The 71,676-nt window shown below is 34.5% G+C and overlaps 5 protein-coding genes across 6 annotated transcripts; all 5 read left to right on the top strand.

Annotated features, from left to right (window-relative positions):
* Window positions 1-6,523: 6,523 nt before the first annotated feature.
* LOC136812387 (probable serine/threonine-protein kinase cdc7) lies at window positions 6,524-10,653 on the top strand. The gene is made up of 4 exons (XM_067068878.1): window positions 6,524-6,704; window positions 6,930-7,405; window positions 8,576-8,695; window positions 10,139-10,653. Exons 1-4 carry the CDS (start codon window positions 6,632-6,634, stop codon window positions 10,352-10,354), a joined length of 885 nt encoding a protein of 294 aa, XP_066924979.1. The 5' UTR covers window positions 6,524-6,631; the 3' UTR covers window positions 10,355-10,653.
* Window positions 10,654-30,419: 19,766 nt separating this feature from the next.
* Window positions 30,420-33,893, top strand: LOC136812407 (uncharacterized). Of its 2 annotated transcripts, none has more exons than XM_067068900.1 (5): window positions 30,420-30,551; window positions 31,797-31,896; window positions 32,207-32,260; window positions 32,681-33,217; window positions 33,795-33,893. In XM_067068900.1, exons 2-4 carry the CDS (start codon window positions 31,822-31,824, stop codon window positions 33,176-33,178), a joined length of 627 nt encoding a protein of 208 aa, XP_066925001.1. In that variant the 5' UTR covers window positions 30,420-30,551; window positions 31,797-31,821; the 3' UTR covers window positions 33,179-33,217; window positions 33,795-33,893. The 2 variants fall into 2 exon arrangements, with proteins under 2 accessions (XP_066925001.1, XP_066925003.1); XM_067068902.1 differs by lacking the exon at window positions 30,420-30,551 and adding an exon at window positions 31,535-31,678.
* A 3,085-nt stretch (window positions 33,894-36,978) lies between these two features.
* On the top strand, window positions 36,979-39,660 carry LOC136812408 (uncharacterized). Its single transcript, XM_067068903.1, has 4 exons — window positions 36,979-37,720; window positions 38,649-38,815; window positions 38,953-39,037; window positions 39,422-39,660. The coding sequence occupies exons 1-4, from the start codon at window positions 36,979-36,981 to the stop codon at window positions 39,616-39,618; spliced, it is 1,191 nt and encodes a 396-aa protein (XP_066925004.1). The 3' UTR covers window positions 39,619-39,660.
* Window positions 39,661-47,459: 7,799 nt separating this feature from the next.
* LOC136812406 (uncharacterized) lies at window positions 47,460-52,087 on the top strand. The gene is made up of 6 exons (XM_067068899.1): window positions 47,460-48,376; window positions 48,865-48,996; window positions 49,345-49,506; window positions 49,906-50,013; window positions 51,176-51,304; window positions 51,526-52,087. The coding sequence occupies exons 1-6, from the start codon at window positions 47,632-47,634 to the stop codon at window positions 51,810-51,812; spliced, it is 1,563 nt and encodes a 520-aa protein (XP_066925000.1). The 5' UTR covers window positions 47,460-47,631; the 3' UTR covers window positions 51,813-52,087.
* An 837-nt stretch (window positions 52,088-52,924) lies between these two features.
* Window positions 52,925-71,457, top strand: LOC136812405 (beta-TrCP-like). The gene is made up of 8 exons (XM_067068898.1): window positions 52,925-52,982; window positions 53,286-53,551; window positions 54,167-54,304; window positions 54,829-54,947; window positions 66,282-66,531; window positions 68,357-68,541; window positions 69,270-69,393; window positions 71,139-71,457. Exons 1-8 carry the CDS (start codon window positions 52,970-52,972, stop codon window positions 71,253-71,255), a joined length of 1,212 nt encoding a protein of 403 aa, XP_066924999.1. The 5' UTR covers window positions 52,925-52,969; the 3' UTR covers window positions 71,256-71,457.
* The last annotated feature ends 219 nt before the right edge of the window (window positions 71,458-71,676 follow it).

The following is a 71,676-nucleotide window of genomic DNA, read 5'->3' as shown; positions in this document are numbered from 1 at the left end:
ACAACTTTGACCCCTTATCAACCACACTTCTTCATATATACTCCATGAAATGAAGAAAAAAATTGTCAACCATTTAGTGAAGAAAAATTCGAAAAAATTTTTCTTGTCATAACTCAGCATGACCGAATCCGTATCACCACACGAGCAATCAGCACCAAAACCTTAAACTAACCACAAAAATGTCATTCTTCTCAAACATATTGGTAAACTTTTTTGTCCTAAATAATAAATTGTGACGAATTTAAAAATTAGATTATTATATTTTATATAAAATAACACGAAGGAAGAAACGATCCTTAAAGGGAACGCCTTGTTTCCGATTTTTCGCCCCCTTTGACGGCGTCAAGAGACTCTTCCCCATGCTTTTTTTATAAGAAAATATGATCAGCTGATGAAGAAAATGAGTATTAATGAGAAAAATTAGCCAGAAAGTTCTTGTCGTGGTTCCTTTAAAATACAAGACAAAACTAGAAACAAGCAGCGTTTGAAAGAACGCTAGAGGAACGAAATTTGGAACGTCATTTACAAAATTTTTTCCCAGCTGGCACACAAGGTTGTTTCAACGTTTATTTAACGTTATATGGACGTTGCGAACGTTAGACAAATGTTGAAACAATGTTGTGTGCCCGTTGGGTTGTTTGTCTCGAGGAATTTGCCAAAATAACCAGTTCATTAGAAGTCATTCTAAAAAAAACAAACAGGGTAAACATTTTATTGGATTCACTTTAAAAACTCTGGACAAGCCTGTTTGCAGCTTGGCTTTCCTTTCTTCCAACGTTTTCTTTCCGACTTATAAATAAGTTTGCGGATTGTTTATAAAGCCTAATTTTCAATTAACTTCGACTTTAAACGAAACGGGTACCATAAACTTTGTTTTGGAGCCTTCTTCAGGGTCGGATACAGGAGGTAGGCTATCTTATTCATGGAGAGTAATTAGTTTCCATATAAAGTAATACGATAATAAAGTGCACTCTCCTCCATTGGTTATAGCCTCCCTCTGTATCCGAGCCTGTTCTTCTGATCATGAGGAGATTTAGAGGGGAGTAAAAATAAACAAAAAATTCTGCTTTACCTGGTACAGTATACGGTATGTTATAAGAAAAGTAATACCATTGGTATATTGGATAAATTTTCTAATAAACAGTAAAAAGATGTCCTATAAATCTAAAATGGGGAATATCTTATCAATAATTTACCGATCCCTTCTAGACTTTTTTTGATGACGTTTTTCCCTTAGCAAAACAAAATGTTTTTTGATTGATAATATTACTGACTGCTCAACATGAAAACTAACCGATGAAAAAACTATCAATACATGAAGGGTTTTTTTTTTGAAAAATTCAATTTCATTCGCGAGACTAACAGCCAGATGTATCCTTACAATCTAATTCGACATTCAAGGGACCAAAAATTCTCTTCGAATTAGAGAAATATTCGCATTATTAGTTTAAACTACTTTTCGGATGAGGGGACCAATATTTTTAGTTCAAATTAGAGAGAGAGTTTATTGTATTGATAAACTAACTTATTCACTCGACAATGGCCTAAAAACAAATATTCTAAGATCCAAAACTTGAATTGTAGGATCTTTTTAAAGACTCTATTTATAGGGAGATGCTAGGCAATTCGATCTGCCTAGCCAGGGTGCATTATGCAGTGCTGACAATTTCTAATAAGGACGAAATGCATATGCTGCTCTGCCACCCAAATCTCTGAACTCGAGCCTGAACTTGTGATAGTTGGATAGAAATTATATGAATTGCTTCACATACATAATACCTTCTGAGAACGAAAGAGTATATTATTATTAGCCAACTCCAACTAAACCTTAACCAGAAGTTTCTTACCATACAAACCAGCCAACTGACGTTTACCAATATTTTGATTTCCAGCATTGGTAGAAAGATTGATCCACTTTAGAAGCCCCGCCCCTTTTATGATACCGGTTTACAAGATATAAAGGTGCCCCTCCTACCCTGGATAAAAAGATGTAATTTATACTAATCTTAAGTAAACATGCTTAACTTAGAGCTTGTGTTCATAATCTGAATTTATGTTTGAGATAAAAGGCTTTTCTTTTAGCTCTCGAGAAAAAAATTGAAGTCTTAAGATACGGATTGAACCTAGTGCTTTCTGTGTTTCTATGCTTTTCGAAACTCGGCCATAGATTTAATCAAATTTTTGGTGAAAACTATGCAGGTCACGCGTTTTAGATGGAAAATAAGTGGCTTCATTTCCCTTTCAAGAGTTTCCACCCCAGCCCCTTCGGGAGCTTACATTGCTCTGTGGTTACTATGTATTTTTGATACGATTTTGTGAAGATAATTTACCAATTTAGGGGGTGGATGTGGTAGCTATCAGGACTGATATGGAGTTTTAAAGACAAAGTGAGCATAAATCATCATTTTTTCTTGTAAGATTTCCTCTACTAAAGGTGTCATTAATGTGCTATGGTTCAACACGAAGGTGTGATCAATTTTCTTACCGTCTAATCAGATTTCAATATCGAGAAATCGGGTTTTCATCTCATCATGATGGATTTAGCTCCAAGATTATCTGAATGAAATAACTTACGATGACATCACCTTTTTACTTCAAATGCTTGAGAAAAACGCGGAGCTTGTTTATTCTTGAAGCTTAATTAAACCAGTAGGGGTTTGAGAGTTTGTTTTTAAAATCCTTCTTTTAATGAACCTTTTGGTTCCGGAATGTTATATAAACAAACTTCAGTTATCTTATAATAGCACTCCAACGATTTATGAATAGGGTCATTAAATTACCCTTAAATTTTTGTATTTTTAGATCTCCAAACCTTTTGGTTTAGCTCCTGCAGCCAACTATGTCAAAGAGAATTTCTATTTCCATTTTGATATAAGGTCGGACAGCTATATAAAACAATCTTGCTTGCGTCAAGCATTTGGCAATGTATGCAATATCCTTGGAGGTTTAACGAACTCGTGAGAAAATATAGTGCAAAGGGTGTGTCTTCAAATTTCGAAGTTATAAGGCTGGTCTCCACTTGCGCGCGCTGCGATCGCATCTTTTGGCTTCAATCCTTTTTGCTTGGAAAAAAGATTACGTCATAAAAATGTAGCGAGCGCTTGAAAAGAAAGTTGAACACATTACAACTTTTCCAACCGTTACGTCAGATCGCGCCAATGAAGTTGCTTCATTTTTCTTTTGACCAATAGCGTGGAAGCTTTGCTCGAAAAAGTGCGATTGAAGCGCGCGCAAGTGGAGACCGGCCTATATAATACACCTTGAAAATAAGGTGCTGATTTGAGCAAAAAAACAAGCTTGATTTTTTATCATATCTTAAAAATTACAGTCGAGAGAGTGCGAGGTCGCCACAATAAAATACCGACGCATTCTTTTTGGATCGCCGTCAACACGGACAGCTAAAATTCTAAAATCCTTATTGTGCCACCCCATTGGTATGTTTGATATTGAAAATCATCAATTCACCGACACCATCGGTGAATGAAAAAGTTGTCCTCAAATTAGTCAAATTTTATGGAGATTTGACTAGAGATTTGGTGTAAATAGCAGCTAGTATCAACTGTATAACTGTATATATCAACTGTAAGATGTCAATATAAATGTAAGAAGTATAAAAAACAAACGCGTAGGATTATATTTTCCTTTATCACCTTTATTACAAAGTGCGCCAGGTGTTATTACAAAAAACGTCAGCATTTCGTATTACAAAGTGTGGCGTTATTCGCGTTAGTAAGGCGTTAATTCACATAATCCTTTACAGTACCGTGGGAGTTTAATTTTTATGCCTCAGGACTACTCACTCCTCTTGAGAGGAAAAACAAATGTAAAGTATGGTATGTAAACAGGAAACCAACATAATCCACACGGATCAAAGTCATTACCTCGGATTAATACAATGTCATAGAATTCAAAACAAACTTTCTTTAAAGAGGAAGTAAAAGGGCTGTCCCTTTAACCCTTTAACAATAAGGGTATACGACGGGTTTCAAGGATTTCTGTCAGAGGCGGAGCAGGAAGGAAATTCAAATCTCTTGACGGAGAGTGTTAACTTCAAAATGCAGGTTAAGGTTAGGAAGAAGTTCTCCACCGTCTATGGTTTTATAACCCCTTGAATCTTTCTTTTAAGACATCTTTTTTGAAACCCTACGATTGGCATTTCGCTTTATAGCTCACATGATTGTTGAAAGGGCGAGCGTTACACAGATATGATGATCGGAGAGCTCAAAACTCAATAGACGAAGACTAGCAACAACATCAACCACCTGTCAACTACACCGTAAGTTTAAACAATACACACTCTATTCTATTTAAAAATTACAATCACTTGCCTTTCGAAGACGTATTCAATTTTGACAATTTTCAAAAGCCTACATTTTACTTATATACAACTTTATAAATGATTGGTCGGTTTTTCACCGAATTTTTTTCTAGACATCGGAAATTGTTTCTATTGCGAGAAACGTAGACATGCACGCGTATCTCCTTATTTGGTCATTCTCGATGGGACAGATGACCAAAAAACGTCAAACAGTAGTCCGTAAACAATAAATTCTTTTCCCGTGTTTTTCTCTCTGTGGGGAAAGGAAACTTTCGGTCACTCAGTAACTCCACCCATTTTTATTTTCAATCAAAATCGTTCTGTTTGTCAATATTTTATACAAAAAGGGACAGTCAAATTTCCTATTTTTAACCAAAGGCCTACCAGCAGGAGAAATGCTTGTATTCTCTATCTTTTAGTTTCCCTGTGTTAATTAAATGCCGTTTTTAACCCATTTATAGTACAATATCACAAAAATATCTTTTTCCTTAGGAATCAAATAGAATATTTTACCAAAAATAAATTTCCATAGGTTTGTTTGTCGTTCATTTTGAGTTAATTTTAGAAAAAATAACTCGTTCATAATAATTTTACTTTCCTCAAATAATCTTGAAAAGAAACTAAAAGAAATTGAGACTGTACGAGGTCTTTTTTCGCCGTTCGAAACAGGAGGCAAGTGATAAAAATTTGGTCATCTGAAAGAAATATGTAATTTTGGAGAATTTTCGCGAAACTCCTTTTCGCCTAAAACGCTCATCGCCAAAATTAAGTTCCCAACAAAATTACAAAACTTACTATCGCGCTAAATTCCAAATCTAAAGTCCAAATCTAAATTGTTTAAAGTATTTTTGCTTCCCGCCAAAATTAGTTTAGAAAAAAAATATGACTGCATAAGAACAAAAGAAAAGGCAAGAAATCAAAAGAAGACGACTAAGAACAAAAGGAGAAGACAAGGAACAAAAAATAATGGGACAAAAGAGAGAAGAAGACAGATAGAAAATGATGATGACAAAATGAAGATGATCAGAATAATATATAAAACACCCGGGGGGGGGGGGGGCACTCAAGGTAAATGACCTACCAGACGTTCGGCCCTTAAGGGTAGGTTTTTCATAGCTCAGCTAGTGCACTGTAAGGGTAGGAAATTGCAAAACTGCACTGAACTGAACTGTAAGGGTAGGAAATTGTGATAAAAGGCCAATTTTTTGGTAAAATTGGCACAAAATTGGTGAATTTTGGAGGAAAAATTCCACATTTTCTTGGAAAATGGCAAATATTTTCACCCTTACGGGCGAGAAATTTTGGAAAGTGCACTGTAAGGGTATGATTTATCATGGAAATTCACTGCACTGTAAGGGTCCGATTTTAGAAGCCAAATTTTGGGCCGAACGTATGGTCGTTTTCAGATCGAGTGCCCCCCCCGGGATAAAACAGCAATAGACAAAGATAAAAGGAATCACAAAAGAAAGATACGACGCGAAAAGGGAACGAAAAGGGTCAAAATATATTGAGAATTTTGGTTACCGTGAAAAAAAATGAGGAATTACCGTGAAATCGAGTAACTTGCATCAGTGGAGGCTAACATGCATAACCCTCAAATGACTGACCAATCTAAGCAGCAAAATTTCGAAACAAATGAACTATACGCAGCTCCGCTTGCAGCTCTACTCTACCATTTTTGTTTTGATTTAATTTTGTATTTTAATGACCAGCCAGGTCATTCTTTTGAGGGCTATGCATGTTAGCCTCCACTGATGCAAGTTACCCGATCTCACAGTAATTCCTCGTTTTTAGAGTTCGGGCGAGAAAGTCACTTTTGGGTTAATTGATAAATTTATTCGAGTATTTCAATTCGGGAGGAGTTTATAGACTTCCAGGCTATATTGTGAGCCACCATTCTTGAACTTTTGGATCCTGAGATTCTAAGTTCCTCCTAAGTCTTAAGTCTAGCATTAAACGCAGAGTAAAAATTCTACCCTTCCGACCTAATTTAGAGCGCTTCCAAATCGTTTGTGGTTGGTAAGATTTCGTAGGAATTTCCCTTTTTTCTCAAATATTAAGGCCAATTGTAACACAACAAAAGAATCAAAAACAAAAGAGAAAAAATCAAAAACGGAAGAAGAATAAATCTTCACATTTTCTGTATAAAATGTTTACCACGCTTGGTTGATTCATAAAAATTAAACTAATTATTGAAAGACGCTCTAACTAAATTAACGTTTTGAAAACTTGGTAATTAGTATTATGGGTTTTGGTTGTTATCCAAATAAAACTTATTTGGTGTTTTAAAAGAATCACAAATTTATCAAAAAAATGCATTTGAAGATTGTATTGGTTGTGTTCCTGGCGACTTCCCTTAGATTGGTTGCTTCAGCTCCCAGAAAAAGTAAGTATTTCTGTTGAAGGTTTTGTTTTTTGCCAGCTTTGCCAAGAAAACCGTTCGACAATTCCTGTAGTTTGCAAGCTTCTCAAGCTTTTTGATATTGACTAGAATCTTTTCTGAAAGAAAACACTGACAGAATTTTTTCCCGAACATTTTTTGTTGAGTTTAGATTATTTGGAGATTGACAAATTTTTAGATTCTTGTTGATTTTGGACTTCACCATTTTAGATCACCACAAGACGAAAACTACCAAACAACACGAACAGCTGACAGAAACAGAAGACAACCAAGCGATTGCCAATGATGAAGGGGAAGAAGTGTCCTCAACAGCTGATGATGATGAGAATTCAGCTGACGGTGGATCCACATCATTGGAGAGAATCGGTTTTCAACAAGAAGTTGTACCTGTGCAACAAACACAACAACAAGTAGTACAAACGCAACAAACTCCTACAGTCGCTCAACAACAAAATCAACAGAACCTACAAGAATACAACAATAATGGCACCACTTCAAGCAACATGTTGAATCAGTTACAGCAACAACAACAACAACCCTTGAGCAGCAATCCCTCTGTTGCTGCAACACCTATTCTGAACCAACAGAATTCTTTAGCAACCAACTTTGGGAAAACTTTCAAGAACGTTTCGTCAGATTCGACAAAGAAACTCCACATGCTAACTGAGAAAGATGAAGAGTTAAAGGTAAAAGAAAGTATTTTAGCACCAGATACTTAACACCCCTGTATCACAGACCCGGTGGGATCCAAGCCCCACTGGAAAATTTTGCCAAGATTTCGTCTCCGTTGGGACCCTTGCCCAACTGAGAAATTGACTTTGATTTCATCCCGGTAAAAAATTCAATGGGGAAAACTATCCCACTGAATTTTTTGAGCTGGGAGCACATAGAATCTCTATCCCACCTTGGGAAAAGTTCTACCGGGGCTTTGAGACAGGGGTGTATAGTTCAAGTTCAATCCTTGGATGAAGGTTTTAAAGAAAGCTTGATGACCCTAAAGGGTATGTGATTCAAAGCAAGATCAGGGGAGTGCTTAGAGGTGTCTTTCAAGGGCGACAGTTTTTGTTTTGAAAAAGGTCCCGAAAAATAGTTATTACATGACAAAATTTGAAAATGAGTACCCCGATGATATAGTATACAGTCAACTCTCTCTAATTCGAACCTCTATTATTCGAATATTTCTACAATTCGAACTAAAATATCGGTCCCCTCAGCTGGAAAGTCGTTTCAATTACTCTTTGTAATTCGAATCTTTCTTTAATTCGAAAGAAATCCCTGGTCCCTTGAAGATCGAATTAGAGAGGGTCAACTGTAGGTGAACAATTTTAACACAACTTACTATTACAAACTAGGAGTTTAAACGGTTACAGTTGACTCACTTGTTCGAACTTCTATTATTCGAATCTTTTTATTATTCGAACTTTTTTCAGTCCCCGTCAAGAAGAAAGACTCCTAAAATTCCTTCTATAGTTCAAATCTTTCTATAGTTCAAATCTCTATGTAGTTCGAACAAATTATATTTCCCGCTAGACTTCGAATAAGCGAGAGTTAGCTGCATTTAATTTTAGTCTTTTAAAGGTTTTGTTCTTAAATAAGAGTGATATCGATTGCTTACTCATCAATTTCAATATACAAGGTTTTTCACATTGGATTAACATGGATGTGGAGCAAGATTGGTCAGAAAAGGGAAAAGAAAAACATTTTTTGCTTATATCAGCATAATATAACAATAGGAAGACACTGTCCTGATATAAAATATGTGCCTGATATGAAACAGGAACACTTATGTAAAAATAAAATCTTTAATAAAAGCTTGAAAAAGTTTATTCAGATACCAGAGTTTTCTATTTTTTTAGTGTTTCAACGATTTCGGAAGCAAGATGAACACAACCAACGGGAAAACAGCCGATAAACTTGTTGAGATTTACGAAGGTCTTCATAAATGTCTGACGAACAGGAAATGTAACTACAAAAAGGTAAGAAAACACTCAAAGCCTCGAAAAATTTGGTGGAAAAATTTGATAAGCTTAGAATAAGAATGTCCTGAGTGGAATATTTTTGAAAAGGAGGCTAATACAGCAGAATTAGAGCAAAAGAGGGAACTTTCAAAAATATTTTCCCAAAAATTAAAAAGCGGGGGGAGGATACCGTGAAAAGCACAGCTCAAAATCATATATTTACGCTGTGCCGACGAATCGAGATTCTATTCATCGCGCAATCAGCGAAGACAAAAGTAACCATGACGACCATCCAAGATCTTGGATGAGCGTCATAGTCGATATTTTTATTCCCGTCGTTGAAAACACAACTTACAAAAAGTCATCAATGCTTTGTAAAAAGAGTCAGTGGTAGAGAATCATAACATAAAGTCTGTCTATTATTTCGATTTAATTAAAGTTACATTTCCATAATTAAAAGTTTAGTAATTACTGTTATACATTTGGGGATCATGTAAAAGATTTCTTTCGAAATAAACTCATTTCAACTACACTTGGAGGTTTCTGGGGAATTCGTAAATAGTAAACTGCATACTGATACAGTCTGCTAGACATTAATATGGTAATATTTGCTCTTCATCTTTGATTTTTTCTACAGTGATTAGATTGACACATGCGCGATAAAATTTCTATTATTTGTCTTCAGAGGTCACTATTTTCTTTGAAAACTTAACCTCTGATACTCAGGGTAGGGGGAGGGTTGAAATACATGTCCTGGGTGGAAAATTTTCGAAAAATTAATTGTTGGGGGAACGTTTATTAGGTACCCGAGAGTACCCGCCAAGGAACGCTGGTATTGCTGACCAATGTTTCGTATTTTTTCATTGACACGGTGATTTTTCGCTAGCTGGGATAAAATACATAGAAACTAAATGTCGAGGGTGACGGTTGGTGGATGGCGGAGTATCGGTAAATGGAAGAAGCCAGTTTTTAGATTTGCTTCCCAACAAGAACGAAATTCCATGTATTTTTTACATAGGATAATCACTACGACGTTTTGTCCAATGAGTAATAGAGTGGTTTAACAACAGGGCCCACGACTCAGGGGCCGAAGAGAGGTGTACAAACATACTGAACTCATAATGTCAGGAGTGAAAAGAAGCAATCTGAATAGAGGCTCCCCAAACACTTCTTTTGCTTTCGGACAATTCCTACACGTTTTTTTTATAAGAAAAAACTATATAAGAACTAAGGCTTCGAAGGTTCGATGGCCAAACTACCAAGAACAAGTTAATAACATTTTAAGGTTTTCCGGATTCTAAAACATCTAATTTCTTATGAAAATGGAATAAAATATTCACAAAAATGGTGAATTTTTTTGGTTTAAAACTCAAAAAATTAAGAGCATCCGAAGAATTTTTTAATGTTCTTATAAAAAGCGTGTATTTCATAACTCCTCTAATGCCTCTATTTTCCTTCCAGGCTGAAGTACTTTTGAAGAACTGCATTACACCACAAAACCCTTACCAGAATTACACCTGCTACTACACGTGGTATGAACAAATCAAGAAGGACTGTGACCCTAACCGTGGCGACGAGAGGCCGAAAGCCGAGAACGCTATCCCTTCAAGAGGTACTTCTCAATCAAAGTTAGAATTAAAAGATAACATCGTAACTCCTAATGACAAAGCTTCTTAGATACTGTAACATTTGGTTAGTCTTGGATATCCCTGAACCTTGAATTTCGCTCCTTTGTAGTCTTATGCCTCTCCACAGCTGACACACAACGTTGTTTTAACGTTCATTTAAAGCTCACAACGTCCATATAACGTTAGATGAACGTTGAAACAACGTTGTGAGCAGTTGTGAGCCAGCTGGGGAACGTCCAACTGAAATCTTTGTATGAAGATACTTACTATGTATATATTTGATGGTTAACCCGTTGTAAATAATTTGATAAATTTTTGATAAACAATAGAATAATTACCTAAAGACTAGTTATTTAGTACCCATTCCATCTCCTTCTGGAAAAATTGAGTAAGTCATGCGGGCGTGAAAAGCACATTTCACACCCTGGAGCGTGAATAATTTTAAAGTTCTAAAGCGTGAAATGGACTTTTCACACCAAGGTAATCTGCTCATTCTTTCTCGTGTCCGTACCACAAAATTCCAACTTTTGACTAAAATTTAAAAAGTTAAAAATTTCAAAGATAAAAAGACGAGATTGAAAGAAAGAACTCTAACTCCCTTGTTTAACGAGGTCTCGTGTGGCTACCATTGATCATCAATCACTCGTAAAACAAACTTGTCACTCTTCGAAAACTTGTCTCCTCGACGGCTTTTATACGCGTCTCAGAATGGTATAAAAAGAGCTTAGATTTAAGAACTTACAAGCTTTTTTATAAGAACATTCGAAAATTTCAAGCCTTGGGATGTTCTTAACTTTTTGGGTTTCAACCTAAAAATGTTCTCAACATGTTCTTATTTACACCATTCTCAGTGACCATTTTACCCATTTTCCTAAGAAAACGTGTGTTTTTGAGTCCACAAAGCCTTAAAATGTTCCTAACTTGTTTTTAACATTTTGGTCATCGAAGCCTTACGTTCTTATATAGTGCGTCTTATAAGAAAACGTGTATTAAGTTTGACGTCGGAAGCCTCGCTCACGCAAAGGAGGTAGCAAGATAATAAGTGCGCTTAACATTTTTAGGCGTGGTGTCAGTTTGTTTTGACTAATTAAATCGCGTGTGATATGCGAGCTCACGTCAAATATTCTTTGATTTGCGCAAGCAATAACAAACATTGAAGTTTGATAAATGCATTTGATTGATGCTAATGCATATATGCTTCATGCTTCTTACTTCCATGTATATAAGAACCTAAGACCTTAAACAACCTTTGGTCGTTATATTCTATAGCGTGTTTATGTCTCAAGTGTTGTTTTATTTGTCTCACCCCAACAGAACGGGGATGACAGGTAACAGTAAACCAACACTTTTGCCGTCCCAAATTTCGCAGGTCAAACTGACAGGTCAAAATCAATTTCGCCAAGACTCCACCCGCAAAACCACGAATTCATCAACTTCCATAAATCTGAGGAAAAGTACTACAGTATTCTTATTTTATGGAAGTCGGTTTTAATGATGAAAAAATATTGACAGGTCTTGAAGGTTATTTTAGGGTACGTCATATCTTCCTTCATTTTGAGCGTAAAACTCCTACTCTTGGAGAGTAAGGCCTAAAAGCCTGGAGCTGTCTATTGTGTAGGCTAAGGTATTTTTGACAGCACATTAATGGACCAGAATGAAGCTTATTATATCAAAACAATTCAAAAATAACCATAGAAGATTTAACACAGACTAATGGTTAAAATTCTAAATAAGGTTTTACTTTATAAAAACATGAGACTTAATCCCAACCTACTCAATATATATGACACGCTTTAAATTAACCCTAAACCAAACCCTAGGTTATTACGTGGGTTGAAAAGAGATTTTCTGAAATTCTTGACCATAAATATTATAAACTAGCCTAAATAACCAATGTTGCTAATTCGCTTCTTTTCTATGGTTGTATTTGCTCAAAAGATCTTGAAGACTTTAATTTTTCGTCAGGTAAATGTGCTTTTCTCTTATCATATTTCAGAAGAACGATAATTTGATCTAGTAAGATTTTCGATATAGTTGACGCTCTCTAATTTGATTTTCAAGGGGATTTTTGATATCATCAAATGACGGATCGTTTCGAATATAAGAACGTCTAATTAGCCAGCGTCAACTGTATTTTATAAGGAAAACCGGTAATATTTAAACATTCCTGAGTTTGCTCTAGATTGATGGTTGCGAAATTCTGAACATAGTTGCGCGGGTGGTTGTTACCTGTTTTCCTCGCTACCGGAATTAATTCTCCGAAAATTCCAATTATATTTGCGTAAATTCGTTTCCTAAAATCAATGCTTAAATTCGAATGCTTCATATAATATAATCAAACTTCCGAATTCCAATGTTTATTATAATCATTACATTTCGCAATGGTGAAATATTTCAAATAACTCATAGACTAGTTTTCCTTGGAATTAAATGCTTAAGGGCTGATATTGTACAACAACTGAAGATTTTACAGGAAAGAATTCCATGCGAAAGGATTCGTAAAAATCACTGACCTTCATATATCCCTGGACCAAGTCACTCAATCCCGGCTAAGTAAAAATCTTTGATTGGAGTCTTTTTTTGAAACAGGTACCCTAATGGTAGCATAGCGGTGTAAATGCTTCGAGAGCATTACATCTACTTCTCCTAGAAAACTATTGATGATGTAGTGTTGTTTAACGTTAATTTTTAACACCGTAATTGCTCTGTAAAAACTTCTGATCAAAGATGGCAGATATAACCCTAGCTATAAATGGTTCTTCAGTGAAAAAAAATACAGAATATCTCAAATTTTATGGGGTTGTCGCGAGCGGGCGAAGGGCAAAGGACGGGAGTGAGGGTTGAACATGAATCCACATGCATTATTACTTTGATACATTGCTACCAACGATAATACTTCCTTGATAATTGGGTACATAATTGTAATGCGATTATTTGTCCCACCTACTAGCATATCTGACCAATGGACCGACCAAACGGAGTCGAAACGTCACGCCCTTTTTGGTGACACGTGCAATAGAAATTCCACGACAATTTTAATTGACCATAGCGTCTAGTAAAAATTATAGTCTTATTAGTAGATTGATTTTAAATTGCGCTTACTACTAATTTTCCTTTCATTTTGTTGGAATTCGTTCAAACCAAACTCAAATTAAATTAAAACGGTTCGAACGAAAAACCACATTTGCACAATCATACATGCGTTATTTCCTTGTAATAAAATTGAACCGAAGAAAATTCATTCACCATTGATTTTTGTTTGCCTTAGCACCCTTTTCCATTACCCAGCATTTTCATTGCTACATATAAAGGCATAGGAAAAGTCTTTGTTTTGGTTGCAACTGATTTTCCAAAAGATAAAAGATTTGCTGGGTTACAATACAGTTGACACTCTCTAATTCGATCTTTAAGCGACCAAAAAATTTCTTCGAATTACCGAGAGTAATTTAAACCACTTTCCAGCTGAGGAGACCGATATTTTAGCTCGAATTACAGAAAGATTCGAGTAATAGAGGTTCGAATTAGAGAGAGAGTTGACTGTATTTTAAAGTTTCACTTTATCGGATACAGTACATCTGAAACTGGAACCCAGCCCCTTCAGTTTTTTATGATTTTCACCCATAACGCTCACGATTGTAAAAACGTCCATCGGTAAAATCAAAATGGCGTTATAGGTCTGGGTACAAGATATATCTCGGAAAAGTAGTTTTAATTGCTTTAGTTTTAATCATGTTACGAATTTTCTGAAATTTCAGTTTTGTGCGTTTTTCAGACCTAAACATGGAATCCGTGAGCATACACGATTTTTTTTAAGAACAATTTTATAAGAATACGAGGCTGACAATTGACCAAGACCTAAGAACAAATTAAGAACATTCTGAGCGTCAGATTTCAGAAGATACTAAGATAGATTTTAAACTTGTTTTTAAATTTGTAAGTGAATAAACTAAGCGTATTAAGAATATCGTAAGAACATTTAAGCCTGAAAATTTCGAAAAATTAAGAACAACCCAGTTCCAGTCAAAATTTACTGGTTCTTATGAAAAGAGGCGCGTATTTTATAAGAATTTGAATCAGAATCAGAATCTAAACCTAGCATAGAAGGACACACCTTTTTTCAAACCTTAAAACAGTAAAATATAGATTGGTTAGTTGAAAAAGAGAGTTTAAAACATGGCTATTATACTTGTTACCCCCTCCTATCAATAACTGTTTTTGAAATAAAAAACTTTAAGGCTAAGCAGAAAAACTATTCCTTTATTTTCTTCATCAAAGATCAAGGGAAAAACTTAAATCCTGAATTGACCAAATAAGGCGTTGGCCCCCTGCCCGATGGAATCCGGTTGCTATTTTTAGACCAAACCTTTTTGTAGGTCATATAGAAGTTTCTATAATACAAAATGGCTGACTTTTTGTTTTAATCATTTCATCTTCACATATTCAGGGTGGACCTGTTCAAGCCGTTTTTTAGTGGGAAACGACCACTCAATACTTCAACGATTCAAGAAAGGCATTCCATTAAAAAAGGTATGATTATGTTCTTTGATTTCACATTCAACATTTTTTTTTAAATGTTTTTTTTTGAAATCCATAACTGGTACGAAAGCTCGTAACTTGAGAGTCAGACAATGGTTTTGGTACCATTAGAAAGGTGTTTTTAGACTCTCTGCTAAAAGCATTCTATTTATGCCTTTCTCAATCAAGTATTCAGGAGTTATAGTCTTAAGTCTGGGACTCGGTATAATTTATTGGCAAATCTAAAACGTGTAGACACGTCACTCGGAATTGAAGGGTTAATACCATTGAGTTTCAAGACCGAAGGGCTAGAGGTCAATCTCTAACCTTTCTCAGGCAAGAAAAATTGAAGCCTTAAAATATGCGCCGTATTTTTGATGACGGATTGAATCTAGCAATTCCTTTGTTTTCGAGTGATATATTTTTCGAAATTAAGCGGTAAATTTTAGTTTCAATCTGTCATTTGTGTAAAAACCAGGCGGGTCGCTCAAGGCCACGCAACTTTGGTAGGATTTGTTGGCTTCAAATCCTACCAAAGAGATTGACCTCTAGCCCTTCGGGCTTGAAACTCAATGGTTAATACACCACTGCAATATCTTGACATTATGTCGTTTTTAGAATATATAATTGGTTGTAAGTGACGTACTGTATTTATTGGGTAGAAAAAAACTAGAAAATTTACACGATTCTGTCAAGTCGGTAATGTTATGAATAGAGTACACCCCCTTCTCACAGCCAAAAATTGGCCAAAATGTCGTCCTCGGTGGAAAATTCTACTCTAATTTTTGTCCCCGTTGAAAATAAGCAGATAAGCCAATCCTCACTGGAAATTATTGTGCTATTTTTTCCATCCCCACTAAATTTTCTGGCTCGAAAAGAATGGAATTCAAATCCCCATTGAGTTTTGGTCCGATATTTTTACCCCTACTGGCTTACAAAATCTCACCGGGTCTTTGAGAAGGGGGTGTTGGAAGGATTAGTTTTGCCTAAGTAAATCAAAAATTACGTCATGCTAAAGAGCTTAACTTCATTGTAAAATTTGTGTTTTTGTTTGTCAAGAGTAATTTTATTTGGAATTTTTCATAAATTATTCAGAAAGGAAATATCCAAAAAAAAAAGTTGTTTGGAATAAAATTACTATTAGACCACAGTTTGTACAGGAGATAAAAGTTGTAGTATGTTTTCATTCAGGAAACTTTGTGAATGAAAATCTAAAAACTAAAAACTGTGGCCAAATTTTTCCGTTTCGCCTGTTGTGAATGGCTGTGTAGAGTTTCTTTACTCTTTCTTTTGAAAACGCCTCAGGCATGTTTCTTAGATTTGATATGAAGAATAATGAAATTTTCACATGAAGAAATCACCAGGGTGAACGGAAAAGAAACAATGATTTTCAAAGCAGTGGCCAAAAGTATTTTTCTGATTCATTAATTTCAAAACTATGACGTCATTTCTTTGTCATGATGATGCAATTTTTCAATGACTCATCCTTTTGAAATTTATTAAATCTTCTTTTTTCAAGTCCCAATATTTAAGAAAGAAAAGAATGATGTAAACTTTTCAATGACTCATGTTCATGAAATTTATAAATCTTCGTTTTTCATAGTCTCAATATTTTTAAGTCAAATCTTTGTTCTTCTTATCCCAATAAGTGCTCAAAAAAAGAGCAGGGTGATTAGCTTCCCAGCTTTGAATCAACTCTAACATAATGACCAAATAAAGTTTCCTAGACTTAAAAATTGGATGATGTAATTATTACAGTGAGTAATTCTCTTCTTCAATTCATGATATTCATGATGTAATGTTTTCTACGGAAAGACCCGGTTTTTGCCAGTAGTGGCAAATTTTATACAACTTTTATATCTAGTTTAAAACCGGGTTATTTCCATAGAAAACATTACGTAATGAATATCATGAATTTTCGTTCTTCTTTTTCCTAATTTCTTAGAAGAGAGTAAAGATGAATCATTTTTTCCATCCCAGTGAAGAAATATTGTCAAATAGAACCCCTACAGTTAACAAGGAATTACTTTGGTTTTTTCAAAAAGCAAACAAACTCTAACTTCCTAATTTAGAAAACTCAGTAATGAATCTATTTTAAGATAATGAGTTGTCCCATATAATATCAAGCTATTCAAAATTAAACTGTGTTAATTTGATTGAGTATTAATCTTTTCTTTGATTGATCATTTGACTTTTATGAGCAAGCAACTTTTACCAAATCTTGGTCGTAATGACTCTGGGAAGTTACCTGATTTATCAAGGCTCGCGTTTTGTCATTTGAAAATAAATATGAAAATGCTCGTTTTTTATAAGAACATCAACAAATTTTGAAGCTCTCTTATGTTCTTAACTTTTTTATTCTTAAGCTTAAAAATGTTCTTAGAATGTTTAAAATCTTCATCATTTTGTGACTGTTTTTGAGCAATTTTCTAAGAGATTGGATGATTTAGAGTTCGCGAAGCCTTGAATATTTTTTAAATCGTTCTTGATATTTTTGGCCATCAAAGCCTTATGTGGTTTCTTATTAAAAAATAACGTGTAAAATGGCAATGAAAAAAACGAAGACTTTGAGAATCAGAAGAAAACAGAACAAGAATACAAGAATGCAATAAGAAGAAAACAATAAGCACAAACAAACAACCAGAAATAAAAGAAACAAAGAAAAATCCGTAAAAAACAAAGCGAAAAAAACAACAAAGAAAAGTCCAGGCAGTAATACAACATGTATGAGACAAAGGGGATTTCCCTGTGATATTTTAAACACCACAAATGATATTTTTTAAGTGCGTTAAACTAGAGTTGGAAAGTAGAGTTTTAACTTTGACTTTTAACATGAGACTAAAGACTTAGGACCTTAGGATCTCAGAATTTCAAAGCTCAAAATTGTTTCGATCAGGCTTGGAATATAGCCTGGAAGCCACCGAACCCCTCAAAAATCAAAATATTTAATGGTAGAAAGTGGAAGTGCTAAATAGCAATTCTCGCCCGAACTTTAAATTCTGAAAAACGTTAAAATAAACTAAATTCTCAATTACGAGCAAGATTGTAGGTAATACAACCTTACATACAAGAAGAAGGAAATGATATAACTTTAGAAAATTGCTCCTCCTTAAAAAGAAAATACTCACGTATGATTGTGCTATACACGTTTTTTTATAAGAACGTCAAAAATTTTCGAAGCCTTCGGATGTTCTTAGTTTTTTGGATTTGAAGCCTAAAAATATTCTTAAAATGTTCTTATTTTCAGCATTTTTTGAGCATTTTGATGTAATTTCTTAAGAAATTGCATGTTTTTAAGTCTCCAAAGTCTTAGTATGTTCTTAGAATGTTCTTAAATTTTTGGGCCTCGAAGCCTTATGTTCTTATATAGTTTGTTCTTATAAAAAAAAACGTGTAATGGGCTAATCGAAAACTTTAAAAGACACCCTGGAAAATCTTCTAATGTAACATAAAAAAACTATGAGGTACACGTTTTTTTATAAGAACAAACTATAAAAGAACATAAAGCTTCAATGGCCAATGTCTGAAGAACAAGTTAAGAACATTTTAAGGCTTTGCGGACTCTTAAACACCCGATTTCTTATGAAAATAGGCAAAAAAATACTCACAAAATGGTGAAAATAAGAACATGTTAAGAATATTTTTAGGCTAAAAAATCCAAAAAGTTAAGAACATCCGAAGGCTTCAAATATTTTGGAGGTTTCTATAAAAAAAGACTATGAGATAAGTAGATAACAGGGGGTTATGTTGAAAGCTAATTTTAGCCAATGTGGTCCAGGAAGGTGGAGTTGAGTATGGTTAAGGAATGCAAAAAAAAAGGTTATATCTAGCTCACAAATAAAACAGTTGTACAAATTTGTGGCTTTCTGCTTTGCTAAAGGATGAAGTGGACGCAGCACGCCTACTACGAATTCAAATTAAAAAAGGTATATTTCTTTTTTACATATCTGTAATGCTTAGTGACCCAGTGTCGCTTCTGTCTTTTTTATTGCGTGCCCAGTGGACTTTCAATCCATGCAAGGTTTTCCAATTCATGCATTCACACAGCTTTTTTAAAACTTTCACGCATTCACGAAAACCACTTGTGGTGCCCCATAAATACAACATTGTTTAACGTTCATCTAACGTTATATGGATGTTAGAGACGTTAGATTGACGTTTTTATGACGTTTCATACGTCAGCTTTTAACCATTATCTATACTGTTAAGGCCGGTCTCCACTTGCGCGCGCTGCGATCGCTCTTCTTCGAGCAAAGCTTCCACGCTATTGGTCAAAAGAAAAATGAAGCAACTCCATTGGTGCGATATGACGTAACGATCGCGCGCTTGAAAAAATAGTTGAAATACTGCGATCGCAGCGCGCGCAAGTGGAGACCGGCCTTTACATGTATGGCGCGTTAATAATGTTAGATTACCGACTGGTAGTCTAAAGGTGTTGAATATTTTTGTAGTCTTTAAATATGGCTCAAATCTCAGCATGAAAATGAACGCAAACATTGAAAGTTTTAAGTTTTAGAAAGATCACCCATTTGAGAGAGGGGAACTTTGCATTGGTGAGGCCTGGTTAACCAAGCCAGTTTTTACAAGACCAAGATACGGCTGACGGCAATATAGCGTTATCGGCGCTTTAATGATTCTTATGATGTACGGAATTTTAAGTTTGCCTTGAAAAGATTGAAAAGAAACCGAGTTTACTTGTACTAACCAAGCCAGATATTCAGTCACAACTTACCATCAGATTTTACTGAATCAATCTGGCTTAGATTTCTAGGCAAGGATTAATGTAGAGACATAATACTATAGCAAAACTTCTTTGTCCATTATCCTATGCGATAAAAACGTGCAATATAAAAACCTTCCATTTAGACAAGGTAACGGTATTGTAATGAATAGAAGCTCATTAACTAATAATTATTAGGTCATTAGGTCGAACGGGTCATTAATCATCTATCCGTTATCTCAATTTAATTGAGACGTCTCTTATTCGGATGATCCAAACAGTATACAATATATTTTGTTTCGAAAAATACCCTGGCACCGGACAGTTACAATATTACTGATGGGGTAATTGTTCCAAATATATTCATAATTTCAGACAATACACTAAAGATGCTTACATACTCGTCTATAGCAAAAATCAGCATTTTAATTCGTATTTAGAGGTTTTATAGTATGTAATGAAAGAAAGGTTGTTTTGAATGAAGAATATATTGTGCTTGGGAAATTATAGGAAGAAAAGTGTGGCGAAATTGTGAAAGGGCTGGACACTACTTAGAGAGGGCGTTTTCAGCCATCAAGTCTATTGTGATAGCTCATTTTTAACAACCGTTGTTTATTGCATTCTTTTTATCGAGGGTTAATTGTTCTTAACGCTGTGCTCTTCGAGTCTCGAATTATTCTTATCAAATTCCTATTTTTAGGACAAAAGTGGGGTTTCTAATACCAAATAACTTAACAAATACACGTTTTTTATAAGAACAGCTAAAATTTTTTAAACCTTTCACATATTCTTCACTATTTGAATTTTAGTTCTAACTGTCTCCATTTTGTGACCATTTTCCTGAAAAAACAGGTGTTTCCGAGTCCGCAAAGCTTTAAAATGTTCTTAGCTTGCTCTTAACATTTCGGCCATCAAAGTCTTATAAAAACGTTTACACAATCAGACAATACCTCACACATTGAATACAGTACCCATACAACAGTTACAGCCAAGATATTGTGTCCAACCCAAACCATGTTTTTTCTCGTGGCGATTCTCTTTATTTGAAATCAACATCAATTAATACTTAAGATGAGTGGGCTTCTCAATAAAAACATTGTTAATTTCTGATTATAATTATCTAAAGCTACTTAATTTTCACTGTGATAAATAAAAATATTGGTAGGATCCTAAAAATATTTTTTAACTTTAATTTTTTCTATTTACAACCGCTCATGAGATTAATTTCGAAGGTTGTAATAAATTTCGAATCTAATCCCACGCGCCTGCATGTTATCGTTAAAATATACGTATTTTCATAAGAACAAACATTATAAGAACATACAAACGTGTATACCGAAAAAATATTCGGTTTGGATGTTATATAATGTGTTTCAAGGGTCGTAGATATTTCGAAAATCGAAGAAAATATTATCCAAAAATGTCTTTTTCTGGTTAATTTTATCACTTAAAGTTGGTTTTGGAGGTACTGTCGGCACAAACCTCGCATCTGCCAACCCTTGTAACCCCCGGATCAGATCTCATTACGAAATTTATGACAAATTTCAGTCAAAGTTAAAGTCACGGTAAAATGAAAATTTGTGGCACTCGTGTAAATTCACGAAAATATTACTAGATGCTTAAAAATATAGAATAAATTCTAAAATCTTAACCCTACCAATCCTGCTCAAAATTCATTTAGCATGACTCATAAGTCGAGTGTAATGAAGGGAAAAATATGCTCCACCCATTATTGTGTATTGTATAACCAAAAAATATGATCAACCTTAAACAACTCAAAAACCACACCATCAAAGAAGTTTTAATTGAAGACAAATTTGATATAATCTAAATTGAAAAGACTAATACCCTTAGCAACCATGGGTGTTATGGAATCAATTCCTTGTTGCTAAGTAGCATTCATGATTGGGGAAGTTAAATTGAGTTTTCAATTTTGTAAATTTGTGAATCAAGTATTGATAGTAAGATGAGCAAGAAAATAAACACTGCATTCATAATGTAAACGCGAAATTATAACTTGCGGTCTTTGGGATTACATGTTATATTTTAAGATGCCAGAACTCCGCCTATAATTCGATATGACCATCATTTTGACAAAGTCTGTTTTTGACTCAGACGCAAATTTATATGGGAAGAATTTTAATAAGTTTTTTTTGACAAACCTTGAAATTCTCAGGTTTCTTTGAGACATCTTGCATAAATTCAACAATAGCGTTTTTGTGAAAACGTTTGCTTTTTTTTGGTGACAAACCTTTGCTGACAACTTCTTTGCTTGACTTGGCTTTAGTTAAAAGCTTTATTTGACAACAAATTTTACTGGTTAAAATTGCACTTGAACATACATTTGAAGGACCAAATTTTTAACGGTACGTGTGTTTAAAAATCGACTATTGAAATAGCTTAATGTTTTTTTTAAATATAGTGTTTCGATCAACTTTAAACTAAAACATGATATCTGCAATTTCAGCTTTTCTAACTTAGTAAAGCTCAAATTGCAGATGTAAAACGATAAGCTCGGTATACATTCACTCACCATCTGGATAAGACTCTCACTGTGTCTCACTAACATTCTGCCGATTGGTAGTGTGAAGGTTTCGATCACAGACTTGCACTGCAACGGACTGTGTTCGAATCCCAAGCACTTCCAGGCAGGGTGTTAGAGAAGTATGGTGATAGACTCTCTACCTTCAGTCATAAAAAATGCCAGTAGAGGAGAACCTGCGAGACCAACTTTTATGCAAAACCTCTGTAATCCTGTCTAAGAATACTGGAACACATCTACCAACCATAAACGCTGCTGAGGCACTGGCGAATTTAAGACAATAGAGCAAGTACGTCGGAAACTTACGAAGGAGTGCAACGCTCGTTAAAAGACAATGAAATTACAATTACAAATATATCTTCCTCCGATAAGTTCGACAGGGTCTAAAACCGCCTATGAGAGGAATGGGTCTCAATTCACTAAAGTCAATCGATATTGATTGTTTAACCAATACTTTAACTTTTGACTCCATAGTCTCCAAGAAGTCATTAGGGCAAGGGTTGATTTGTAATATTTTCTATGCCACGTCATGACCTCATAAAAATCCTATTGTAAAAATTACGTAATGTAACGAATTAATTTTCCAAGCCAACATAAAAGGACACAGAGATAAGGTTTTCGTAGACATCTCAATTAACGGTTTTCTAAAACCTCTATTATATTGCGAACATAATATAATGTCATTAAATTTTGAGATAAGGAATGAAATTAAGCATATAACTGTTTGATATTGTGCAACACTTATTCTACACTGTGAAACCGCATAATCATTCTGCAAGATGGAGGCATAGAGGATACACGTTTTTTATAAGAACACCTAAAGTTTTTGAAACATTCGGATGTTCTTAGCTTTTTCAGTTTTAAGCCTGAAAGCGTTCTTAAAATGTTCTTAATTTTTTAATTTCACCATTTTATGAGTATTTTTTCTAAGAAATTGGGTGTTTTAGAGTTCACGAAGCCTTAGGATGTTCTTAACTTGTTCGTAATATTTTCATACTGTATTGGCCATAGAAGCTTCATTTTCTTATAAAGCTTTTTCTTATAAAAATGTACTCCAACCACAATGCTGATCGACTGAACTGAACGAACTTTAAATGAAATTCCAATCTTCCCCTTTAAGCACGTTTAAAGTAATATATACAGCAGTAAACTTTAAAACAATGAGTCATCGTTGATGCTTTGACGAAAGTGGTTTCAATAAAATTGCTTTCAAAAAATGTTTCTTTTCTTATACCGGGTGTGTCAAAAAAAAACGGGCCTAAAATTGAAATTTTGACGTAGCTTTTTCTACTTATGCTAGGCTCATAAAATAATAAACACTGAGCCTATTATAAAACCTTTCTGAAAGTCTCATTCGTATAGCTTATTTAGTTTTAAAGATATATAGAATTTGCTAAAGAGTATGCAAATCGGATTGTTTATAGATTTGACGTCAATTTTTTCCACCACCTTTGTATGTAATGAGTTCTTATAAAAAGCAATAAAAACGTTATACACATACCGAGGAATGCAAAAACGCCTACAGACTTTTTAAGACATTCATCAAAATCATTAATTGCTTGATTGATGTATAATTGTGAAATTTGAAAATGCCTATTCATAAAAATTCCAGATAAAAATCAACAATTTTTGCGGAAATTTTGCGATTGCAGTACACGCGCAGATATATTATGTCATCCATATATATGGATAGCCTTGGATATTAAACAAACACAAGAGAAAGCTAACATATTCCAATGTTATCACCATCATCATTAGCACAAGAAGTCATTTACTATATATTAATTTTCCTGTAATAATTACCTGCGGTCACTCTTTCCAACGGTATTCAAACTTCCGGCTTAAAATAAAATTCATTGGCAATAAACTTTCCTTTTTTGAAGCATCATCAGTTTTTTTCTCAACTTGAGAAAGTGCGACAAATCTTCTTTATAACTTATGTACAACCCTTTCTCATATCATTCCCAGGCTTGAGTTTGACATTCAGTAGAGTCGTGGGGTTTGCTTAGCAAGGCTTTTAGCTGGTGTTAAAACAAAATAGTTTTTCATTCAGGTAGAAGTTTTTATATTATATATTGGGTCATCTTCAGAAATACACCCCTTTCTAACAGATCCTGTAGAATTTTTTCATAGTCACAGGGGAATCATTACTCTGGGGAATAGAAATAACCAGCTAAAACTCTGTCTTTTTGTGGTTTGGGATTTGAATTCCATTTTTTTCAAGTCGGAAAATTCAGCGTGCATGTAAAAAATAGCACAATATTTTTGATGGATGTGGATTTGTTTATTTGATTGGAGTACAATTTTCCACTGGGAACGTGTTTTGCCCAATTTTTCCAGTAGGAGCGGTTTCCACCGGATCTGTGAGAAGGGAGTGCAGAAATTAACTTTCACGGGGTCCTCAAAGTGTTCATATTTTCGGCCGTTGTATGCGATTTGTTCATTTGGTTGTGACACTTTCCAGAATAGTAATTTTTATGATAGACGACTTTTACCACCCTCGAGTCCAGATTTTCATATTCTGGTCGTATTACCAAGATAAGAGTCTTATCAGCTCATGCTAATCTATAAAATTCACAACGATTTGGTACCAAGATATTTGGGTTTGAAATTGAAGTAAAAATGTATAGTACGAATGGTTTGTTATTTGCAATAAAAAATATCTCTCTTGCTCATTTGCTGAAGATAACTACTATAGATTCTATACAAACATGCTATATCAGTTTTTCGGTCTTAAGCAATATTTCCTTACAATCAGAACTAGTTAAGAGATATGCCATCACTATGATGAAGATCGCAATCTTCAAAGAAAATGCAATAAAATCTATTACAACCAAATGAGTATAATTGATTTTGAGATTAGCAATCTTTTGCCATGAAATACCAGAGCCGATGGTCGTTTGGTTCATTCAGGTTTGAGCATGCTTTATGGAAAGACTTCAGCTTTCTAGTTAGCATTGCTAAACCTTAGTCAACCTTTTGGAAGCAATAGTTTGGTTGATTCTTCAAGCTCAACTTAGATTCAAACAGCCAAGAGGTAAATGTTTTTTCAATCTTGTAATCGGAGCAACTTTTTTGATTTAACTGATGACTTTTCTATCAGAATTAGAACCAGACAAGGGGAAGGGTTTGAGTTTTTTGTCTCCTTGGTGGACAACCCTTTACAAACTATCAATTTAGATAGGGATATCGTATCTGAGGTTTTAAACAGCATGGTCGTTTTTTTCCAAATATAAATAAAGAGTCATCAGACATACACTCCATTAAGTATTAGAAAAAGACAAATCCGTAATACATTTGCAAAGACAGTTATTTTAATGGTTGACCACAAAAGATATCAGGTGTAATTGCTTGTTGGTTTTTTGTGAGACAGATATAGTACCTTAAATTGACAGACCTTAATCCCCTACGCGTGCTTAACTTTTGACCACTTTGCAACCCATAATTGACACACAGAAAAGTGAAGTAATGGATTTTTTTAAAATACCCTATTGAATAGGAAATGTTAATTTCAACCTTATTGCTTGTTGGTTTTTTGTGAGACAGATATAGTACCTTAAATTGACAGACCTTAATCCCCTACGCGTGCTTAACTTTTGACCACTTTGCAACCCATAATTGACACACAGAAAAGTGAAGTAATGGATTTTTTTAAAATACCCTATTGAATAGGAAATGTCAATTTCCACCTTATTGCTTGTTGCTTTTTTTGTGAGACAGATATAGTACCTTAAATTGACAGACCTTAATCCCCTACGCGTGCTTAACTTTTCACCACTTTGCAGCCCATAATTGACACACAGAAAAGTGAAGTAATGGATTTTTTTCTAAATACCCTATTGAATAGGAAATGTTAATTTCCACCTTATTGCTTGTTGGTTTTTTGTGAGACAGATATAGTACCTTAAATTGACAGACCTTTAATCCCCTACGCATGCTAAACTTTTGACCACTTTGCAGCCCATAATTGACACACAGAAAAGTGAAGTAATGGATTATTTTCTAAATACCCTATTGAATGGAAAATGTTAATTTCCACCTTAATGTGTCTTTCAATAGATGATAATGGCCATTTCCAAGCATGTAATTTAGATCAGTTATGTGACACTTAGTTTGATATATTTCACCTAATCTTCTAAATTTTCATTTAATTTTGATGAAAAAATTGCTTCCTTGGTTACATTAGTCAGTTTAATTTTGATTCTATTTAATTCTATACCATCTGGAAACGAGATTTTATTTTTTGGGTCTTGAGCAATGAAATCCAATTTTCTTGGTTTTTAAATTCGTTACTTCTCTTCTCTATTCTCTATCACGCCTTGGGTTTATATCAATTAATATGGCTTAACCCTATAAAAACCAAGATACCTTTTACATATCTTAATTTTTTAAATTTGATCAATTTGGCAATAAGGCCAATTTTTTACTCATAGCAGAAAAGAAGTTATCAAATTTTACGTGAGCTCTTTTTAAGAGTACATGTCAACTGATTAAAATAAGTTCCTCTCTGTTCTTTTACATAATAATGCCTGAAGATTTGAATATGTTTCATCAGGGAACTAACTGTACTTTATATATCCTGACACCAATTAAAGTTTGCTGTTTAATGGATATTAATCTGATGACAAAAACCTCTTGATACATCTTTTAGGAAACCGTTTCGTTTTCCGTTTCAACTATACTTTCAAATTGTATAACAGTCTTAATATCATGACATGACATCATGACATGGTTAGAATTTTTGTCGGTATATTCCCTCGTTTTGTTCTGTAAACGCATAGTTTTATGCGAAATTTTGACCCATCAAAATCCTGCATTTCATGTGAAAACAAACAAAAACGTCATTCTTGTTTTCTTTGTGTAAAACTTTAGAGGTAAAAAAAGAGTTAAAACCGCGCCTTGAAATGTTATCATCAGTTTCAAACTAAAAAAAAGTAACTTTTACTTCTTATTGTATCACCATTGTCAAAATTTTTGTAATTGTTAGTGATTGCAATTCCTAAATTTAGTAGAATGACTTGTTTAAACTGCAGTGTTGGTTTGGTTGGCAAGAGGAAAGCCACGAGTGGGTTAGAAAAAGGAAACGCCTTTCAAAGCAGCTGTTGTAGAAAGTAGAAGCTGCAAACTTAAGAACAAAAAAGGATAATTGAAAAAGGATATGATTGCAGAGGATTATGTTTAGTTCAATTTACATCTGGGTTTGAAGTCGTGAGTCAATTAACATTCACGATGAGTCACAGTGTTCGGAAAACATGATCTTTGTAATACAGCTTTCCAATTTTTCTTTCTTTCTTTGAAAGTTGGGTTGTCAGACAAATGTTGATTTTGATTTAGGATTAAAAAAGAAATGTACTTTTAAATGTACTGTAGTTTGTTAATGAAACGATTTTTCAGTGACTTGTCTATCCAAATATTTTGATTAGCACTACGTCATTTTAAATGACGTCATCTTGTCAATTCGAGCCGTCATTTTAGTTTCAACCAGTCGAGACATTCATACTGCTTACTGTGTTGAAAGTAGTTTCAAATTTAGTAGTTTCAAGTCATTTTAGCATAAAATTTTCTTTATGATCAGCTGTTAAAACCAGGAAAATGGTTAAAATGAACCTGTCAAATTATTGGATAACGATTAGAGGGTCCTTGAGAAAAAACATGTTTTCAAGTATTCAAAAAACCAAACCGTTTGGAAAAATTTGATGAGGTGCTAAAAGCCAAAAAGACCCCAAAAACCACGTTGTTTAACCAAACTGTTAAAGAAGATTAATATTCTCGGTCAAAAGCTGTCACGTTTTTTGACAAGAGATATTTAAATAATTTCTCACATATTACCTTTTGGAATTCTCTCAAACCCTCTACCAAAAACTAAAATGACCATTTGTCTGTGAGGCACTTTTGTAATATTGATTCAAGATTATCCAAATGAAAGTTGATTATTGCATTATTCATCCATGATCTCTTTCTTCCTACATATTTGACTGTCTGTGAGGATGTTTTGGCAGACTTTTTATTAAACGATGAGTAACAGTGAAACTTTGTTGAGAATCGAGAGGCGACAGAAATGATGAAAAGAGAAAGTGTATCGTATTTTGTTGAAAACTATTCAAAAAATGTCATCCATTTCATACACGTTAGGAACCTCGCCAGCTTATCAGCTGGCACACAACGTTGTTTCAACGTTTATCTAACGTTCAGAACGTCCATATAACGTTAGATGAACGTTAAAACAACGTTAGGAACCTCGCCAGCTTATAGATAATAGACATGGTGTTATAGACATGGAGGTTTACCGTGGGAATTTAAAGTTAAGCCGTGGGTTATATCAATGTTATGAAGTAACCACATATTGTTCCCATGGCAACAACGACATTCTATTGTCAAGTCATCGCGTGTCACTCTCCACAAGAGATACATCATCCATATAAACACAAGAGTTGATCACCAATGATAAAAACATATCCATCGTGTATTGAGCTCAAATGAATTATGACCGGTTTGTTAATCAAGGTGACGTTATTGATTAAGACTTGGTTACGATTTTAACGTAGGACTGCTACGTAATGAATAAGATACTTCACGCTAACAGGATAAGGTGGGTTTACTGCGTAGCATTGAAGTGCTAGTTTGTTTATTTTTATAGAGATTTTAATGATCGTTAAGGATGATGGTATGAATGAACAAGTGCATCAATGATAAAGATCTATTTGATATTTAGAATCTTGTTAGCGCCATCTTTCCTTAGTGATTGCTTCGAGATTAATTCGATAGACTTTATTAATCAGCAGATAATTCAATGAACAGAAAAATTTTCGAGATGCCGTACGTAATAATGCTGTCGAGACACAAAGGGTAACGTTGTGAAGAGTGCCTTAATTCTTCGTAAGTTGTTCAGCAGAATTCAACTGTGAGCAAATATTTAAAAACGTATTCAAAACGTCATATGGATGTTTTAAATTAACGTTGCGGTAACACGATATTTGTCAGCTGAACTAGAGTAGGCAAAAACTTTGGCACAAATTTGACAGTTAAAATATTTGCTTGGAAAAAATTGAAATAAGTCTTGCATTGACGTCAAAAGAGGGCAATGTATTGACTTTAGACAGCCAACTTTCTGTTCACTTTAATTTTCTTAGAATAGGCAGAGCCATAAGTGGGCCGCCTAAACTAGAACTAACTGCTCCCATCAAAGTATAGCTCTTCCTCAGTTGTAAAAGTAGAATTTCAGTTGTGTGAAAAAAGATTAGAAAAAAAAACGATCTTCAATAAATTTAGAACATCATTTGGACGTTTTGGGTTAACATTGCAGGAGCGCGGTGAGTGTTGTGATGCCAACACGACCCTACTGGACTTCAATACTTTTTAACACCGGGCAATCTCAACACCGGACTTGAGTTCGGTGCGTCCGATTTTTTGGCACCAGACAAAACACTGGAATGTCCAGTGCGTCGGCAGGGTCATGTGCTGACACGCTGAACTTTGAAATGTAGTAGGTCTATTAAAAGTACCTGACGCTGATATACTAAATCATTAAAAAAGTCGTAAATTTCTTCAATTATCAAATCTCGCGTTTCCTTCTCATGTTTTTTAATTCTGATTTAGCTGATTTTTGCCTTGAAACAAAGACCTATTGTTTTATATTTCAGGGTATTTGGCAATACCTATAGAAAGTAGTCTTAATACCTTTTTATTCCATTCGAAAAAGACTGATTAAAGTGATCTTCAATACATATTGATGCTTAGGTCGGATTAGGATGGCTGTCTTTTCCTGCTGAATAGCTTACGTGCACCGTTATCACAGCAGGAGACTAATACAATACTATTAAGAACTATACATTTAAATGTTTAAGTGAATAATAGAACAGACCGTTATCAATTGCAATAGGAAAACCACAAAGTTTGATCTTTTAAATACAACAACGTTTGGTTATAAAAGTGAGGATTCTTTATGCCCCGGTCCAAAGAGTCAATAGCTTGGTCTCTCTGACATTTAATTTTTCAGTGTATTTCTTTTGTCTTGTACTGTTATCTTTAATGTTATCTACATTATAAAGGTACCGTTATGTTAAAACAAAAAGTGTATGTTATCACTAACGTTAGTAAAGAGGGTATTGAGAAATTTCTTAAACACGAAAAATGTTGTATAGAAAAAGATAGCGGAAAGGTAGAGGTAACTCTTGTCTCTCTCCCGCGCTTTTTTTTTGATTTTTATGTATTGATTAATGATTAATGTAATTACGAAGTTTTAATTAAAATGACGGATAAATGTAAGAACCAATCAGATTAGAGATAAGCAATCAAGTGACCGTTATATAGAGAGATTGGTCGAGATGACACGATCAGTATTTATCTGATGTCTGAACTGAGCACAACTAAAATTATACAAAATATATTCAAGAGCTTAAACAAGTCTTGGGTGATTGTGATTTTATGATTAAGATATTTTATTTGGAACACTTTTGTTGTGGAAAAAAGGTTTGTTGTGAATTATTTTGATTCTTGTTTATGGCGTACCGTACACGTATTTTCATCTTTTACGGATGCAGAAATTTAGAGATATTGCGACATTTATAGAAACAGTCGGATATGCATTCCGCTATAACTAGAATTTCTTGTCCTTTATGTCGCCTCATTAATTGTACCAACATCCTTATTTACGGAGGGTATGATATATTCCGCCGCGGATAAAGTAATTTTCCGTCGTTAAAAATCAGAGTAGTCCGTTACTTTTGTTTTTACGCATTAGGATGCGAAAAGTTGACATAGAGGATTGACATTAAGAATCGAATATTACGTTTTTTTATACAAGAACAAACTGTATAAGAACATGAGGCTTCGATTGCTAAAAAATATGAACAAGTTAAGAACATTTTAAGGCTTTGTGGACTCTAAATACACAAAATATACTCCAAAATGGCGAAAACAAGAACATGTTAAGAACATTTTCAGGCTTTAAACTCTGAAAGTAAAATCCATTCGAAGGCTTCAAAATTTTTACTATGTTCTTTAAAAAGAACATGTATTACGTCAATTGAAGCTAACGGGATTCATAAGGAAAAAGTTTGCTGATGTTTCTATTCTTTGGTTTTCTTGAATACTAATCGAATGTAATCAGAAGGAATTAGTTTAACGGTTCACCCATAAATAGATCTTTATGCTAACGAGCGAGAAATCTTTTTGATATATTAAAAAGTAGCGACTTTCAATCGCTCGTTATTTGCGAATAGCCAATCAGAGCGTGTATTTTATTCAACTAGCCAATCAGAATGCGTCTTTCTCATCTCACGGATGTGTAAAAAGTTACAAAAAAACCTTCGGAGGTATCCGGCCAAGAACAAAAGACAGGGCAATTAGTATCTATTAACTGTTTTCGCTGAACAATCAACATTGTCGAATATTTTTCTCTAACTATGACTATAGGGGTATATAAGAAAAATATCCATAGCTTTTTTTTTACTATTGATACAGTTATCTTCAAGGAAGATCTCTTATCCTTTGTTTAACACAGCATTTAAGTCTTGGCACTTATTATTGCAAGACTTTGATAAGCTTTTTTTTACTACGCGCTTATAAAGAGAGTATAACTATATAATATTTGTAAAGTAAGTGTATTTATTTTTATGCATTCGAATTTTCAAGGACTTTAAAATTTGAGGATCTGGACTGATTTCGACTGATTGATAAAATTTGACCAATATTTTTTTCTCGTTATTTTTGTAGAACGTTACAATTACGGAAGAACGACATGGACACATTGAAGATGATTTTGATTTTGACTTCATTAATGACGTCATACTCCAATGCCTTCCCAACAGTTATGGTGAGTTCTGATTGGTCGAATACAGTATTATTGAATCTCTTACTCTTCAAATGCGAATCTGCTGGTTTCAAACTTGAAAGTGTGGCTGTTTGTTTCCCAGCTGGTAACAACGTTGTTTCAACGTTCATCTAACCTTATATGGACGTTGTGAACATTAGACTAACGTTGGAACAACGTTGTTTGCCAGGTTGGTTATAGGGGTTGTAGGGTATCGAAGTAGTTTTGGCTGGGGTATTTTGTATGCTTTAGTCTTTTGAGTTTAATGGTCGATTCATTATAGCGTAACATTTTTTTAAATTTATTCTTATAGAGGAAGAACAAACCAAATTTTGCTGGAATTCCATCACTGGCTGTAGATATAATAGTAAGTTGAAAAACAACGAAATTGACATCTGATTAAAAATGTGATTATGTATTCATTAAATCTAATGAGTATAACGGCATTCCATTTCAACGACTAGCTTCCTTTTGTTTATAAACAGTTATGATTGGAATCTTAAAAAAACATATTCTGTGTCTCGTCATTCTATTGGTTAAAATCTAGGTGGAAAATATTGATTATAAAAAAGATTACAAGAACAGCCTTAACAATTTTCAAAGTTCTTTGCCCCCCCCTATTGGTTGAATTGTAGGGTCAAAGAAACATTATATGTACGGAACAGAGATTCTTTCGGCTAGGCCTTTCGGAATGTTTCGCGCTTAAGAAAAGATTATACAATTAGCATCTCCAAATATTCAAAAATCAAATTTTTTCCTAAATTGCTACATTTTCTTATTTCTTTAGGACGAAAGCCTTTGCATAGATGACGCTAGTTGTAAGACTGAAGGTTATAAGTGCAACAAAGCATTGCCCACTTGGCAATGTCAACAACCATGCAATAACAGACGTGACTGTCGTTATGGAATGACTTGTGATGTGGAACAAGGTTTTTGTGGTGCTCCGAAAACATTTGACGATATTTTGAATAAACAAGGTTGTCCGAAAATTCATAAACAACCATGCGCCACTAATACTGATTGTGCATGCGCAGATGCTGAGTATGTCTGTGAGAAGGAATTGTTCAGCACGAAGAAAGAGTGCGTCTCCAAGAAACCAATACATGAACAAAAGAAAAAACAAGAGGGAGAGACATGTCGTAAAAACTCAGACTGTGAAGAATTATTTTACGCATGCGTTGATGGTACCTGTCAAGTAGATTTCTCATCTTTTGGCGAAGATAGCAGCTTTATGGAAAACTTGTTTGGAAAGAATGCAGTCAAGAAAGAAAAACAGAAAAGTTGAGATTCTTCAATCGTTGGAAAACACATTCGAATGTTAAACGTAAGTCATTTATATTCTACACATACATTCAAAAGTGAAAATTGCATTGCTAAAAATGTCTAGATCCGACTTATAATAAGTTATATTAGGCTCTATAAGCAAGCAAGCGAGGGATTAAGGAGTATTAAATTGATATCTGCTGGATTCTCGCCACGAGCCTCATTGAAAAGAGATTAATTGGAAGCTAAATTTAGGTCAAATTTTAAGGTTAAGCCTAATCCGTGGATCTCTGAAACGAACGGAGGTACCAACACCAGCCAAAGGTTTCTTCTCGATTTCAAGATATCATTTCGTTTGGATCTATAAGGATTTAAGGGAACTATAGGGCAAATATGTGAGGTATTTTTGAGGTATTTTCAACACAAAAGCTCTCACTACAGGACATCTGTGTCAATGCAAATCTATATAAAATAAATCTGTGTCTTACGTAGAAAGTATAGAGTGCTCTTAGCTTGAAACACAGTTGGGGTACTAAAAAATCTGCAATATGTATAATCTATGTTGCTATCTCAAAAAAAAGGTATTGGGTTTGTTATTTAATCTTTAATATTTCTTTACTTTTTCTTAATCTTTACAGGAATTTCTCAGATGACTCATTAAGCATGGTACGATTGACATTTATGGATGATCAAGGAGGGACAACAAAAGAAGGACATCAAACCTTCTTAAACAAAACATTGACGAAAAAAAGAAATAAAAATCATTCATTACTGGAATCAAATTCCAGGTAAATTTTCATTTCTTTATTCTTAAAATTTTAATAATTCTTCCCTAAATCTAATTCATTAATAATACACCCCTGTCTCACAGCCCTGGTGACATTTCTTCCCACAGTGGGGATGAAAATTGGTATCGAAATCTCAATGCGAATAGAAAATCTATTGTTCTTAGGTCCAGTGGTTCTTAAACTCAATATTTGTATTGTTGTGAACCATAAAAGTTTTGCTTTAATCCTAAATTTTCATTATTTTCTCATTAGATTTGACGACACATGTCTTGACAAATTCGCAAACAGATTCTAAATGAACTGAAACTCGATAATGAAATTATGACATCAAATTACCGCAAATTCAAGGAAAAGCCACCCACTGACGTGATGAGTGGTGCTAATTTGGCGAATCAAATCAAAATTTAATGACATTTATTGAATGCGCAAAACAAAGAACAAAACAAATCGATTTCAATTTCATCCATTGTTGTCATGACAACACTGCAATCAAAATTATGATTGGTAAAGCACTTTTGAATTACGTCACTCATCGAAGTTGCCCATTTTTGGTGGTGTTAATTAGCTACAGAGTATCATATGTCGAGAGTTTGGAGTTTGATTTTAGCGAGCTACAGACCAAAAAATAGAACATTAGTATTTTTATATCATGATAATAAATGCAAGTCGTTTAAAGGTTTTATTTTTACACAAGTGTTCCCGTTTCATATCAGCCACATATTTCATATCAGGACAGTGTCTGCTTATTGTTCCATTATGCTGATAGAAGCAAAAAATGTTTTTCTTTTCTTCTTTTTGGCCAATCTTGCTCCATATTCGTGTCAATCCAATATGAAAAAGCTTGTGCATTAAAATTGACGAGTAAGCAAAAGATATCACTCTTATTTAAAAACAAAACCTTTAACTTGTTCATATTTAATTAATTTACAAGACAATTATTGAAACACTGAATATATTTTGATGAATTCAACGATTTACAGATGTGATTTAGTGCGAATTACACGACTTATTTTTCTTTCCATATTTTATAGTGTATATTTATTGAAAACAAAATTGATGAAAAAGGGAAATTTATAATAAAAGATATAAATATTGTGAGACTGTAAATATTATATTTTAAAAACTAAAAGATTTATTTATTTTCAAATTATAAAGTTTTAGTAAAAAGATATATATTGTGTACAAAAAAATGACTATGATGTACTATGATTTTTCATAAAAATAATTATATAAGAACAACGAGGCTCAAAAATGCCAAAAATAAGAACCGCTTAGGAATAATGCTAAGCCTGGAAGGCTGAAATTTTGGGCATATTAAGTGTCAAATTAAGAATAAAGGGTATCAACTTAGCTATTTTAAATTAGTCATATTGTGTTGAACGGTGAAAAAGAATGCGGCTATTATATTTTGATTTTTCCCTACTTTAGTCATGTTGAAACAAGAGCTAGAACGGACAAGGTTTCAAAGCCCAGGAGGGAGAACTCAAGGTAACCGATAGGCTTCTGCTCATCCTTTATTCTTGATCATATCACATTCCCACGACATCTTATAGTCACAAACGATTTGGAAGCGCTCCAACTTAGGTTGGAAGAGTAGAGTTTAAACGCTAAACTTAAACTTAGAACCTTACAATCTGAAGATCCAAAAGTCCAAGAATGGTCCAATAAGGCTCAGAATATAGCTTGGAAGTCTATAAACCTCTCCCAAATTGAAATATTCGACTAAATATTTAACAAATAGCCCAAAAGTGACTTTCTCGCTTGAACTTCAAATTTATAAAAACGAGGAGAAAACTATTTGACAAAGATTGTAAGGGATCGAGAATAAAACACAGGTTGCAAAATTAAAGTTTGAAGACAAATCACGCTTTTACTCGAAATTTTTATGTGCTTGTTACATGACATTTATTTCATTTTGGTTTGAATTTATTGACACTAATAAAGTTATCAGCTGTAAGTTGTAAATAGCAAGTAACATGGAAATAAAATCACATGAAATTTTTCGAGTAATCACATGTTTATGGCTACATTAATATAATTTTGCAACATGAGTGAATAAATAAAAGTTTCCCAATGCTATGCTCCGTAGCTTGACAAGAAAGTCAGAGTTCTGTATATGGAGAGTAGAACTTCTTAGAAAATGATTTGATTGGACCTTAATAATGAATTTCTCATATGTTTAATTAAGTCGTCTAGAGCAACGATTGAGTGTTGTTGTTTTTCAAAAGAGAAATGTCAGCTATTAATCATTTAACATTTATATTTTAAGAGGAAAAAGTTATATGTTAAATTTTGAATGAAGTTTGTCAAGAGTACTGTAGTGAGATACATGATAGTTTCGTAAGTCAATGTTAGATAAAGTATCTCTAAGATTTCTATTATAGTTCTGTTAATACTTTGACTATTCATGGTGTTATGGAGGTACTTTACATTTTTTGTTAAGATAGGGGAAAAACAGAATGTACAATAAAATGTTTTCGTCAATTTGAATTTTTTATAAATTGTAAAAAATTGTTCTCGGAGTAGTGTTCTTTTTGAAAGCTTTGATGTCTTTTCATATCTTACAGGGTTTTGGTTTTTGAAATACAGTCAACTCTCTCTACTTCAACGTCTCTGTTATTAGAATCTTTATGATATTTGAGTTATCATAATATATTGTTGGGATATTGGTTCCCTTAGTTGAAAGTGGTTTAACTTACCCCTTGTAATCAGCAGCGTAGACAGGGGTGAAGGAACATTTGCCTAGGAGAGCAGATTTAAATTACACAGTAATTATGTTTTTATTACACGAATAGGTGCTTTGTCGTAAAAATCTGCTCTCCTACGCAGATCGTTCTTCACCCCTTTTTACGGTACTAGTAATTTAAGTCTAACCCAAATTCGAAAAAGATCTTTGGTCTTTTAAAGATCAAACTAGAGAGAGGCTATTGAATATGAAATTCAAATTTCCTGGAGCATTGTTTTGGAATTTCGATGTTCTTCTTTCTAGATTTTTAAATTTTAAATAAAGCTGATTCCTTTGGATTAGTTCATGATGTCGGTTCAGATACACGAATTAGAAGTTCGAATCAAATATTTGAGAGCAGCCCTTTACAAGATTATGGTTCACTTGCTCAAATTCTGTGTTCGAAATCACAAAGATTGCATTACAAGGATGAATCCTGATATCGGATTGGCTGAAATCATCAATACACATTTGACTAGATTTCAGAGGAAGAAAGTGTTTCACGCAGAACCTGAATACAAGAAATGTTTTTATGATACTGCTGGGAATTTAAAAACATTGATAGCAATAGATGGTTTAGAATTGATGGTTGTTTATCATTTAATACATACTTCTTTCATATCTGATATCAACAAAAGAAAATGTTGTGGACGTTGCACTCACCCTTGTTTGACGTGTCCTGGTGTTTGCCAAGCGAAGGCAGATTGTCTTTTCGGCTCTTGTTCGTCATGCCGCAACTCTAATTGTGAATCTTCATCAATGCAACAATTCATCCATATAGTATCTTCACTTCGCCATGGCTATTCACATGCTGAGTTTCATTTTTACCGTCGATTCCAGTCTGGAAGAGATGTCTTTACTGATTTTCCACGATCAAAAACGTTTGAAGATATTTGGAAAATCGCAAATGAGAGCTCAACTAAATGTCTTGATGTTATGTTAAAGGTTGGCTTCTTGAATCAAAGTCAATTTGATGATTTGAAAATGGAGCTGAGAATAGCTTTACGTAAAGATATCAAATTCTTATTAGCTGTTGGTGAATCTAAAAGATGTAAGAAATTTTAGCTTAATTTAAACATACACGTTTTTTTATAAGAACTATAAAAAACTATATAAGAACAAAAAGCTTCGATTGCCAAAATGCTAAGAACATTTCAAGGCTTAGCAGACTCAAAAACACCCGGTTTTTTAGGAAAATGGGTAAAAATGGTCACAAAATGAAGAAAATAATAACATTTTGAAAACATATTTTGGCTTAAAACCCAAAAAGTTAAGAATACCCGAAGAATGTTCTTATAAGAAACAAAAATTCAAGAAGGTTTCGTGGACTTTAAAACACCCGATTTCTTCGAAAAATGGACAAAAATAATCCCAAAATGGTGAAAATAAGAAAGCTTAAGACTTTTTTATAGACTTAAAACTCAATAAATTAAGAACAAGAACGAAAACTTCAAGATATTTTGGATGTTCTTACAAAAAAACATGTATGTATTTGTTTTATTACAATGTAACTCTTTGTATGAGCAACAGATTTCTTGTTTCAAAATCTTCATTCAAACTGAAGATTCTTTGAATAAAACATGAAACTATCAGTATTGACAAAAAATATTCAACTACCATATCACGCTTCCGGTTTGGGTTGATTAAGCGCTCTATTGATGAAAAATCATTGCATCAAAAATTAATTATAATTGCCAAACTTTATTGACAACGAATAAATTGCTCCCATATCATACTTCGAACTGATTCGGTGAGGATTTGTAGTAATACATGTTTTTTCTTCCATAAGCATAATGTTTATAAGCATATGAAGGCTCAGTTTTTGGTACCTAAAGAATGGCTCTATTGTTTGAGAACAATAGAATGCTAAGCATAATGCGAGCCTGATAGGGACACACTTGCTTATAAAAACATGAATTGGGGGGGGGGGAGAGAATAAATTCGAAATGATAAATTGTCTCATCTTTTTTTATCCATAGATCACAACTTTGAAATAATAGCTGTCTTATTTGCACTTTTGGCTGTAATAATCTGGCAAATCTTTGTTCCTGGATCTTACTTCAGCTTGTTTAGGTGCAGACATGGACATTTGCACCCCATTCGCACCTCAAATTTTACAATGAATCCTTTAGCAGATCAATATGCAGTGAGTTAATTTGTTATTGTTTTTTTTGAACCAGAAATATTGAAATATTGAAACTTTAAAGAACATACAGGCCTTCTTATGATTTGAGCTCACCGAATATGAATATGTTTGCTATAAAAATTCATTTATATATTTAGAATGTCTTCGTGGAAGGCTTGGAATTCAACTTCGAAGATGCTTTGAAGAAAACAGTCCATCCAAACTACAAGCGACTGAACGAAGGTGAATATATAATATTTTTTTCATACGTGTCTCCAATTAGTCACAAATAAGCAAAGTCAAGAACTTTAGTCAACTACCTCTGATTCAACTTTCTACTATTCAAATATTTCTGTAATTCGAACTAAAAATATTTGTCCTCTAAGCTGGAAAGTGGTCTAGATTACTCACTGTAATTTGAATCTTTTTCTATTTCGAAAAAGATTTTTGATCCTCGAATTAGAGAGAGACAACTGTCCCAGCTGGCACACAACGTTGTTTCAACGTTTATTTCATGTTCATAACGTCCATATAACGTTAGATGGACGTTGAAACAACGTTTTGTGTCAGCTGAGGGTAGTTCAGTCGGTTTCATGTTACGTTTTTTGTGAATTGCCTTTCTTTAAGGATATCGTTATTTCGTTAATATCAAAAGATGTGCTTACGGAAGCATCAAAGAATATGTTACATTATTTGGGGAGCGAATCCAAAGAGGTCCTGATATGTTCGCCGTCGATGAGAATTGTCAGAAGGTTTTCTATTACAATGATGCAAAGGACAGCTGGACAATCTATAACAGTGCTAAAAATCTAACGTGTAGCTAGTTCAACTTGTAATGTTTAGTTCAATTTCTATATTTTATTAGCTATAAAAATGGTTGTACACTTGACTTTTGCTAATTCGAACTTCGGACGAGGAATCTTATTTATTCGAACAACAGCAAGATTCGAATTATAGAACGTATTCTATTTTTAACGGAGAATTTTATTTTTTGGAATTACAGAGAAAGTATTTAAGATTTAAGAGGGGTTCTTCTTGACGGGGACTGGAATCAAGTTCGAATTATAGAAAGATTCGAATAATAGAAGTTCGAAATAGCGAGAGTCGACTGTATATAATTATAAAGCCTTTGATTAGGTTTTAACACTTTTAGCAAAAACTGCTTTCGCACGAGTCAATCATCAGATGATAAGAATTTCAAAAATAATTCACTAAATGCTTACCTCTTTATTATATTGAATATTTTTATAAGCATTACAATTATAAGTATATCTACAATCAAGGTCATAATATTTGAGAAAAAAGGGAAATTCCCCAAAAAGTTATGAAACCACAATTGATTTGTAAGTGCTCTAAAGTAGGTTGGAAGGGTAGAGCTTTGTCTCTGAGTTTTAATGCTAGACTTAAGACCCCTCCCAAATTGACATATTAGATTAAATTAAAGAGATAACCAAAATCGACTTTCTGACCGGAACTTTAAATCTTGAAAAACATTATTAAAATAACTGAAATTCTCAATATATTTCAACCATGATTGTAGGTTCTGATATGGCAACACTTTAAGCATATGCTAAGCATTACCTTGAGTCTACGAAAACTGTATTTTCCTGAATTTGGCTGTTTTTGAATGAGATTTTATTACGGATTCTTGAAATTTCCTTGAATTCTGCTCAAGCATTTTCTAAGCCTTGTCAATCTATTGATCTATAAACATCTCCAGTTTTTATACTTTTCAATTCAATGCTTAAAAAAAATATGTCTCAGATCAATGACTCAATTTGACTTCAAATTTTCTTAGATCTTTGAGACTAAAGGAAGAAAATTTATCCTAAAAAAAGCTATACGTTTTTTTATAAGAACAAACTATATAAGAACCTAAGGATTCGATGGCCAAAAGGTTAAGAAAAAGTTAAGAACATTTTAAGGCTTTTGACACCCTCTAAAACAACCACCAACTTTCTCAGGAAGAAAATGCACAAAAATACTCACAAAATGGGGAAAATAAGAACATGTAACATTTTTAGGCCTCAAACTCAAAAAATCAAAAACATCCGAAGGCTTAAAAATTTTTTATGTTCTAATACGAAAATAGTGTATTGGGATTGGCTGTCAGGTATGAAATTTGCATTTCAAAAAAATTACATGGGGCGGGGCGGGACGGGTCTGGGTAAAAAGATATTTCAAAACTAAGATTATGTTATAAAAATTACTTTAAAAAACTAGCACTATGATGAATAATGAAGGAGAAAGAAAAAACAAACAGTAAAGCGAGACGGGGAAGGATAAAAACACTTTCGTTTTTGATCAAAGCCGCCATCTTTGTTTTTGTTTGCCTTCCTTAAAATTGGTGAGATTTCGCACGAAGCTATCATGAAAACGAAAGTGAAAGTCGCAGTCAAAAAATGTTCGTTTTGGAATTCCCCTTGCCACTTGCCACTCGGATCGGACAGGCACTCTGTCAGAATTTTCGCCTTATCTACGTCCTACCCTACCATCATTTCACTCATATGCTGTGGTAAGACCTTTATATAATGCCAATCATTCATGGAAGTTTTAAATTCTAGTTATATATTTTTGCATTGGTTTTCATGTCGTGTCCATGTCGTGTGCCGTTAGATCTGTTGTTAAAATTTCATAAGTTTTATTTATTTTTTAGCTCTAGGCTGATGCTATGGGTTTAGTTCCCAGGCAAAAATTAGGTCCCCCCTGAGTTTTAACCTTTTGAGCCCGAATGCCGTACATATAAGTCCTTGAGACGTCCCGAATGCCGTACATCTACGCATTTGATAGGCATGTCTTTTTCGCGCAATATCTTTGATTGGCTTGCTTTCTGATCGTTGAAAAAAGAAGAAAAAGAAAGTAGAGAGTCTAAGAAAGTCTATAAAAAACAGCATGGCGGAAAGGTTAAGTCCCCCTAAAGATTTATGAATTTTTTGTTAGCTCCACTCAAAAAATTGATCCAGTAAAAAAGGGTTTTTTAATGGATGTAAATAGACGATATCGGATTCAGATAAATGCAATGCATTCTGGTTTCTAGGGACTCTCAAAGGAATTATAATAGATCAATTATAATAGATTATAATTCCTTTGAGAGTCCCTAGAAACCAGAATGCATTGCATTTATCTAAATCCGATATCGTCTATTGGGCTATTCCAAAAAAAATTGTACAGGGGTACGGTATTGACAAACTTTTTTCGCTAACCCCCCTGGAAATCTTTGATAACAAACTATCCCCTGGAAATTAGGAGTCGACACAGGTCGACACCCCTGGAAAGTGAAATTTTGTGAAAAAGGGCCTGGAAAGCGACTATTGATGCCAGTTTAGGAGGGGAGAACCCCCTGGAAACACCTTGAAACCTTTAATAATCCCCTTGGAAAATCTGAAAATGACCAAAAACCCCTTGGAAAATCAAGGCTCAGACCCCCCTGGAAAAGTTCGTCAATACCCCTGTATGGCCTGTAACTGTATGGTTTAAAAATGGAATAGCCCACTGCGTTCAGTTCTAAGTTACTGTAAAGATGAAATATTTTGGACACTTTCTATAAAAGTATTGCGCGGCAGGCAATAAATTTTTCAGATTCTTGAGCTTCAATTTGAGTAATTGAAGCCAACTATTAAGCTGAATTATTTTAACCCTCACGTTTTAAGTGACAAGATTTTAGCTCCCCCAAGTACTCTTAGGTTCCAAATAAACGGGGGGGGGGTTCGAATAAACGGGGGGGGGGGGGGGGTTGGAAAATTTTCTAGATTTTTAATAAACGGGGGGGACCTAATTGCCGGGGGGTTGGAAATTGTACTTCTGAAACCCAAAAATAAGGTAAAGATAGGCTAAAATCAGGCTATTTAGAGCAAAATAAGGGGCCTTCTCTTTGACAGCTGAACATATTCTTAGAGATTAATAAACGGGGGGGGGGTCCTAATAAGGTCCGGGGGGTTGGAAAATTTTCGAAAAATTAACAAGCGGGGGGGCCTGTTTATTTGGAACCTAAGAGTACATAGGTCCCCCCAAAAAAGCTGGTGTGCTTCCAGCCCCCTCCTTTTTTGGGAAAAATTTAGGGTGTTACCCCCCCCACGGAAAGCGTTCTCTAATTATCCATTCGGCTATCAGTGAAAGCTATCGTGACATGTTATGACAGAAAGTATGATTGATAAACTTAGTGGAGTTATCAAAACAAATTTGTTGTCAAAGAGATTTAACAGTAAGTGAAAATACAGGCCAGATATCAACAAGTCCCATGTTGCTTCTACGCTACAACGATGTAAGCCACGACCCACGGCATGGCCCGGACATGTTCGGGCCTGTTCGGACCATGCTCGGGCCACAAAAAAGTATTATTGAATCGGTCCGAACATTTTGTTCGGACCATGTTCGGGCCATGTATTTACAATTGATACGGATTTTATTTACCTTTCCTGGTTTATCATCATCCATTTTTAAATATTTTCATTAGACAAATTCAAAGTTCCAAATACCAGTTTGATTCACAAAGTTGTATATATAACAGTACAAAAAACAATCCAGAAAAATTCTGCTTCGAATAGGAGAAGACCACCAGAAAAGGGAACGGGATAAAGAATAAAAAGAAGACCATATTATGTAAGATTCAAATCATTCTTTTTAATAATTTTCCTAACTTAATTGGAAAATAGATGATTAACTTTTATATTTGAACAATATACATTTGAATAAAGATGAAGATTTTTAAATTTGTTTGCTAAAATAAGGAATTTAAAATACAAATATTGGGTCCTGAAATTACACGCGCGATTGTAGCAAGTTTTCGAAAATCTGGCCATTTTTAAAAAGTATTAATCAAGAGGCCCGAACATGTTCAGGCCATGCCTTGGGTCGTTGTAAGCCTAGATGTAAGCCTAAGCCAATCGGAAATGATTGATCGAATCAATCAAACCCGATCGAACTCAATCAAAGTGATCGATGGGACAATCGACCCCAATCGTAATTTTACATTTTTTCCGACTTTGATTGATTTCGATTGTCCGATCGATCACTTCAATTGGGTTCGATCTATCATTTCGATTGAGTTTGATTGATTCAATTGACATCCCCTGATCAAAAGTAGATTAGCGACCGATTAGGATAATTTTTTATTAAATCTCGATTAGGCAAAGGGAAGTTAGGTATTAGTTTTTACCGTTACAATAAATTCAAAATTTGATGCGGCAAAATTTCGTTATTCATTATTTTACCATAAACTCTCCCACGTGAACGATCGAATGTAAACAGCAGTAGAACGTCTTCATTTTGTACCGGTGCGTGCTTGTTGTATCCTTTTTTTCACTTTGGGAGCGCGAGTGGCGATGATACAAAGTGTGTGGATGAAGTCAGTTGCGTGAAGGCTTCGGGAGACAATGCGTATGCTGAGACGATAGCATCACAACTTCATGCTGTTCAGAGCCATTGGTAAGTCATGTATTGATGTTTTTCATAATTGGACTGAAAAAAAATAGAAATAATGAAATTTTTTAAGCAGTAGCTCAAACACATGCGGTCGGGTAACTGTAAACTAATACCTAACTTTCCTTCGCCTTAGTGCCGGTAAGCACAAGACTACTCTTGGTTGTTCAAAAAAATTTAAGCTTAAATCTGGATAAAATTCCGATTAAATCAGCCAAATTTTAATCCTGCTCTGACCCAGGATTAGCGAGGATTAAGAAGCTTTTTTCTACAAAAAAGGTGAAGTTGCTGCATTGAAGCGATATATTCAAACAAAGAAAGCTTTTCGAATGTTTTGGAAACGTTCAAAATGTGATGTCAGGATTAAGATCTTTGATAAAACACAGGCAAAAAGTCTGCCACGATTAGTTAATCTTACGTTCGAACAACGGAAACTAATCGTCAGGATTAACTAATCAAAATTTTAATCGCGATTAGCGGTAATCGGGATTTAAGAGCCAGTTTTTTTAAGAATGGGTCAGTTCCAATAGTTTGAAACTTAGATTTTTTTCATTTTTGGATAAATTTTTTAAGTACAATGAACTGAGTAAAATCCCAAAATATTTTGGTCTGAAAATCCATAATGGCGGATTTTTGCCAATTTGAAGTTTTTGACATTTTTGGGCATTGCACTTAAAAAGTTTTTGATATAGAACCATAAAAGTACCAACTTTAGCCCAATTTTCCGAGAAATCCCAACATTGTCTGACCTCCAACTCTTCTGTTCTGGTCTTTTAGGATCAAAAGAGAAACATATGTGATCTACCATTAATTTTTAATCTTGATTTAAAAATTTTCTTAACAATGCTCAAAAAATGACTAAAATTTGGGATATTTTGGCCCATTGGCAAACTTCAAAGGGGTAGGTCACTGACTTTGTTATAATATAAGGGCTATGATAAATCTTTTATAAAAAAACAATGAAACTAGGTGAAAAAAGTTGTTGAAACTGCTTTTTTTGGGCAAAAAAGGCTTTTTATCATTTTTTTACTAGAGCTGAGGTCATTCTATTGCAGTCAGTAATTGGCAGTTAAAAGTAAATTTTATCTGAAAATCATGATTGCTCATTACATTCCAGAAAGGTTTCAAGGAAAATCAAATATGGTACTCTTTGAAAGCTTATAGAGGCTGAAATTTCACTCAAAGGCGGCTTCTAACTCCCCTGACCCTCTTAGTTTTGTAAAATTGATTTAAAAGTACATTTTTGGCTGAAATTTTTGCCCAAAATGAGTACCAATTGATACTTGATTCTTGATTTTGCGAAAGCATCCTATAGATAGTGCAAGAATTTATCAGAAGTTGGAACCTTTTCCTTAGGGCTAGCTCAAAGCCTGTCTTAACTCTAAAATCCTAAAAATCTTCACAATGATGCTCAAAACAAGAATTTTTGAACATGAATTGAGCCCCCTAAGACAATGAAATCTTGGTTTTTGGAAAGTATCATGGGGATAGTAGAGTTAAGACAGGCTTTGAGCTAGCCCTAAGGAAAAGGTTCCAACTTCTGATAAATTCTTGCACTATCTATAGGATGCTTTCGCAAAGTCAAGAACCAAGTATCAATTGGTACTCTAAAGCTAAATCTAATTGATTTTTGAACAACTGGGCCCAAAACAGAATACTTACTTTTAGGGGTCAATCACAAATCAATTTTAGGTTAGAAAGACGTCTTCAAATTAGTTTTCAGGGTTGGCTTGGTTAAAATCTTTTCATCTATGACTAAAAATTCAGGTAATTTCTCAAAGCATGTTTAATGTTAAAAATTTAGTTCAAAAGCGTTGGCTCGTGTTTTTATAAATCCCATCTGTTTTGCAGCGCATTCTTTTGCCTGCTAGTCAAGTAAAAGATAATTGATGCTTTTGCATTAATCTTTGATACACATCTCGGCGAAATGCTACAATCATTGCCATAAAATTTGTCACAAAAGGGAAATTCCCTCAAAACTTTGCATTTACAAGTGATTTAAAGTACAGTTGGAAAGTTAGAGTTTTCCTGGTGAAGAAAAATTTGCCTCAGTGCTAGCGAAGTTAAAGAATACAAAAGAGCCTGGATGGGTAATCTCAGGCCTTGAAAAGTATATTTTTTCCAAAATTTTATAGCTGTTAAGAAGTTGAGAAAAGGGGCTTAATTGCTATGGTGGGATTAGACATGGTATGAAAACATTACACAAGGATATGGTTGTATATAGCTCTTTTTTTGTGAAGCTTTGAAATAAGAGCAAAATAAAAGTTAAACTTGGTAGGAACTTTTTTGGTGCATTCCGGCCAAATCTGCCAAATTTTATTCCTGCCAAAATTTCTTCCTTTAAAATAAGGTACGATTTTACGCCTAAGTCTCTTTTTGAACATGTCTGATGAATAATGTTTAGTGGCTCTTATTTTTAATTTGTTTTTTAAAGGAAACATTAAAAATGATTTACGATGGCTTCAAATGACACATTGCATCTTCATCATCAACAACTTTTTGTGGTAATCTCTGTAGGGCAGTATGCACTTCACAAACTTCTTGCACATTTCGCCTTATTAGCTGAGCCAGCAGAAACAGATGGTGGTATTGCTTTAAGTAAAATTTTTACAAGACAAAAGGATAAAGTTAAAAACTTTTCTAATATCACCAACAACCCTGGAGTTATCAAGTTGGTTTATCAAGATAAAAGAAATGATTTATTTCAGCCATCAATTGAAATTTCATCACTGGACATAAATCTTCTCATTGAAATTCTTCGGGAAATAGAAGATTTTCCTACATGTGATACAAAGTTTTTAGCCAGGTGGAGTTGCAAAAATTCTGCCAACCATCTGAATAAATGTTGCTCTGACTGTGATCACAAATGTCCCAATTGTGGAAAAGAAAAGTGTAAGAAAGGATGCTGTGTCAACGACGATGGGATATGTGGGAAACATAAATGCAAACACTGTATTGAAAATAATTTTGAATGTAAAAGTAATAAAAATATATGCTGTAAAAATTGTAAACTTTGTTTACATTGTCTAATGAGAGGAGCAAGATTGAGTTCTTGGCAAAGTCTTCTTGAGAAGCTCGTCAACGGATCCATAAAAAACATCTGTCAAATGCAAATTTTGCGGTTGGCACTATCCATTATATCAATCTTTCGTAACATCACTATGCATTTGACGCCACTTGAGTGCGAGAAAATGGATAGAGGAACATTTAATGACCCAAAAGCACCAATATATTGCATTTCTTGGCTAGCTATTAGAGATACAATCTGGTTTTCTGTAAAGTTTTTGTTGAATTATTTATCAACTGCATCAATTCTCACCAGTCTTGAAAGGGAAGCAAAACTTGAAACTTTAGATCTTGTGTGCACTGCTGCAACTATAAATAGCCTGTTAATCTATGATAACCGAATACAGAATATTATGCAACTAGAATCATTCTCAAATACTGAAAATAAGCTAACGCAAATATTCCAGAAGATTGAAGCTACACAAGCTCTTCTTTGTAATGGGAACTTGAAAGTCGATGTGCATTTCCAATTCAAGAAAAAAATCCGCTTTCATTTGGAATGCCCAGAGGCTGACAATATTGAAAGAGTTTTTAAAAATTTGCTTAAAAGATACTTTTCTAAGTTTCGAACAATAACAGAAGAAACGTTTGAAGTTTCTATGCTACGATTCAATAAATTGAAGCAGAAAAGTACCAAAACAAAAAATGTTCCACTAAAGATTGAAATAACATCATCTGAAATTGATTTCAAGAAATTTAAAAACCGTAAATCAGAGGAATCAAAAGCTTTATGGAGAGAATTGAAAGAGTGTGTCAAGAAGGAATTACCCATAGCTGAAGTTGAGCTTTGGGGCTGGGAGCAAGGTTCTCTCTTAATTTTCCTCTCTCTTTGGAGAACAGACGAAAATCTTTGGTCTGAAAAAGACATCCCTACAATTGACAGCTTTCTTCTAAACCTTCCATCAATGGTTGAAGATTTTTTACCCTTGTGTGAATGTCAATGCAAGCGAATTGGTGATGGTGTAGAAATGAATGAGAAAAATGAACTGTCTTCAATGGCTGGTATTGCTGTTCAATTTTCTATTACAACGACTGTGGAGGACACATTTTATGAAGACTTCGAACCAGCTACTTTCAATGAAATGGTGTTAGTTGAACGTAAGTTTAGTATATAAATGTATTTTACACAAATTAGCATAGTTTTTATTACAAATTAGTGACAAGCTTATGGATATTCATTATAAAACAATAAGAAAATTATTATTGGCAATATTGGTTGATTTCATCAAGCTCTATTTTTTTGGCTATTCACAGGGTAATACTTTTAGCACGTCAAAAAAGTGCAAAAATAAAAGACTTTTTTTGGGCACTAAAGGCTGCGCTAAAATTAAAAGATACAAAAATTTTATGATTAAAATATTGAAGTAGAATCAACTCGTTATCTGTCTTGAGGGTAAAGTATTTGCACAAAAAATGTTCAAAAAACATAATGAGAATTAAAGTGTGTGCAAATCACTATTTTTTGTACAAAAAAGTTTAGGGAACGGAAATTGAAGGTTTCCTCTATGCTCTTTAAAATATAATCGATTGCCAATAAATTCTTTAGTGTTTCATATTTTTTTTCATTGAATTCTTCCTTTTTTTAGTTGGTTATTCAACACCTGAAGAATGCGAAGAAAGTTTACAATTCAACAAAAGTACTGAAGATTGGATATGGGTAGAAAACCCACAAGACAATGTTATGGAATTTTCTAGAGGAGAAATGCACTCTCAAAGTGGTATATTTATTATACTTTTTATTTTAAAAGTTTTGGCTAGCCTGTCTTGTACTCTATTCATTGGAACAATGTCAAACTACGACAATCTTGAAAGTTCTACTGTATATTAATCATCGAAAAATTTTAATGCACAGGAGTACAGCATGCTATTCATGATATGCACCACTGGAGAGTCTTCTGAGAACTTTTAAAATTATCCATCCAATACGTCACTTAACAATAGAAAAAGTGACGTATTGGGTGGAACAAAAACAGAAAAGTTGCATAATTTCGTGAGGTCATTGTAGTGGTGCATATCATGAACAGGCAAACAAATTGAATTTTCTAAACACTGTTTTTTCAAAAAAGTTCATACAGACACGACTGATTATCCATACTCAACTGACTATCGAGACTCAACATATTCTGGCTACGATACAGACTCTGAAGTTTTGTCCCCGACTGTTACACCACCAACCTCATTGGGAAGAGGCTTTAAAGGACAAGTGAGGAGCCCCATCCTATCTCCAGGTATAGTATTCTTTTCTTATAATGGATCTTCCCATTGTTAGGTTTTTTTAGATAGAAAACCTTTGTATAATTCAAAAATTAAAATAATAATCAATAATAATAATAGTTAACAACAATTAATACCAAATCAAATGTAGAAACAGGAAATTTATTTAAATCATTTATATTGTTATTATTTTTTATTACCCGAGTGAGAGGGCCATAGTCGATATAAACAAAATGACGCTATCGATTCTCACAAATTGTTCTGATCAAAGTGACGTCATAGGAATTTATATTCCACGTTATAGACCGGGAAATGAGGGACAATATTTTTTGACATCGGTCAATATTTTATGGTATTGTCGTCATAAATAGTTAGTGTAAGGTTTATCATTTCCAAACCTTTGACAATTTCAGAACAATTAAAGAAAGACATCAGTGATGTTACACGCTCAAAAGTTTATGATGCAAATTCAGATTCTGATGTTTTCTTCTCCACTTGGAAGAAAGGAAGACAAAGAACGGGTAAGCTTTCCAGTCTCAGCCCAGAGAGGAAAGATTTCCCTGATTAATTTAAATCCGGATTCTTTTGAATTTTGAATGAATCTTCTTAAAGTCTGTTCACGATAAGTGTGCACTCTTTTTTCTTTTACCTATAACTTTTGAAGGAATTCTTCAATCTTCATAAATTTGGTATCGTTGGAGAGATATTTGTGAGTGGAACAATTTGAAATTAAAAGTCTTTAAAAAAATTCTAAAAATGAAGATGAAAATGAAGAAGAAAAAAATGAAGATCTTGTAGAAAAGTGCTATAACTTTCATTTTCACTGGAGAGATTCTTTGATCTTAGGAGGTCATCACTGTGAAGAAATTTCACTGAAATATTTATTCAATATAAAGTTATGATACAAAGTTAATAAGCGATTGACCCCGAAAAACAGCAGAAAACAGGGTTTTTAGACGTCAATCTGCTTACAACTTTGTTTGATATCTTTTGACTCAATTATTATTTTTTAGAAATTTTTTCACAGTGATGACGTTCGATGATCAAGGATTCACTTAAGTGAAAATGATGGTTATAGCACCTTTCTACAAGATCTTCATTTTTTTCTTCTTCATTTTCATCTACATTTTTAGAATTTTTTAAAAGACTGTTTGATTTTAAATTGTTCCACTCACAAATATCTCTCCAACGATACTAAATTTATGAAGATTGAAGAATTCCTTCAAAAGTTATAGGTAAAAGAAAAAATAGTGCACACTTATCGTGAATAGACTTTAATTTGGGAACTTTACGGTGTTGGAATCATTCTAAATTAGAAGACAAATTCCAAATTATTCCCTAAAGAAATTTAGGATTCAAATTGACAATGAATCCTGAATTCAAAATAATATTGGCAATTTTGGGTATTTTAACGAATTTCAGAATTGCAGTTTCAGTATTTTCACTTTGTTTCATTGGAATTTTCAATTTGGAAGGGGTTAATTGGCTTCCAGGCTATAGTTCTCATCCCTATTGAAACATTTTTCAGCTTTTAGATCCTGGGATTCTAAGTCTGCTAACATTTTTGAGGCTGATGCTGAGCAAATGAAATTATTTTTCCACACAATCTGTTGTAATTATGTTTCATCCAGATTATTTATTATTGTTATAATTTATTCAATTTTTAATATTTTGATTTTTCAGGTAAATGTCTAACAGACACAACTGATTATCCAAACACAACAGATTCTGGTTCAAACTCAGATTCTCAAATTTGGTTCCAAACTGTTCCATTGTCATCAAGTTCTCCAAAAAAGACAAAAAGAAGAGTTGGTACGTTGAGCGGAATACCACAGATATCATGATTAGCTGCTAGTTATTGCTTTACGAACCAGCTGTTTTAAGAGTTGGGCAAGGTCCACTAGTTTTTTTTTCTTTTTTGGATATGTTTTTTAAAGTACAACGAACTGAGTGAAATCTCAAAATATTTTGGTCTGAAAATCCTTAACAGCGGATCAATTTGTTTCATTTTCATTTTTTTCTCCATTTTTTAGCGAAATATCATACAGGCAGTACTGGTGATTCAACAAATTCTGGCTCTGATACAGATTCTGAGCTGTTGTTCTCAGCTGTCCAACAATTACCAGCTCCTTCATTGAATCCAAGACCAGTTCCTTCATTGAATCCACGACCAGTCATAAAGAAATATCACGTTAGAAGAATCTCAAAACATGCAGCTATACAAACAAGAAAAGCACGAAGCCCAAGAAAAAAGCCTAACAGAGAACAACATTACAAATTGGCGGAGAAATTTAAGAGATTGAGTCCATATGTCTTTTAGTCCATATCCATATTTTTTAATGCTTTTTCGTCGATTGGGCTTTTGTGAATAAATTAAGTTTACAAGATTGTACCTTTAAAAACTCTGTTTTACTTACTATGTATCAATTGCCATCACTACGTAACGTCAAATTTTCCAAATCGCTTTTTGATTTCAAATGCAAATGGACAGTACACACCCCCAACTGAGAAAAAAATAACAATCTCGTGTTATTTGGGTGGATTAAAAAATAGAGTGGTGTGGTTCGTGGTGCTACCTACCGGTACAGGACCAAAAAATCATATATGATGCCAGTGGTACTTAATGGGTTCAGTTAATAATGTTTATTGATTGATATTTGATATCTGCTTTTATATGCCATTAATTAATAAATTGTATAGATTGATAGAACTTTTTTTAAATTTGATTACGTATAAGTAATTTTAGGTATGTAGTAATTATTTTATCAGTGTAATTTATATAATTTTTATTATGCATAATAGAACATTTTTTTAGCTCATATAAAAGACGAAAATTCCCTCAAACAGCCAAACACTACAAACATGTTGGGGATTTAATAGTGACCTGTCCTCCCCCCTTTATAAAGGGGGGGGGGTTCTGATTTTGCCCCATTTTTTGAGTTATGCGGGAAAATGAAACTTTTGAAATTTGATGGGAGAAAATAAAGAAAAGTAACCATGAATTTTGGAAAGTTTGATTGGGGAACTCCACTAATCTCAATCTAATCTCGTAAAAGATCTGTTTAAAGCAATAAAATCAGCGAACCTTACTTGAACCAAACCAATTGTTCAATAAAACTTCATTTTCAAGCAGTTTCAAGGCTATATTTTCAAGCTTTCCAAAATTTTAAACTTGATTTGAGGCATTTTTATGTTAACCATAATGGGGGAACAGCAAAATCTGGGGGAAAGCAAAAAAGAGGGGGAGCCAAAAAATTTTCAAATATGGTGGGGGATAAAAAAGGGGGGATCGAGAAAGATTTGGATTTTTAGTAGGGGGAACCGACCCAGGAGGACACTATCATTTTAGGAACTACGAGAGAACTTCGTCTCAAATTCTCTCTTCCTCTTGTAATACTAAATTTCTCATTTGTTTTTTCTTCTTTCAGTGTAAAAAATGAAATATTGAAATTTATAATTTCAAATGCGAATCAGATCATGATTTTTGAAGGTATTATATTTAATTTTAGGAGTTATTAATTGTAACAATGAACAATTAAATGGTATTTGTTACGTAGCCTTCCTGGTTTGCCTGTAAATCTTAAATAAGATTAGCTGAGATTAACTAAATCTAAAAAGCCCGAAAATAGTTAAGCCTGATTTATATGGAAAACTAGGAAGTTCTCTGAAGAAAAAAAAAGAAAATTATTTTTTGCAAATTTAAGCCTTGTGGTTGATAAAGAATACTGTATCACTCAATTAGATTTAACACATTCAATATCATGTTGTTGATTCATTTTTTTTCATCCTACAGATTTGGAACCTGTTTTGGAAGTGATTTTTTCATATTTGGATGACAGCTCATTACGCTCAGCCGAACTGGTTTGTAAACAATGGCTTTGGTGTATTGAAGATAGTATGTTATGGAGAAAACTTATCAAACAAAAAGTTCACCGTGAGACTGTATGGAAAGGCTTCGGTAAACGACGTGGTTGGATGGATTCATTGAACACTTTCTCTGAAGAATTCGATCACAAATATTTTCGTGCTCTGTATTTAAACACTGAGAAAGATATTAAGGTTTGTATTTTTCTTCTAGTATTACAGTTCACTTTCTCTAATTCGATCTTCAAAGGACCAAACATTTTCTTCGAATTAGAGAAAAATTCGAATAGCACACCGCTATGCAAACGTCATAATTATTACTTTTAACATTTGGCCGAAATTCAATCCCACAATCCTCTTCATCTTGATTCGTAATGCGTGCAAGTTATTACTTTCGTATTGTCAATATAAGTATAATTGACTTGCAAAAGCAGTTAATGCAAAGGATGATTGGATTAAAACTCGGACAAACAGTAATTTGGATGTCTTTTTTTAGAATCACTGCGGTATCTTAACACGGAGAGTGTTTTTACATGACATTCCAGCTGAGTGGATCAATGATTTAGCTCGAATTACAGAAAGATTCGAATAATAGAGGTTCGAATTAGAGAGAGTTGACAGTATATGTAGTACTAGATACGATATTTTGTCACAAAACTAAACAAATATTCAAAGTAGGTGATAAACCCGCGGTGCAAAATAACATAATCCTCAACTAAGTTAAAAACACCTCTAGGGGTAGTTTCTAATAAAACCTCCGTTTTGTAAAAGAATACTATCCTTTTTCTGCCAACCTTTTTCAACTTTTAGAACCTTGAATCCAACTGGAAGACGGGGAAACATCAGTTGACAACAGTTTCATGTGAAGCTGAATATAGGGAAGGTGTTTACTGCTTGCAATCAGACGAAGAGCAAATTGTCAGCGGACATCGTGATAATACTGTTAAGGTATATGTATGTGGAAATCAGTAGAAACAATTTGCTCTCTTTTTTATAAGCATGTCGTTAATAAGCATACAGTGGCTCAAATTCGGTAAAAAAAGCATAATGCTAAGCACAGCTCAAAGCTGAAGAAATTCATCCTTCAATTTTTGTTTTGAGAATCGGATCAATGAGACAGAGAGGTAGTCAACGAATGTTTCGAAATAAAAATCAGTCGAAAACTGACGATCTTTCGAAAAGGGTTTCGTAAGCATACGACCGAGCTTAACTTAAGGCTGAAACTGAAACTTTTTCTAAGCACAATGAGCGTCAGAACGAATTTTCTCAATATTTACTCAAGCAAAATTGGTGTATATGTTTTTTGACTCGGTTTATACTGACCCTCTCAACCTATGTCATTACTTTTTGAGCCAATTTTGAATCTTGATACTCTGAAACAAACTTTTGCTCAACAGCTTTCGCTAAAAATTGTCCTCTTGCTTTATAACTCCAGACTTCACCCATCCGATGTTTTTGTCTTTTCTCTTTAGATATGGGATACCAAAACACTAGCCTGTAAGAAAATGATCAAGGGACACACAGGCTCTGTGCTTTGTTTACAATACGAAGGAAATCTCCTCATAACTGGTTCCTCCGATTCTACAGTCAGGTGCGTAGTTTATTGGGATAAAATTTCGATGCGATTAAATATTGCGGATTTCGCGGAAATAAGTCGCAATGAAAACTCCGCTAAATATTTCTAAACAAAACTAAAATAATGTCAAACAAACATTGACCAAACCATTGACCATTGATCAAACCATTGACTCCGTTTGCTAAAAAGCGATTCAGTTTGCCTGGAAGTGACTGGTTTCGACTGGTTTTGACTGATTTTGACTGTTTTTGACGGGTTTTGACGGGTTTTGACTGATTTTGACTGATTTTGACTGGTTTTGACTGGTTTTGACTGGTTGTGCAAAATGATAATGCCCGATTTAGAAGTAAACGGCGCAAAATCGTGACAATATTGTCTCCAAGTAGTGCCATCCGCATGCCATCTTACAATTTCGTGGATGAGCTCAACCGCGAAATTTAATCCCATTAAATTAGTCATTTTAACAAACGCCACAACTATCTTTTCAGATTTTAATAGGTAATTGCCAGATAAAACCTTTTCCGCTATTATCTTCTTGCAAGCCTTCAACTTCGATTATGGGGCTTTTATACTCTTCATAAAATTACTTTATTTATAATGCTATACCAGGTGCGACACAAAAAAGTTTCTCTCTTTGAAGTTAATTTTCTCGAATTCTGAAAATTTTAAAAGAACCATTTCTTTTTCATTGGAAAGAAGAATGATAAACTTAAATTTTGATAGGTCATTTATTGAATTTGGTTTATTAGATCAAAAGTTATGCTCGATGGAATAAAAAAGTTACTTTCAGAAGGGGCCGTCCACATAGTACGTACGCAATAAAGGGGGGGGGAGTCTTCTCAAAAGCGTATGCTTGCGTACGGGGGGAGGGGAGTGGTCAAAGGAAAATGTACGTACGCAGAGAAAACTTTTTCATAGCCCCATTAACTTGTTTTTTTTTGTCGAGTTTTACGCTTCTTATACGCATCAAGGAAAAGAAAAAGTTTCTTAATAACCATTGAGTTTCATGTATGAAATAAAGGTCCGAACCAAACGATTTGAACTCGAAATTTTCTTCAACCAAGGGGGGGGGTGTGGGATGAAAAGTACGTACTTACCAGGGGGTATAGCCATTTGCGTACGCTTGCGTACAGGAGGGAGGGGTATCCGATTTTCGACATTTTAGTGCGTACGTACTATGTGGACGGCCGCCTTGTCTCTGGCATCTATGAAAATTCCATAGGTCATTTCACAATCGCAAAGCGTAATGGGTAATCGACCACTGCGCGCTAATGACGACTTACTATTGGTCCAAAATTTTGAAAAACGTTTAATTTTTTTTCGTCTAGCCAACGGAAAGCCGTTATGTAGGCGTAGTCAGTCCTGATTATCCATGATCCATTTCAGCGCCACTTGAAAATTGATTTTATTTTTATCTTAATTTAAAATTCAATGGATTTATTGAGCGTGGATGAGCATGTTGCCCTTCTTTTTGAATATATATTAAACACTTTTTTCCAATTTCGTTCCCAATAAAATAATTACAATCAGGGATAAGGATGCGTTATGGATGACTCCTGAGCTTAAACAAATGCTCCTCGACAAAGCTAAAATTTATCGCCGGTGGAAAAAGTGGGGGGGGGGAATCCCTTGGATAAACAGGTACTTGATGATATCTCCGGCAGATCTAGACTGGCTATCAAAGAAGCCAAGGAAAATTATTTTACTCGTCTTGGCAATTCACTTAACGATCCGAACATTGGAAGTAAGAAATACTGGTCTACCCTTAAACAATTTTTGGGCATTCGCAAAACACCGAAAATCCCACCCATACGTGATAACAGAGATATCCTCGTATCTGATGTTGCTGAGAAAGCCAGCATTCTTAATTCTTTTTTCACCAAACAATGCTCTCTCATTGAAAACTGGCAGTGTTCTGCCAGCTGAACAATTCCTTACCGACTTGAGGTTGGAAATCTTAGAATTTGGTGACGATAAAGATTGAGACTCTAATAAATTCTTTAAATATAAACAAGGCTCATGGATGGGACGATATATTTCTACACGTTTGGTTAAGATTTGCGGTAAATATCTAGTTAAACCTTTGAGTGGCATTTTCAATCTTTCACTCCACTCAGGTATCTTCCCTTCCAAGTGGAAGAAAGGGACTGTTGTTCCTGTTCTCAACATCAGTTGAGCTGTGATGTGTGTGTATGTGGGTGTGTCTGTCTGTCTGTCTGTCACAAAAACTTTAGGGCAGCCTGGAGACTTCAAAAATGCTTGGATTTGGCTGGAATTTGGCACACTTGTTCCTTGGGTGAATATCTGGGGGTGATTTTTTCATTTTTTGAAAATTTTGATTTTTGAGACCTGGGGACGAGTTTTTCGCCAAAACGAGGCTAAAACTTTGGGGCAGCCTGGAGACTTCAAAAATTGTCGGATTTAGCTGAAATTTGGCGCACTTGTTCCTTGGGTGAATATCTGGGAGTTTTTTTCCCATTTTTCAAAAATCTTGATTTTTGGGGCCTGGGGACGAGTTTTTCGCCAAAACGAGGCTAAAACTTTAGAGCAGAGCCTACATACCTGAAATTTGGCACACTTGTTCCTTGGGTGACTATCTGGGGGTCTACAATTGGGCCTATGAATAATTTGAAGCCACTGAAGTTGAGCCCAAGTGCGTTGCGCACGTTCGACTATTTATAAAAAGGGGGACAAAAGTATTGCTAAAAACTACAGACCAGTTCTCTTCTTCCAGTGTTTAGCAAATTATTTGAACAGTGCATTTATGATGTACTTTACAAGTATTTTGCAAGTAACAATCTCTTTACTTCGTGCCAGTCAGGTTTTCGGGAGGGTGATTCTTGTCTCTCTCAGTTGTTTTCCATAATTCATGACATTTTTACAGGGTTTGACGCTGATCCACCCTTGGACACGAGGGGAGTGTTTCTTGATAGGCATTTTATCGAGTCTGGCATGAGGGTTTAATTTACTCCACTCCAGTCCTACGGGGTATTGTCATGAGGGATTTATAAATAGAATTTTGTATGTTTGAATGTTTGTAAATATGCATTATGCATGAGATAAAAATATCTCAACCAGATATAGAAATTCAGATATTCTTCAGCGAGCGTTCGTCCTGACAAGACGTATTGAGGAATCACGGATTGCGTGGCCATCAGACGTAGGTTATCCTGGTTCTACAAGTGGACCCCGTTGACCCCAGTCTGACTGCCATGTGCATCCACAAAGAATGCTGAAGCAGAGTCGTTTAGTTTACGTTGGACCGTAAGGTTGGTAGAGGGAAGTACCTGGATGAGACAGGTGGTGAACCAAACGGGGTGAACTGCGGAGTTATGGGGTTCTTGCGCAGAGTTAATAATAAAACCCAAGTCGCAATAAACTGCAGTGAGCGGCGACGCCTGGACGCAGGTGAAATATTGACATTTAAATTTGTTTGTTTATTGTGTGTAACTTTACTTTATCATTTGGATGGATTAAAATAAATATGCACGAGCCGAAAAACTCTAGTCTACTTCGTTCTACTGTCACTCTGAATTCCACTGTACATTCAAGTCCTCCCCGCCTTCTAGCGGCGGGTCAGTTATTAAACGCCTGGGGCATAAAAATAAATATTCGCTTGACGTGCAAGAAGAGGACCGATCAACCTCTCCCGCGCGACAGTATCTCGTCCCTTGCTTTCCCTTTTGAGAAATTTTCTGTCAGGTAGGTATCAGAGGGTTATTTTGAATGGAACGACCTCTGAGTGGAAACAATTCTTGGTCCTCTGTTTTTTCTAATCTACATCAACGACCTTCCCAACAATCTCGAGACCACGCCTAAGATCTTCGCTGATGATAGACCAACTTTTGAGCAGTGAGGAACTAAACAGAGATCTTACAAGAATAAATGAGTGGGCTCGTCAATGGAAGATGTCTTTTAATCCTGATCCTGCAAAACAAGCTGTGGAAGTTTACTTTTCCAAAAGGCTCTTACCTGTTAATGCTCCTGTTTTATCTTTCAATAATACTGACATAAGAACTAGTGAATGTCAGAAGCATCTAGGTCTTTCTTTGGATTCCAAACTCTCATTCAGTCACCATTTAGACGAAAAAATAAAAAAGGCCTACAAAGGTATTGGCCTCATTAACAGACTTCGCAAACATGTACCGAGAACATCTCTGCTTACTTTATAAAAATCTTACATTAGCCCTCACTTAGACTATGGGGATATCATATACGACCATCCTGGAAATTCGACTTTTGTTCGTAAGCTTGAATCTATCCAATATAAATGCCTGCCGTGCTATAACAGGCTGCTTTCGTGGAACGTCTCGTCACCGTATATTCCGATAAACTACGGAATGTGAAACATACGGAAACTGAAAGACGACAAAAAAAAACGGTGATCCAGCATTACCTTTCAACCGTCAACTGCTTCAACCTGGGACTATCTGACGCATCGACCGACCTCCTAAGATCAAAGAATCTCTCCAGTGAAAATGAAAGTTATAGCACTTTTCTACAAGATCTTCATTTTTTGACCTACCTGGAGGTCCTATAAATTAACCTTTGTCCGTCCGTCCGTCCGTCTGTTACCAGCTTTTCTCAGGATTGGCTCATTAGTTTTTTCTCATTTTTGGCACAATGATGCAAAATGGCAATACCCAAAATGTGACGGAGCCCGATTTTCGAAAAAAAATATATTTGGGCAAATTTGGGCCAAAAACTGCCTAAAAATAGGGTTTTTTGGACTTTGTGCAAAATCCTGTCATTACTTTTTTCTGATTTTTTGTACAAGGATGGAGGGCAAGATTCTCTAAAGAATGGCTGAAGTGGTTTTTTCCGGAAAATTATTATTCGCCTTAAAAAACGGATTTTCGTATTTTGGGGAAATTCCCTTTAACCAAATAAGAAAATATAGCTTTTCTCAATGTTGACTCATTATTTTTTTTTGATTTTTTGCACAATGATGCAAAATGGCAATGCCTAAAATGTGACGGAGCCCGATTTTCGAAAAAAAATATATTTGGGCCAACAACTGCCTAAAAATAGGGTTTTTTGGACTTTGTGCAAAATCCTGCCATTACTTTTTTCTGATTTTTTGTACAAAGATGGAGGGCAAGATTCTCTAAAGAATGGCTGAAGTGGTTTTTCCCGGAAAATTCTTATTCGCCTTTGTGAAAACGGATTTTCATATTTTGGGGAAATTCCCTTTAACCAAATAAGAAAGTATAGCTTTTCTCAATGTTGACTTATTATTTTTTTTTGATTTTTTGCACAATGATGCAAAATGGTAATGCCTAAAATGTGACGAAGCCCGATTTTCAAAAACATTTTTTTCCGGCCGAAAATGCCGGAAATGTGCCGGAAAAATTGTTTTTTGGCATTTTCTCAAGATTTTATCATTGGTTTTTTCAGATTTTTTGCTCAAAGATGCGTATCAACAATGCCCAAAACATGGCCGTGTTCGATTTTTGAGAAAACATTTTTCCGGTTGAAAATGCCGGAAATTGCCGTATTTGCAGATTTTCATTGGATTTTTTCCTGATATTAATTTCTATTTTTTTACACAAAAACATTATTGATAACAATGCTCACCATCAAGCATGATTCAATTGTCAATAAACTGATTTTTGCGACCAGAACTTTCTATTTATTTTTTCCCTACAACCCTTCCCTGTCCCCCCATCAACAATCAATGCTGAATTTATTGCGTTATGCATTTTCGCTAAACGCTATATTTTCTGACAGATATTTTTCATTTTTCTCCTCGCATTGCTATCTAAAATTCATCATCAGGTAGGTCCATTCAGCATCTAGCTTGTTTATCATGTTTTCTGGTCTTTTGTAGAGTATTTAAAGAGGTTTATGTTTGGTTTTATGTTTGTTTAGTTAGCGAATGCACCAATAAATTGATAATGCTCAGTAAGTAGTACAAAAAGAGTTAATTTTCCACAACAACAACAGTAATCTTCAACAACAACAATCTTCACATTTATTTCTTCATGTAACCAAACGTATGCTTATATTTTATTCCCCATGCATGCCGAATTATTGTCTTATAATTGCCACTCTTAAAGAAAGTTAATCTCCCATTACGAAACTTTTTTTCATCATAAAATTGACTTCCTAAAATAAAAATAGCGTTCTTCCGTCTAGAAATAAAAGGATAAAAATAAGTAAGTAAATAAATAAATAAATAAATAATAGTAATAATATTTAAACATATTATTTGAAAGGTGGCAGTTAGTGTAAGCTATATCTAGTATATAATATTTTTTCTTTTAGGGGAGACCAATTTAATTTGTTTTTCTACGGGCCCGACCGACCCTATTTTTGCTAAAATCAAAAAAATAATAATATTGAATTTCCACTACAATATGTTTTACACACTACTTGTTTGTAAGAATCAAATTTGAATAAAGCTGAAAATTAATTCAAGAAATTGGAAAATTTAGAAAATCAAGCATTCCATACACTAAGATTTTATTATGATCTTCATCGAAGATAAAAAAAAAGTGAATTTTTGAACCAGATATTTTTTGGAAAACATTTTTGGTACCTTACCAACCCTGATAAATGAAAAATTTATTTTTATTTTACCGACCGACCGACCCATATTTTGCTAACAATCTGCCCGTAGAACAACAAATTAAATTGGTCTCGCCTTAGAGAAATTTCCAGAAATTTTCAGTAGTTACAAATCGTTGGATCAAATTCTAAATCATTTTTAGTCAATATTTACTATTTTGAAGCCAATTAAGCGATTATTACAGGTTTATTTGTTTTAACGTTCGTTAAAAAGGCATGGGGGGGGGGTCCAAAATTTTCGGTTCACCGAAAAACAAAAAGTGAAGAAAGGCGCCTCTGAAGTCTCATTTACTAATTTCTCAAATAAGAAAAAATACCCAAGAATCTTCGTCTTCGCTTCGCTCGTGTAAGTTTTCTAACGATATCTTAGTTTTAAAACTGCGGTGCCAAAATCCTAACCTTTGTGAATTGGCTCCCCAAGTTTGCCCGAATTTTGGTCGACCCACCAAAAAGGGTTGATAAGATATTTTATTTCTTCTATTTACCTTAAGTGGAAAATTTTTGGCGGGGATTGAATTTGGCGAATTCGGCGAATTTGTCAAAAATCGCCAAATTAAATTCCTGCTAAAATTTCAAAAATCGGCCAATCGCCAAATTAAATCCCCGCAAAATTTAAAGAATTTTTTTTTAACATAGAAATTCTATGAAGAATATGCATTTCTTAGTAAAATACCACGTATGTTTTAGTTTACCGGAGACTAAAGCCTTCGCATTCGCCAAATTAAGTCCCCGCTAAATTTTACAAATTGATTATTCGCCAAATTAAATCCCCGCTAAATTTTACAAATTGATTATTCGCCAAATTAAATCCCCGCCAAAAAAATCATCTTTGCCAATCGCAAAAATCAATCCACTTAAAGTATTACACCCCTGGTGATTACTAAGTTTGCGAAGACGTATGAATGTGTCCAAGTTACAAATTCAAACCCGAACTTTTTAAACAGAAGATCATCAGTTGTTTTGGGACCCTTAGAGAGATTTTTCTCAAAAATTTGGTCGGTTTTCTCACAGTTTGGTCCAAACTTTTTAAAATATGACCTATTGAGAAAGTGAATATACAATATTCTTTTGATTTCGGAAGTCGTTTGGAGAGTCCAGATTGATTTTCTAAACAAACATTCATTTAATGTTCACTAATGTTGGGTTGGTATACTCAAGAAATTCCTTACAATACAATGTTTAAAAAATCAGATTTGAAGATGATAATTTATCTATCACTAAGTATTTATCATCTGCATGTTTTTTTTATAAGCAAGTGTTTGTTCCTATGTCAGGCTCGCATTATGCTTGGCATTCTATTGTTCTCAAACAATAGAGCCATTGTTTAGGTACCAAAAGCTGAGCCTGTATATGCTTATAAACGTTATGCTTATAAAAAAACATGTAAAGTACTTGCCTTATCTGATACAATAATTTCTATCAGAAGATGAACGTTCAACTTCTTCATTGAGTAGCTCAAAAAAGAGATCATAAAACTGCTTCGACGTGAAATCTGTGCGCGGTGTTTGAATAACATCCTTATCGGTCATACTGGGAATGAATTTCTCGTTATCGACGACGTGAATTTTAACAGTTTCTTGCGTTTTGAGGGCTGTGAAGGCTGGGTTCGAGTCATCATTTGCATCTGTTATAATAATGTTGATCATTTTATCATCAAAGACGGCTTTCTTCAGTTGATTCGATTTTCTGGCTTTTTCTTCTTTCACTCTCTTCAACCCTGGAGGAGAGTACAGGTTCTTATTAGTGCAAACTTTTCTTACTACACAATTATGGCGGTTGCCGGTTGCCATAGTCCTTTCTTTTCTATAGCACAATAGCTCTTTTTTGCAATTCTCGAATACAAAAGCCCGTGCCGGTCTAATATAATCGAAACTGAAAGTTTGAATATCGTAATTAATATGTCCTTTTTGCTGGTTCACAAACCAGCGGTATGAATGATACATAGCTTTATAAGGATTTTCCACACGAGTCACGTGGTGTATCTTGACGTTTAACGAAACACCGGTCAATTGCAAAGTGTCATTTAAGCTCTCAATAAAATCAAAGACTTTCCTAACGTCAATTCCATCTTTGAAATCACTCGACGCTCCTTCAGTGATTATAAAACTGATATTAAGTTGATTTTTCTCCAAACAAGTTGTATTTATCGAATTTTCTGTTATCCCTAGTTCAGTTCCTTTGTAGTCAGGATTACGTAATATGTTTCTTATGTCATTAAATTGTTCCATATGCCTGCCAAGATGGTACCACAAGTTTCGGTGCTGGGTTGAAAGCCAAGTGAAGTTTGGAGCATACATAACCATTGACAATAGGATGATTGCATATTGTTTTTTGTTTTGAAGCTTTGCTAAAGCATCTGTTGTTTTATCGTCGATTGAGTGACCAGCGATATACAAAACAACATTACGCGTTCCCTTAGTGTTTCTTCTCAGCTCTTCCTCAAAGAATTTGTGAGAGCCAATAGGGTAGACAGGAGCTTTGATAGGATCTTTCACCTCAGGACGTTGCTGGATAAATTGGTTAGGTTCGTCCAAATTAATCGTGATGAGGTCATTGTGATATTGATCGAGAACCTTTGGAACCAAATCTTTAGAATCTCGGAAATGCGTTGCTTTCTGTTCCAGCTGATCATAAAAACAGATTTCATAACATTCATCAATGTGGAATTCTCTCAATAACATGTCAAAGAATTTAAGCCACTTATTTCTAGGATGAACTTCGACAGGATTAACATTGTCAGCGCGGACCAACACTTTATACATTACGAGTGGCTGCCAAATAACAATGATGCGAGTCTTGTCTACACAAAATGAAAAGTTTTCTGCAAGTGAAAAAGTGACATTTCTAATGATCAATAAAAGCACTGGTACTATTGCCAATGAAACTTTCATCTCGAACTGATTTTTCTATATGAACTAGGCTTTTCAGTGAGAAAATTCTCTGATCAAGAGAAATGAATGAGGTTAATCTTTTAATTGTTTTCATAAACGTGCTCTTATCATTAAAATCAAAATAAGCAATAATTGACTAAAGCTGATGGAGGCGTCCAGTCTAATTGTTACTGCTATCGTAAAATCTCAGTAGGTTACACTAATTCAATTATAGCTGTCAACTTCGCCTCACAAAAATGCGAGAGAGCTTCAAGCCGGAAAAATTTTCCCCGATAATCTGATTTTTCTGAATTGGAGAATGGGGAAATCGGGGAAATTTTTCCGTGAAATTCAATTTTATCCGAAATTTTTTCGGGAAATTGGGGAAATCGGGGGATTTTTCATCCCAATTTTCCAAAATCAGAAAATTTTGCCATACTGTTTTTCCAAAATCAAAATTTTGTTTTCAGGAAATCGGAAAACTTTTGGAAATGCGGGAGAATAAAGTGCTCAGAAACGTTGAAAATCAACCTATCAAATCTTCATTTTTAAAATTTGGCAGTTGCGATAGCCTTTGTACGAATAAGAGCATTTCTTAGCAATTATACGCATAGGTTTTGAAACTTACCCCTAAAAGGGTTTATGATCTTAATGAAAATCATTTTCATTTGTTTTTACCGAGTTTATCATTAATTTTTTGGTTCTAGACCCGGGGGGGGGGTTACTAGGGTTGGCGAATGAGGGTATGTGCGGAAGGGACCTCCGAAAATCGACCCTTAGAGAGACTGATTTTTGGTGAAAAGGTGACCCTTAGAGAGACTTTTTGAGTTTTTTTTTTCGATTTTTGAAAAAAGTCATACCCTTAGAGAGACTTTATTACAAAATTCTCTGGAAATCAAAAAATTTCCTAAAAATCGTGAATTTTCCGACCCTTAGAGAGACTGATTTAAAACTTACTGATTTTCCGACCCTTAGACAGACTTTGAAAGGTAAAAAAACTGATGGAGGTGTTAAGTCTAATTGTTACCCTTACCGTCCGCACATACCCATCATCCATTTTTGCCTAAGTACCCCCCCCCGGGTTCTAGACTGGATAAAGTCAATGTAAGGCTGTATTTATCTCGAAATCCATACTTCATACATTTTGATTAACTTGCCAGAATTTTTGGCATTTTCTGAAGAATTTTCAGTTGAAATTCAACTTTCCTTTGTAAATCAAAAGAACACTTTGACAGGTAATTATAATTTTTAATGACTAAAACAACAATACTGATGTATCATGTGATCGTGCTTCTATTTATTTTGATAGGCTGATTTTCAATGTTTTCGAGCACTTTCAGAAAGTAACTTTTTTATTCAATCGAGCATAAACCAAATTTAATAAATGACCCATCAAAATCTAAGTTAATCTTTTTTCTTTACGATGAAAAAGGATTGGTTCTCTTTAGATCTCGGGAAAGTTCACTTTAAAAAGAGAAACTTTTTTGTGGCGCACCCGATATATTGAGTTTAAAGCGCCGAAGGTTCTTGTATTGAAACCCTTGGATGGGAAACGAAGCCACTTATTTCACATTCAAAACGCTTAAACTCCTGAGATTGAAAGTTAAATCCATCGCCAGATCTCGAAAATTATGCGTCGTGAAAGCAAAGAAATAGCTGAATTTATCCCTTCATTCAAAGAGCAGCGCAAGCCATAAAGCTTTTTCTTGCTTGATAAAGTTTTGAGGTTCCTCTCTAGCCTTCAGACTCAAATCATCCAAATGATATACTCTTTTAATTCGAGTTTTTCTTAATTTTCGAATTTTGAAATATCCAATCTACAAGAGTTGACTAAATCACGAAATTGCCTTGTGAATTATTGTGAATTACAAAGCTCCCAATCTAATCTCATTTCGACGAATCTCCAAAGGATATGGAATCTGGAAACTGGGCAAGAGATAAACAAACTGATGCAACACAGCGATGCAGTATTGACGTTAAGATTGCAAAACAGCACTCTGATCACTGGTTCAAAAGACAGATCAATCATTGTTTGGGATGTTCATTCACCAAATGCTGCATCTTTACGTATGAAAATGGAGGGCCATGAAAAAGCAGTCAATGTAATCGATTTTGATGACAAATACATTGTTTCGGGATCAGGAGATCGAACGATTAAAGTGAGTCACTGATCTGTAACTATTTCACTGGATCGGGCTGTCTATATAAAGAAAGAGAAAATCTGTTAGTAGTTAGCCTTCCTAGTGTGCTAAGGAATATGATATCTGTGGTATATAGTAAAAGTTTTAACGATATTATTGAAATTTTGTCACGGTCAACAGTCATGTCGTCGTAGAACATAGACAATATCTATCAATATTAGACCAGGGGGGGGGTCACTCATATGATCTGGCCTACGTCATGTGCCGCGCTTAAGGGCAGGGTTTTTCTGCATCCCAAAATGCACTGTAAGGGTGTGTTTCTGTGAGATTGCACTGCAACTGTCGAATTTTAAAACAAGTTCAAAATGATTGTTAAAAAGAAAAGTTTTTACTTCTTGTTTGTTCGGAAAAGTTTCTATTGTCTGATAATTACAGCTGACAAGAATAATTTTCTCAGTTTTTCTTTGAAACAGAAAAATTTCCCAAGCTCCTTCTCTTCACGCAGATTTACAGCTGAGAAATATAGTGCACTATAAGGATTGGGTAAATTACGATGGCCCCGAGGTTTCTCCACTTCTAGAAAAAGACAATTCAAGAAGAGAAGTAAAAAATGAAGAAGGGAAGTAAAAATTTTATAAAGAAGAGAAGTAATTTTTTTGTATTACTTCACTGAAAATTTTACTTTTCTTCTTGATTTTTTACTTCTCTTTCAAGCTTTGAAAAATGAAGAAGAGAAGTAAAAAATGACAAAAATACCACGTGGTTTTGATTACAACCCCTGACGTAGAAAGTTTATTGTTATTACAGAGAGACGCCTTACCAGACTCCAGAGGATGTTTGTAATGGCAATTATGTTGATTAGTGTGATTGAAAGTTTAAAGCTATCCCTTAAGCAAAAGTTATAAAGCTTTTTATAAATTATAAAAACACTTTGGGAGAGTACTTATATTTATATAATCTTTGTTGTAGGATCACGTGTTTTAGACGTTGTCTTGTGCTTTAAACAATTTAAAAAGGGTTAAAACCATCTTGGCAGCTCGCCAATGTAGAAATTAAATCACAATTTCGATACTTAAAGACATTTTACTTCCCTTTTTAAAATTTTTACTTCCCTTCTCGAAATATTTACTTCCCTTCTTTAAATTTTTACTTCTCTTCTTGAAACTTTCAGAACTTTTTTAAGAAGTGGAGAAACCTCGGGGCCATCGTAGTAAATCAAGAGAAAATGCACTGAAAGGGTACCTTTTCATATTGTGAACTGCACTGTAAGGGTACGATTTTGAAAAGCAGATTTTGCGCGGCACATACCGTCGTTTCAAAATCGAGTGCCCCCCCCCCCAGGATATTAGGTCAACCTAAAGTACATCAAAATCTATTCCGCTTCATTTACTAGGTGAAATCATGTGTAATATGGATTGGCCAAATGCAATCCTCCCACTCCAAGGCTGTTTAGCTAATGATATCAGAGTGTTTGCTGATGTATAAATGGTTTTCCTTGAATAGATTTACTTAAATTTAGCTAAACTTTCTCTGCACTGTAAAAGGATCAAGTTTTGAGTTTCAATTTTTGTCAGCACATACGATAGTTTTCAGATCGAGTGCCCCTTCCCGCCTGGAGGGGGAGGGGTGAAGTCGAGTATAATTTTTATCAAACACTATTCACTATTCTATTAGCGAGGTTAAGCAAGTGTTTATTTAGACCGTTCAATATCGTAGGCCTGTACATAAGATTTCGCTTGCATGGTTTGCTTTGGCAAGTTATGTACAGGCCTACGGTATTGCACTTTACGGTCAAAATAAAGCGGTGCTTAACCTCGCTGTTATGATGATTTTCTCTCCATAGGTTTGGGATTCCAATACATTCAATTTTATCCGTAACTTGGCAGGTCACTCTCGTGGCGTAAATTGTTTACAATATCGGACGCCACTGGTGGTGAGCGGCTCCACTGATCAAACAATTATGCTGTGGAATGTGGAGCAAGGAACATGTTTGACTGTTTTTAAAACTTACAGTGAGATGCTCGTCAGGTGAGCAGTCTACATTGAGTTTAAAGTCCCGAAATGGACTAGATAAGAAGCTCTCAACCTCGTCCCCGTGTATTCCAGGCTTTATTTACGTTACTGATAAATGCCAGAGAATCTAGCACTATCAGTAAGCAATAAAAAAGCTGATAATACACAGCGAACGAGAAGCTCTTTAATGGACATTGAAGCAACTCTTTTCCCCACCCAAAACGCGTAACCTGTGTGGGTTTCACACCAAAGCCAGATTAAGAGTAAAGTCACGGACTATTTTAGAACGCAATGAGTAAAGTCCTTCGCCAGATTTCGAATATGCTTAGTTTACGATTTGAAGTTCATTTAAAGCGCAAAACATCAGGGCACAGGAGCCTCTAAAATTCAAACTTTCGATGTAATTCCAAGAGGTTGGATTTTAAATACACGGATTTCAAATTAAATCTTTGCATGGCTTTTGCTTTCACCGCAAAAAATCAAGTACCAAAACAAAAAGTGACCGTGCGACAGACAAGTAATTTTAGCTCATTTTCCCATTTTGGCATACTGTATGGGTCGCTGTAACAGCCAAAAAACATAAAGATGATAGGCGATTGTATAGCATTTACGGCGTTTAAGGCATTTACGCTTGTAGCTCGCTGTGTTTACTTGATATTTAATTCGAAACCCGTTTATTTTTGAGAAAGGGCTCGACAGTAGACGTGTTGACTGTTTTTAACTTTTTGACTTTTTGATGACAGGTGTTTACAATTCAACGATCATTACATTGTGAGTGGAGGGCATGATGGTGTTATCAAAGTGTGGAATTTAAAAGCTGCTTTGCATGGAAGACCTGAAGCTGAGCTCTTTATCCATAGTTGCAAGGTAAGAGAAAGAAAAAATGTTAAAATAATGCTCGTATAGGAAATTTTCTGGGTAATTTTTCTCTTTTTGGTTGAAAACCGCCAATATTAAGGTGCAAACAAGGGGCGCCGAAATTAGTATACCCTTTGTATTTAGGCGCCCCCAAAAAGCTGCCCCCTGCCACCACTCTATAATACACGTTTTTTGTAAGAACATTAGACTTTGATGGCCGAAATATTAAGAACAAATTAAGAACATTTCAAGGCTCACCCGATCTATTAGGAAAATGGACTCACAAAATGGTTAAAATAAGAACATAAATTTTAAAAGTTATCTTTCATCATAAACAAAGTAAATAGTACACTACTCCGAGTTTCATGCTTACTGCACTTGTCAAATGTACAAATAAAATGAATCTGTTTTGAAATTCTCATTTAAAAAGCTAAAAAATGTTAAAAAGTTGAAATAATTGGTGCGATAAAAAATTGATGTTCGTATAAAAGGGTAATAAAAGGTAGATAAAAGGAATGCATAAAAATTCTATCATTAGTCCGGTGGGACTGCTTTGAAGTTTTTCAGTAGAAATTTATTTAAATGACGGCATTTTGATACTAATTCCGAACGTTTATTAATCAGGTCAAGTTCTGACGTCATAATGTGATATTTCTCTGTCAGGCACAAATTACATCGTTTTGAGCCATTTACATAAGGACGGGCGTGGTCAATTATTTCCCAGTTCAATTTAGGAGAGATATCCTTCAATTGGAGGTCCCACACGTAGTTCGAAAGTTCGGTTGATTTCTTCTTGTCTTCATTCCTGAACGTATGTTTGTGGCCATACCAACGTTGTTTGAAGGAATTGGCAGTTAAACCAATGTAGTGTTTGCCTTCCTCGGTATCGATACCATTGGTTTAACTGCCAATTCCTTCAAACAACGTTGGTATGGCCACAAACATACGTTCAGGAATGAAGACAAGAAGAAATCAACCGAACTTTCGAACTACGTGTGGGACCTCCAATTGAAGGATATCTCTCCTAAATTGAACTGGGAAATAATTGACCACGCCCGTCCTTATGTAAATGGCTCATAACGATGTAATTTGTGCCTGACAGAGAAATATCACATTATGACGTCAGAACTTGACCTGATTGATAAACGTTCGGAATTAGTATCAAAATGCCGTCATTTAAATAAATTTCTACTGAAAAACTTCAAAGCAGTCCCACCGGACTAATGATAGAATTTTTATGCATTCCTTTTATCTACCTTTTATTACCCTTTTATACGAACATCAATTTTTTATCGCACCAATTATTTCAACTTTTTAACATTTTTTAGCTTTTTAAATGAGAATTTCAAAACAGATTCATTTTATTTGTACATTTGACAAGTGCAGTAAGCATGAAACTCGGAGTAGTGTACTATTTACTTTGTTTATGATGAAAGATAACTTTTAAAATTTAAATTGGCTCTGATTTCATTGAGCACTCTGCAGCATCAATCACAAACAAATCTAAAATAAGAACATATTAAGAACATCCGAAGGCTTCAAAAATTTTCGATGCTCTGATAAAGAACAACATTTATTCAATTTGACAAATAACGTCGATTCGGTTTCTGGCTTTTTACCAAGCACTCATTTATGCCTAAATATCCCGCCTCCCGGTTGTGAAGAATATCTTAAGATCAGTTTTCATTAAATAAACTGTTAAAACAATGTTGTGTGTATTCACGCAAACTTTGACTTTTTCTTCATCCTTTCAGCCCCACAATAATCGGATCAGTCATTTGTCGATCGATCATTTTCAAATTGTTAGTTGTTCACTGGACGATACTATTTGCATGTTGGATTTCGATGAAGCTTCTTTTGAAGTGACATGATCGAGATATCACTTACATCTTTGTTGACCGATACGTATTATAATAAAAGAACTGAGTTATCGGAAGGCATATCTAATCTACCCACACTCTTGTATCAGAGTAATGGTATCGTATATTCCCTTCTTATGGCATAGGTTGACCAAGTGAATCGTAGTGACACGGTGGGTATCGAACTCGGGCCTCCCTGGCAGGAGTCAAGGATGAAACCGCTACACCACTACGCCTATTATAAGAGATACAGGGGATGAATAACGGCCATTCCGCGCCGAAAAATCAACAACCGTGATTAGAAAAGTCTTAACGCCCGAATTAATCAACTCTATGGGGGTGCTATCAAATGAGCTCCTAGAGTCAACTCCATGGTCTGTACGTCCGACTGAATCAACTCTATGGGGGTGCCATCAAATGAGCTCCTAGAGTC

Source organism: Clytia hemisphaerica, unplaced genomic scaffold, assembly GCF_902728285.1.
Source record: "Clytia hemisphaerica strain Z4C2 unplaced genomic scaffold, Clytia hemisphaerica genome assembly, whole genome shotgun sequence".
Classification (NCBI taxonomy): Eukaryota; Metazoa; Cnidaria; class Hydrozoa; order Leptothecata; family Clytiidae; genus Clytia; species Clytia hemisphaerica.
The sequence above is the reverse complement of the archived record's forward strand: the minus strand, read 5'-3'. Positions and strand labels throughout refer to the sequence as shown.

Excerpts from the sequence above, each read along its gene's own strand:
- LOC136812407 (XM_067068900.1), top strand. The coding sequence starts at position 31,822 with ATGGACACATTGAAGATGATTTTGATTTTGACTTCATTAATGACGTCA. Across the intron at positions 31,897-32,206 it reads ATGCCTTCCCAACAGTTATG|AGGAAGAACAAACCAAATTT; the intron begins GTGAGTTCTGAT and ends TTATTCTTATAG. Across the intron at positions 32,261-32,680 it reads CACTGGCTGTAGATATAATA|GACGAAAGCCTTTGCATAGA; the intron begins GTAAGTTGAAAA and ends TTATTTCTTTAG.
- LOC136812408 (XM_067068903.1), top strand. The coding sequence starts at position 36,979 with ATGTCGGTTCAGATACACGAATTAGAAGTTCGAATCAAATATTTGAGA. Across the intron at positions 37,721-38,648 it reads TGTTGGTGAATCTAAAAGAT|ATCACAACTTTGAAATAATA; the intron begins GTAAGAAATTTT and ends TTTTATCCATAG. Across the intron at positions 39,038-39,421 it reads CTACAAGCGACTGAACGAAG|GATATCGTTATTTCGTTAAT; the intron begins GTGAATATATAA and ends CCTTTCTTTAAG.
- LOC136812387 (XM_067068878.1), top strand. The coding sequence starts at position 6,632 with ATGCATTTGAAGATTGTATTGGTTGTGTTCCTGGCGACTTCCCTTAGA. Across the intron at positions 7,406-8,575 it reads AGAAAGATGAAGAGTTAAAG|TGTTTCAACGATTTCGGAAG; the intron begins GTAAAAGAAAGT and ends CTATTTTTTTAG. Across the intron at positions 8,696-10,138 it reads GGAAATGTAACTACAAAAAG|GCTGAAGTACTTTTGAAGAA; the intron begins GTAAGAAAACAC and ends TTTTCCTTCCAG.
- LOC136812405 (XM_067068898.1), top strand. Across the intron at positions 54,948-66,281 it reads TCCTCCGATTCTACAGTCAG|GATATGGAATCTGGAAACTG; the intron begins GTGCGTAGTTTA and ends GAATCTCCAAAG. Across the intron at positions 68,542-69,269 it reads TACAGTGAGATGCTCGTCAG|GTGTTTACAATTCAACGATC; the intron begins GTGAGCAGTCTA and ends TTTTGATGACAG.
- LOC136812406 (XM_067068899.1), top strand. The coding sequence starts at position 47,632 with ATGCAACTAGAATCATTCTCAAATACTGAAAATAAGCTAACGCAAATA. Across the intron at positions 48,997-49,344 it reads AGAAATGCACTCTCAAAGTG|TTCATACAGACACGACTGAT; the intron begins GTATATTTATTA and ends TTTTCAAAAAAG. Across the intron at positions 50,014-51,175 it reads GAAAGGAAGACAAAGAACGG|GTAAATGTCTAACAGACACA; the intron begins GTAAGCTTTCCA and ends TTGATTTTTCAG.